A 72,089-nucleotide genomic window follows, 5' to 3' on the forward strand; every position below is an offset into this window, starting at 1 on the left:
AAATCCACAAAGTACATGCTATATTTGTTCATTACAACTACCACTGCATTCAATTGAATCGGTTGAATGTGTAGATCTGTTGTGAATTTTGTCTGAATAGTCTTCATGACAACTTAAGTGAATTTAATGGAGCTGAAGAGTGGGGTAGAACAAAATAACAATAATCCCAGTCCTTGGGAAAGGCCAGGGCGACGTGGTACGCTGTTGAGGACAAGCTATGACTCAACAATTCAGGGACAAAACATTTAAAGAGAAAACTCTTGGCCATCCTTGAAAAACAGCTCTCCCACCAATGCTACAGGCATACGCAATTGTCAAGATATTCCATTTTCACGTTTGATAGTTGCGCGGCCAGAAATTAGTTCCCCAGCAAGCCCTTAATATGCGCTTATCTTAGCCAGTAATGGACAGTAGGGTTTGCCTCGTATAGCACTGGTTCTCAAAGTTGGACTACTGCATATGGGGGTGCAAATGGACCCCCATATGGTCTGCAACTCTCAGACTTATAGGTTAACACAATACAGTATAGATTAGTGTTCCAGAGATAAATATTAAACAAATACATTAATTAACACTGTGGACACGTACAGCCCCTTTGAAATGTTAAGCAGTTCTTAACTTTTGGAGATATCCTGCTAAAAGACAGACCAACATAAAAGCAAACAAACAGAATGGGGCAAGACCATTAACTATTGTTCCACCCCATCGGCGGAGGTATAAGATTTCCCACTTTACAGCATGCTGCTGACGAATGAGACACCTACTAATGATGCAGGTGATATTCTTGCTCACTGCTCCTACAATATACTTCAAGCAGTCTTCATTACAAAATATCAACATTTGCCTGTATGTTGCGCCTACACATGAAGCACTCTCCATACATAATGTTGGAAAACTGGTATTGACACAGGACTGTATCAGAATGATCTAGCGTCAGCCATGTCCAGACAATCTGCCTATCTGTCAGTGGAGAAAAAGAGGCCAGACATCAAGGAGTCTTATCGGAATCAATCAATCCCAGACCCGGCCAGGCCGTTCCAGCAGTCCCTGGAATCAAGGTCTGTGTGACATAAGACTCCCATCGGTCTCCAGTCGGATGGAAAAGGGACCTCATGTTGTTAAAGAAATGGACTAAGACCATGCTGTCTGGCCCCCTGAAGAGGGAGGTACTCGGCCTATTACCTGGAGAGGAGTAGCTCGCCACTGGCGGGAGACCATACTGTAGCTGACTGCTAGGCACCACATTACTGCTCCACTTCTCCTGTACGTGTTCTCTACCACGCTGACTAGAGCCCGACCGATGGCGCATTTTGTGTCAATGCCAATCCTGATTTTCAATCCAATCCAATGTATTTTATTTGTATTTCATAAAGCACAAGATTTCCAAAGTGCTGCACAAAGTAAAATACATAAAAACAATCGGAACAAACAAAAAGATACAGGATAATGTTTTATAACATAATGCAAATTTGATAAGATAAGAAAAATATATATATCAACAACCATGTAAGGAAAACTTCGGTTCGGTTAAAAAGCTAATGTATTAAAAATGAGTCTTAAGATGGCATTTAAAAGTTTCTAGAGTAGGGGCCACTTTGATACAAAGAGGTAAATCATCCCATAAGTTTGGAGGGGTATAATCATGTATAAGGTCTGAGAGGTACTTTAAAAACAAACAATAAACTCTTAACATTACTACTATAATGAACAGGGAGCCAGACGGAGAGCAGACTGGAGTGATGTGATCATATTTGCGGGTTCCTGTTAAAAGACGTGCTGCAGCATTCTGGACCAGCTGCAGTCTTGAAATAGAGGCCTGGTTTACGCCTACATAGAGAGCATTGCAGTAGTCCAGTCGTGTAGAAATAAAGGATTTTGGAGAGACCACGATTTACTGATGTTATATACTATACCGCACATTCCGTGCTCAGCCAACCAAATCATCACATTCCGTGGTACAACACACAAAGCTGTGCATAGGATAGCGCCCCTCAAAAAGAAAAATCACACTGATGTGAAGTGGCGCTCTTATCATCATACATCATCATGTATCACATTCCGTGCTCAGCCAATCAAATCATCACTATGGGGTACACACAGACACACAAAGCTGGTCATAGGAAGGGCTAGTGTCCCTCATAAAAAGAAAATACATATTCCGCCTGATATGGATGTCATCCAAGGAGTCAATGACGGTCGATATATAAATGGCCAAACCTATATATCGGTCTGGCTCTACCGCTGACTCCTGGCTTCATTATCTCACAGCACAACAACACCCTCTTCTGTCTGTCTGTCTGTGTCTGTGTCTCTGTCTGTCTGTCTGTCTGTCTTGCACTTGTCACCCTCTCCCTTCCCGGATGTTCGTCTATCTGTGCTTTCCTGCCCTGTCCCTCCCGCCGCTCTTTTCCTCCCTACGCGTCTCTCTCCATCTCTCCCATGACAATTGATTTCCCTCGCTTGTCCCTTACCCCTGTAGCTGCCACCGCTGCACCAAAGAGGGTATGTTTAATTAGAGAGTGAATGATGAATGGCCTCCTGTCGCCACTCACAAAAGAGGCACAGAGGTCCTGAGAAACGAGGGGAAGCCCTCAGGAGATCCAACGGGGCGACATTTAGCTATAAATTGGAGCACTTGTGATGTGATGTTTGAAGTGTGATGCAATAATGTATGAGCGGATATACAGCATGCCAGTGCAAAATTTGAATTTTTTAGTTAAGTGCAGTCGGCCTGTGTGTGTGTATGTGTCTATGTGCGTGCGTGCGTGCGTGCGTGCGTGCGTGTATAATGATGTAATGTATAATGAGTTATAATGGGTCATACTGAGTATTTGGTTATGAGCTCTATGAAGAGGCCACTTTGCAGTAAATGGTAGTTATTTGTCAATTATATGATGGAAAAAGTAGTAATGGTATTTTCCTACAGTACATTGGTCAAATTAAACAGGCTGCTGAAGCCGAGCAACAAACCATATAACTTTTAGATTTTCAAAGGTACAATTGCTTTCGTTTAGAGATAAATTAACTGTTCACAGTTAAAGTGATCTCGCATAAATAACATAATGCTATTGTTTTTCCCAGTCTGGCCTCTGTGCTTATCTTTCAAGACACATAAGAATTCTTAAAATTTCATAAAGTGATACACATCTGCACAACAAAATAAGAACACCTCCGAGCTATAGAAACATTTAACCAAGTTGAGCTTTATATCATAAATATGCGCTTGCAAAATGCCTTGGCAAGTACTGCTCTGCTCTCTTTATTGCAGATTGTGCTGTGAGGAATCAATTTTCTACCAGTCTAACCTCATGTTTTTTTTTTGGGGGGGGGGGTTCTGCCAGGCATACAGGGTCGAGGTGTGCACACACCCGTGTCTCAGAAGACCTTGAAGATGACGTTCACTTCTCCCCGTGCCCCTCTTATTTCTCAACACAAACTTTCTTTTCTTCAGGCTCACGTCTCCCCTCTGACACTCTAACAATCGCCTCTTTCTTTCTTTGTGAGAGCGACAGTGACGTTCCCTCAGAATATCCTTGCTGGACAGATCCCTTTTTGAAGCTCTTGCTTGCTGGAGCTTGGTAACCCAATGAGGCTGAACCTCCAGGGAATGGAAGTGGAGGGCGGAGAGGTAGAAAGAAAAAAAGACTATAGTGTTATTGAGGCTTTGAAAGCGGCCAGTGCATGTGACGTGACTGGATTTTGTAATCACGCAGGCGGTGCCAATAGCTGTGGTGATGCCACTGTTGATTGCCTTAAGCCTTTGATCTTGATTACTGCAAATAAGTCTACAGAAGCTAGGGGTGCATGCTCAACGCCCACAAAATCAAAGAACCACCAGGGCATCCCTGGGGATGTGTTCGTATTTGACCTCAAATTCTATTAGTTTATGCATGTTTTCACCTCTGAACATTTTCTTCCGGATTAATAAGATTTCAGTGCTGCCACTATTCGATGTTATTCCACACCCGTCTGTACAATATGTACACATTCTGAATGGCCTTACTGACAGATTCGGTAGCACAGCACATAATCTGTTCTTGAGAGAATAATCTACATGTGACACATGTTATACGAGTAGTATTAGTACAACATTACAAATACATTCACTAACCACTTTCACCCTGGTGTCCTTATTTTGGGCATGTCATTATAGGTGACCATTTTCAACTATAGGTAAATTATTATTGTTATATGTATATTTTTTTAAACATCGAAAGTAACAGATCTACATAATGTGTCACATGTGTCTGTGCAACATGTTCAAGGACTAGACAATGCATTTGAAGAACAGCCAGCACCCTTTATTCAATCATGATGGAGCAACATCACCTGACTGTTGGGGATATACACAGACATATCAGATCAACATGGTGCGCATCATAAAAGCGCTTCAGAGACATTGCCTGAGATCTCCTGTTATATATCCAGACACATTTATTTCTGTGCAGAATCTGTTGAGCATTTTTTATTTTATTTGGATGGAGACAGAGAGACATGAAAGGCTGGAAGGTGAGGGGGATGACTTGGAGGATTGTGTTGCCTTATTTATTATGGGGTATGTGTGCTTACCAGGTAAGCTTCCCTGTCAGTTTTTGTCTGACGTAAGAGTACCTGCAGGCACAGCAATGAGGCTGCCTGTATCTGTATGTACATTTGGCTGGAAGGACAAAAGGTGGCTCAATGAACTATGCACACTTCTATGTTGTCTTGTCTGCAGACATAGGCATTCCCAGTGCCACGTTTAGTGATTCATAAAGCTGAGTTAATGAGGCCTTATTACAGACGCATTCCGCTGCAGTCTTTGGCAGCTGTGCTCTTTAGCATATGATGCCACCCCCCTCTCTCTGAGATGATGATGATTTATGACCGCTATTTGTGAATACTCAAACAGATGCTGCTCATCTTTGAGGAGGCGCACCGTTGGTTGATTTGAAGGTTAACACACACACACACACACACACACACACACACACACACACACACACACACACACACACACACACACACACACACGAGCCCATATGCACCCAGTATGTCTTCCGCCCAACATATTTACCTAATTGTAGACAAGACAAGACAGTGCCAGCTCCCTCTCTCTGCTGCTATCCGCAAGCATTTGCACATAGCTCTCCTCTCTTTCTCGTGCCTCATGCACTGTTCTCTCTCATGCAGCTTGCACTGCTCATTCCCTTCTGCCTTTCTCATGCCACATGCCCTGCTCTCTCTGTCCCCTGCTCAATGTTTTGCCCCCCTGCCCCCCTCTCTGTCTCTCGCTCTCTCTTAAGCTCCCAGTATACAATTAGACGTATGGATGACCATGTTGATATCGATATCCCCTGAACACCCGCCACAACTGCTCACTGGTTTCCATGAGAGTCATACAGTATTGTGCATGCCGGGCCGGTATCCAATCAAGAAAGCCAGTAGAGCCATTCATCATCCACTCGCATGCACTCCCCAATTCACATGGTCCTCCTGACCAGAAGGCTACGATTTCGCTCTCCTGGAAGTGCATTCACTGACTTACCTTCAAATGCCTTGTTAATGCATTCCATTGTATTGACTAAGATTTAAAAACGGTAAATGGTGCATTTATATAGCACTTTCATCCAAGGTGCTTTACAATGTGCATTTATTTCACCCTTTTACAAAAGGTGGAGGAAACCATGGAATGCACATCGGGAGCAGTTAGGAGTCTTGCTCAAGGATAAAACCAGGAACATTCCAATTCCTCATTGGCTGCTCTACCTTCTGAGCCACTGCCACCACACTTCAAATTGTGACAGTAGGTCGCAGTTTACTATGAAAATCTGCATTTCATGTCAGTGACACTTCATATCAGTCAGTCCGTCCAATCACGACACTGACCTAAAAATTATAATACTTAAAATGTACAAGTTCATTTTCAAGCTCTGTATGTTGTACATGGACTGATTTTAAGTGAATTATACAATAACATAAGATACTATTTTGATAAGATAATTATTATCAAAGGAATCATCATCAAGCTCCAGATTTCTGGATCTCATTTCTGGAGCAAAACTCAACTTTTCTTCTAACTTTACAAATTATTTTGGGGGCTTTGTTGAGCCTTTGGTTGCCTGACTGCCTTTAGGTACAGCGGAGAAAGACAGGAAACACAGAGAGTAGCGGCCGGTCGGGAATGAAACTGGGGGCTATAGCTGTCAAGCATTATGGCCCATGAGGTACAGTATGCACACTAACTAACCACTCAGCTATCGCGTTGAAAAACCCCCAAAAACTGTTGGCTGAGTTTGGTACACACCACTGGGCACAATCCCCAAACTCCACTGGGTAATAAACTAGGGATGTCCCAAGGATTTTTGCTCCCGATCCGATTCCGATCGATTTTTCCCGATCCGATATTTATATTTTTATACAACACTTATGCCATATCACAATAGTACAATATCCCAAATCACAGACAATATCCAGTCTAATATCACGATATGGATATAATATCGATATAAGGACAACTCTATAATAAATCCATCTTAATTCCCCTACAATAGAACATCAACTCAAGATGTCATCTCAGTGAATAACGTGGACATCTGCACAGCACTTCAGCAAGACACGTCAATGTCACAGAATGACGCCATGTTGTTGCGCTGTATAATTCAATGGCGATATATGATGGGAATGTATCCCTTTTCCTCAGAGGATGTCACCCTTCGATCATCAGTTAACTCAGTCTGTGAATACCGTGTGACACCCATGCATGCATACTGAGCAGGCATGAACAACACTGTCAGGCAGAAACCTTGTATCTTCATATTTACACTTTTTATGCTCTTTCTTTCATAAATGAATGCACTATTTTATACTTTGAGCATCGATTTAACAGTACAGATAATAGCCGATCTACAAACTCACAACATGTATGTATGTATGTATGTATGTATGTATGTATGTACGGTATGTATGTATGTATGTACTGAATGTGTGTGTGTGTGTGTGTGTGTGTGTGTGTGTGTGTGTGTGCGTGAGTGCGTGTGTGTATTTATGTGTGTGTGTGTGTGTGTGTGTGTGTGTGTGTGTGTGTGTGTGTCTGTGTGTACTGTATGTATGTTTTCTTTTGAGTGGTGCTAACTGCTCCAACGTGTGGCTTTGTGTGTATGTATGTCTGTCCAGCCCCTGTGACGTCATGTGGCATTCGAGTCAGTAGCTAAATTAATGTGTAATATGTATCCCCCCCAATGTCATGTGGCATACATCATCATCATGATAAAAGGCACCGCTCACTTCACACGAGTGTGATTTTTAATATAATTATATGTATAGGCTATAGGGTACCTGAACGGGTGTATCCGTGTGTGCACACATGTATATATGGACACATGAACATGTACAACCAACAAACTTGCACATGCATAAGGCGTACACAAGCATGCACCCTCTACCTGGGGTGATTGAAATGAATGTCTTGGCCTGGGGAGCTATAGCGTGGAGGAGGAGCACTGAGAGATTTACTCCACTGTCGGCTGCCATAACTCTCAGCCTCTCTGTGCCTCTTCAGGCGCCGTGGTGATGAAGGTGTGATGAAAGGGAGGCACTTTCTCATCTCTCTCTCTCTCTCACATGCGAGAACCTCTGGCCTGCAGTGCCGCTGCAAAGACAGCATGTACGTTGCCCCCACCAAACCTTGCTGACTACTGATTTGGTCATGAATTATGGGGCCGTGTTGGTCCCTGACTCGTCGTTACGGACATGAAATATTTGTTTGCATTACAGCATGCATGATTCAGGGGGAAAGCAGAGCCACAACACAGCAGCGGATGTTATGAACTTGTAACCTGAACTCGGCTCTATTCCTATTCCATAGAGCCTAAATTGTTTTTGAGGGTTTGTGTAAACACAAACATTGTGTAATCAAACACAAACATTGAAGACGAAGGTGATTGGCCGGAATGAGATGATGTATGATGATGTAAGATGATAAGAGCGTCCCTCACTTCACATGGGTGTGATTTTGTTAATTTCCCCTTCGGTGGAAACGGACTGCAGAAGCTGCACAGAGGATAATTAGTTCTGATGTGTGGACTTAATTATGTTGTATATTTGTATATTTGTTGAAAATCGCAATATGTTCTATAAGCTTTACACTTTAATGAAATGATATGTTGTTTTCCATACTATGAACATACAGTAGGTGCTCTCACTGATGATGATGAACCCTGTTGTTAATGTTACATTACAGTAAGACATGACACCTATAGTATTCAGAAAATGATGATGACCTTCCAAAGCTGTGAAATCATTTCAAATTGTTCAAGTCGGCTTTTGAATCATGAGAACTATAGCCCTTCTAAAATAAAAATAAATCACACCTGTGCGAACTCGAACTCGAACTCGAACTTTTCAGGATTCAAATTCCAAAACAACAAAAGTAGCAGATCTACAAGCTCTTCTTCTCTGTAAGAAATATGGAGAATTCTGCCCAACAGCAACAATTTACAGTAAATAAATCAAACCGGGGGTCCTTGAAATGGAACAGGCATACACGTGCATGGTGATGTCACGGAATTTGATGGATGTAATAGGAACTGTGATCCCCCCCCCCCCTCCTGTAGAGAGAACCTGTGGTGGGCCAGAGAGCACGCTTCACATCTGTCCAAGAGAGAACATGGAGGAGGAATGTGAGAACAGATGGAATACGAGCCAAGATTCTAACGGCTCAATGGGGAGATAAGGAGCTTGACAAGGTTGCCAACATGCTTACGGTGGTGAGTAAAGGTGTGTGCACTGTGCAGTGGTGGAAAGTACATTTACTCAAGTAGGCTACTGTACTTAATTATCATTTAAGCTACTTTTACTTTACTTGAGTAGATTTATTTCTATCGATTACTCACCCCATGGAGACTTGCTTTGGTCGCATTCTTAAGCCAATAATTTGATTTGGTGGTAGGGGGTGTTTGGCAAGCTTTCCCCTTATGATACATTTTGTCAGCATTTGACAAAATGTATTGATCAAAGAGTTGCTCGTTCAAACCAACTCCAGCATTGAATGAACATATTAGGCATTTGACCAAATAGAAAGTTATGCTAATACCTACTCCCATCCCTTATTAATTCAGACGATCATTTCAGAGAGAAAAGTGTGTACATAGTAATGCGGTCACACAGATTTATGCGAATGCAAAGGATGATGCCTATTAGGCTACCTGTACATGTATGCAAACCAATGCAAATGTTACTGAATAACAGAAACCGGCGTCTACTTTAGGTACTGCTTACATTGATACATTTGTTAATGATCTTATCATATTCTAAACACTTTCAACCAGTATTGAACATGCCCAAAGTTTTGGCATCCCCTGAATTCTCCTGCATTACATACTGTATACAGAGCATTCAATGATTCGGGAGCCCGCAGGTCTGAGAAGAGTGAAACATCCACCAGTGTAGAGCTGTGCCTGTCACAGCCGTATAGCCCTGTGGATCTTGTCCTGTCTGTTGTCATTTCTAAAGAGGCGTGGGAGGGTGATTGCTGAGGGAAAAAAGAGCAGCTTGCCATAGTTGACTTCAGATCTCCTACACAGCCACAATATCCCCAAGAGATCAGTGAGACGATGAGGCGGCGCTGAAGTGTGCTGACGAGGAACTCAACTTGACCCACTGGTTTCTCTATACTGTCCTGAATAAACCTGAACATAAAAGTTTTGTTTTTGTTTTTACCTACACCTGACCTGATGATGTAGACAATATTGCTTTTAGTTTTTTACTCTCCACTATTATATGGACTCTATCGTTGCTGGCGGGCAGAAACCACTATCTCCATAGTTTAAAAAAATGTTGTTGTTGTAATTGAATTCTCTACACATTGATCATAGAGCGTCACACAAAAGTATCAAAAGTAGCAGTGCGGTGCGAAACAACACATTGTGAGCTGCTACGTTTGCTATTTTTTTATTTGATTCCAGGAAAGTTGGCAGTTTTGGGCATATGACGTTTTCACCCGACATAGATACTATTATGAAAGTGTTGATCGGAAGTAAAATTATAACAGTATCACAACCAAGTTTATCTCATTTGAAAAAAAGTTTCCAAGTCGTAATTGCAACATGGTAAAGATATTGTGTAATATGGAGAGATGCTACAAACAAGGATTTCATTTTGGGTAGGATTTTGTATTTTACATTGTTGTTGCAGGCATTCGAACATGAGTCACAACTCACAACAAATGCTGTGAGCTTGTAGATTGGCTTTGGTTCAATTGATTAAAGGTACAGACTGAGTAGCACAGCAAAACTACATTTTATATCGTAGCCTAAATTAGATGGGATTAGAAATAGAATCCCTGTACATGCACATCAAGCTGTCTCATGCTATACGGAAACACTTTAGATAGGCTGATCTTGTTGGTTCCCAAGGCTACTTCATTTACATATCAGTCTAGAAGAGGATGCATGTGAAAAACAAATCCCGCGTCCAGAAAGTGCAGGCTGCTTGATAGTTGATAGTGACAGGAAATGCATGAATAGTATGGTAATGACATACAGCAAATGGTCTGTCCGTCCGGGAATCAAACCGGGTATGTGTTGGTAACTCCTTTACTGTTTAAAAATGCTGTTTTAGGCCCAGGCCATAGCGTAACGGTCTGGGCACCGGACTGGTAATCCAGTCGCAGTGTGCCGCGGGTTCGACTCCCGGACCCGACACGGCCTTTACTGCATGTCATCCCCAAAACTCTCTCCCGTTTCCTGTCAGCCTACTGTCTGTCCCTTCAAAAATCAATAAAAAGGCGTAAGCCGCAAAAAAAAAAAAAAAAAAAATGCTGTTTTATTAAAATTCTGTTCCATATGGTTGCATGTGACTCGAGATGGTTACTTTTGAGTGAGCTCATATCTTGACTAATAAACTCATCTGTTTTGAAATATGCAGTAAAAAATTGCTCTGTGTCTGGATTGGAGGAGCTCACCACCAGGCAGTCGAGATATGGTAACGGTACTGTAGCCAAGGAGTGAGTGCATTCTCCGGCAGCGGCATTAGCCGCAACGCTGGGGGGGGGGGGGGGGGGGGGGTTAGGTTATGGTAAGGGTTTGGGTTAGGTTATGTTTCTGGTTTAAGGGTTTGACGCCTGCCGTGGGTGTTCCGCGGCTCATGCCGTTGCCGACATGCGTTGCGCCGTGCTTGCGGTTATGGTTAGGGTGAGGGATTGGATTAGAGTGTCCTGCCGCGGGTGTTCCGTGGCTGCTGCCACTGCCGGAAAATGCACTCGCTGTCCCTCACTGTAGCTCTGTGTCTAGATTGGAGGAGCTCACCACCAGGCAGTCGAGTGGGCATGGATGTGTCTAGATTGGAGGAGCTCACCACCAGGCAGTCGAGTGGGCATGGATGTGTCTGGATTGGAGGAGCTCACCACCAGGCAGTCGAGTGGGCATGGATGTGTCTGGATTGGAGGAGCTCACCACCAGGCAGTCGAGTGGGCATGGATGTGTCTAGATTGGAGGAGCTCACCACCAGGCAGTCGAGTGGGTATGGATGTGTCTGGATTGGAGGAGCTCACCACCAGGCAGTCGAGTGGGCATGGATGTGTCTGGATTGGAGGAGCTCACCACCAGGCAGTCGAGTGGGCATGGATGGATTGACATAAAAATACATAATACTGACTGTTGGGGGACATTTTCACCAGTGGTCATCGATGCCAAGTTGCTAGTAAATATCGGTAGTCGCGGGTTGCGTTTTTTAGGGCTGGTTTCTAAAGTGAAGTTGAAGTACCAGATTTGTGTCGTTGAAATATATATAAATAAATATATTCAAGATTATTTTGAAAATATCAGATCTACACAGCGTGTCACATTGCAACGTGTTGTGACCTTGTAAATCATCTACTTTCAAATATCTGATGCATATAGGTTTGTGTGGCCTATAATAGATGCTTTTTTGGGCTTGTTCTCATAGACCTGGTTGCTCATTTCTCTCGCAACATCTGGCAACACTGCCAGTGGTTTTAAATAGTGAAACTTCTAATGTCGTATTGAGTATAGCTAGCTAATAGGCTGTAACCAAATAGCAAAAAAAAAGAAAAGAATGTTTGTCCAGAATTCACTTATCGCTTTAAAGTGATTTTGTTCAGCGTCTGGGGAAGAAGAATATTGATTACTCTAAACATAAGTAAACACTTCAAGCTACTTCTGGCTGGCTCACTAAGCCAAAATTGGTCCCATGATATTTCAATAATTAGATTCTCTGATGCTAGCACAGTACATTGGTACTGTTCTGGGCTTTGTAGCTGCTACAGTATTTGCAAAGAATATATATTTGAAGTAATGTGGTATTCAGCAAGCTTCAGCTATATTACTGCACTGATAATAGCTTCACATCAACAACTGCAGGCATACACATTTCCTTTAGATTTTTGGTTATTCTTTTTTAATCCTGTTCTACTTGATATTAATATTTGTTATTATTATTATTTAACTTCAAAGCTGGAAGCTGTCAAATTAGTGTGCCTTTGTTTGAGATTGACTCGAATTGTCAGAAGAAAATAGGTGAAACCAAATACCAGTTCTGCTGAGCTACTCCCATGTTGATTTTGTTTTGTTATGTGTAAATACTGTGCTGCACAAATAAAACAATTTCATATTTCAATTTCACTCCACTCTCAAAGCACAGATGCCTCTCCACCAGAATGTTTTTCCGAGAGCCAACTCTGAGCAAGCCAGGCTTATATACATCTTATTTCTATTAGGGGCGTTTGAAACTTGGGCAGCGTTTAAAAGTGGGAGATTTGTGCGGCTTTCAGCAACTCATCACCCTCTGAAGCTCAATAATCCATGTTGTTTATCCAGACAGTGCTCTTGGCACAACCTCCCACGGGTTGTAAATGCAAAGTCAAGGGCTAAAGCATTATAGCCTGATATGTTTTCTGTTCAAAGTGTCCCCCCTAGTGGAATGGTGGTAGTGGTATTTCCCAATTATGCTAATGCTGGTCCCTTAATACATAATACATCGTTGGCGCAAAATAAGACGGCGCCAATATCTTTCCAAAGTGGAAAGCCTTATAATTAATCATAAGCAAATAAGCAAATCCCACATTCATTTGTTCACTTTTAAAGATTTGATTTACTCTGATATTATACTCATTTATGTTTCTCTTATATTAATTAGAGACGACTTGTTTATTTGTATGTTGCAAAATGCAAAATGCAAAGTATACGTTTTGAGGCAAAGGGTAGGCTTTTGGGGGGGCCAAGTGCACTCACTTGAACCCTAGCACCCTGCATATGCCGATAGGCAAACATTCATTACATCATGAATATTCAAGAAAACCAATGCTGCTCTTGCATGCAAATTGGTCAGAAATGCACACACGCATGCACACACAATTCAACAATTGTCCTGGCCTTTAGGTGTGGTTAAAGAACCCTTCAGTAGTTCATCAGTCCATTTTATCAGCCTTTTCTAATAAGCTCTTTCGTAGCTATTCGGTGGACGTTACTTTTGAGTGCAATCACCACAATATTTAGAGTCCTGCAGGGGCCTTGGAGTGCCCGCGTTCTGCCAAGAAAATACGCCAGGGGACATAGTGGCATTATACGTACGAAGGTCAGCTTGTTAACCAAAGTAATTGGATTTTCAGCTCTCTCCGGGCTGTGCGAGCATTTATCCTGCTTTCGCCGCATATTCTTTGGAACACTCTCTACCCCCTTACCTCTAATTTTGATATTGATTCGTCTTCCATTTGAATTTAAATAAAGAAGGCATCATCGGACATCAATCAAATTTGCTTTCATTAAACATTCTCACAGTTTGATTAAACGGTGTCTAGACAGAGTAGATGAAATGGCTTTTGTCTTTGTCACTCAAAGCCAAGGCCTGAAGCAAGGGGGATAATCCTGGATTATCCACTGGAACTGTGCCCATGCAGCATTTGAGAATAATGAGTTTCATATTATGTTTCATAACTTTAAAAAATAGTTTTTTGCTCGCTAAAAAAAAAATAATTAGCAACTTTTTAACACAATTCTTACATAATTTCTCAATGCTTAGAGACAATCCTTGAATGGGCATTTACATTCTCAAAATAACGTGTCTGTCAATGTCACCATTTTGTATTACTGTAATAGAAAATGCAATTGTGAAGCACCAGGTTTTGTCCTAGACAGTCAGCTCTCATTCAAAGGCAAGCATTTACAGTGTCACTCAATCCGGTAGGTTTACACTCTATAAGTGTCAACAAATTAGACCCTTCCTCATCCAGGAGTCAGCCCAGCTCCTTATCCAGACAACAGTCATATCAAAATTTGACTATTGTGACTCTCTCATTACTGCGCACTTTAGCATCTCCAATTGATCCAGAATGCTGCAGCTCACTTTGTCTTCAACCGGCCAAAATTCTCACATGTCTCCCCCTTCTCCATTCTCTCCATTGGCTCCTGGTCACATTGTACAAAACTCTGATGCTGGCCTTCAAAGCAAACAAAGGTATGACAAGCCCATATCTCGCAAGTCTGATCGGACCCTACAAACCCTCCCATGCGCTCAGATCAGCCAACACAGGGAAGCTGGAAGTACATTCACTAAAAACTTCCCAAATTCTTCCCCCTTCTGGCTCCAAAACTATGGACTCATTGGACTGCACTTCTCATTGCAATCAGAACTGTAGACTCACTCCCAATCTTCCGCCGTAGTCTGAAAACCCACCTCTTCAGACTACTTGCCGTAGCACTTGCCCTAGCCTCAACAACCTTACAGGTGTATGCAAAGGCTCAACTTGTGTGAATTAGATATCATTTTGTGGACATAGCACTCTATTGTGTATATGTGTTTCATTATATAGATATGTTATAGCTTATGTATGATTCTTGAAGACAATTCTTATGTATTTGATGTACCATGTTTTGTTCTTGCTTACTGTAAATCGCTCTGGATTAAAAGCATCTGCCAAATGCCTAAATTGTAAATTGTGGTTCAAATTAGTTTGGCAAAAAAATAAGAAGCATTTCCCATGTGATTTGCTGCTGTTCAAACTTGGTAAATACCAATGTGATGGGCCAATAATCGGATATGGGCTGTCAGTCTGAAGAGCTTGTCCTTTGGCCTCCCAGATCTGTCAAACACCTTAGTTCCTCCCTTACAATTTGCTCACCTCCATCCTCATTACGTACCATTACCCATTATTAAGTCCAATATAACTAGCTAAGGCTGTATCGCTTTGGGTGCTGTTGTCTGTTGAGTTGAGTGTGTGCGGGGAGAGGAAGGCACACAACAGGATAGTTCACTAATTTATAATTATCCACATACACACAGCGTTAATGGGATTTAGGGTCTTTCACAGATGAAATATACGCACAATACTACAATGTCGTACTGGTAGGCAGATTAAGTCTGTTGCAGGCAGCGAAGAGTGTGATGGAATGGCCTGAAAGGAAATATCAATAATTCACAATGGTGAAATGTCGAAAGTTAGAGCCATGGCCTGCTACAGCAAAGAAAAAGAGTCAGTGAAAGAGAGAGGTAGAAAGAGAGAGATATACTTTAGAGAGAGGAATTAGATGTCTTTTTTGACAACTTTTGAAAACCATTCTTCAAACTTCTACTGTACAAAAAGCACCAAGAAAGTGACTGGCCCAGAAATGTCAAGACATGGTGTCAGTCCATGTTTTATATTTTATTTTAAGTCTCATTAAGTTTTTTGCCTAATCTAAAAACAACCTTGTTGATCACATTATGGTTTCATCTTGACGACACAAGAAAAACAGGCCTCTTCAACCCAATTGTGTGAGCACCCATGCCAATTGCAATTTATTTGTGAATTATACTTGATTTGTTCCAAAACTATTCTGTCACACAAACTGTAACTTCTGAAGAGTACAATGGGGCCTAACAACGGTGTAAAACGCAGATAATGTGCTAATAAACTGTTGGGCCGAGGCAAGGGGTGAGGGATGGGGGGGGGGGGGGGGCGAGGTGTCATGTCTCCGCTGCTTTACACCTCACTGCAAATAAGAAAGTAATTCTAGACTGTAATGAAGAGGGAAGATATGGACACAGAGCTCACCCATCACATTGAATCTAGTGGAGTCACTAGTTACAGAGTGAGTAATACCTTCTCTCACATATGTTTTGCACCACATGACTTGACCTGTCTCGTGCTTTGTGGGACAACTTCAGACTATATATATATATATATATATATATATATATATATATATAATTATCAACAATCGGGGGATTGATCGTAGTAGACATAAAAAGGTAAGGATAAACAGAAAACTGCTGGCACTTGGTGAATTAAATAATGATTTACCCTTGGCTGTGAATTATGTGTTAAAGGTACTGTAACGATAATCAATAATTTGAACGTTCATGATTGAATCCACCTGCTAATTGTTAAACACCCACTGATAATAAATTCAGCCTAATCCAAACCATCACAACACTTTGCCGTGTTTACACAAAATTGGTCTTGCCTCAGTCTTGTTTTGACATTATGAAGGATTTCTTTTCTTAGGGGGGACGGGGGACGGGACGGACAGTGACAGTGACAGTGTTTTTTGTTTTTTTTTAATAAAACATTCCGCCATATATGCATTGTGTTCTTAATGGGACTGAGGCTAGTTTTATTTTCAAATGAACAGCAGTTTCAGTGTAAACAAAGGCATTGATTGAGCTGAGAGGGAACAGGGGCCTGCTCCTGCCCGGCCCTACAGTACGGGCTGAGGCCCAGGGCTCTGACTGCAGGAGATAAGGAGGCATATAGCCAAAGCCCACTGACAGAAGCCTAGTCGGCTGGAGAACGACTGTGGACAATACACCATGTTCACCAGGTCTACGCAAGCTGCAGTAGTTTTCAGTTAGTTAAGTGTGTGCCTTGCAGTACAGCAAAACAACAACGACAATAAAGAAAGTCAAGGGATTTTGCCTTTTAATGATTTGCTTTATACACTGTTTGGTTTCGCCGTGCAGCTTTCTTCTTTATTGATACAGGCCTTCCCTGTCTTTCTATAATAGTATACTATCAGTAGTGTGCAGGCTAACAGACAGAGAGATGCTCAAGTGCAGATGAATTAGGTTCTATACTAATCATAATGTGTCTTTGTGTCCAGAATGTAGGCTACTGTCTGACATCATTCACTAGCTATGAAATCCTGAATGAAAAGAAAAATAAAAGAAATCCTTCATAATGTCAAAACAAGACTGAAGGGCCCCATTTTGGGTGAACACGGCAAAGTGGTGAGATGGTTTGGATTAGGCTGAATTTATTATCAGTGGGTGTTTAGCAGGTGGATTCAATCATGAACGCTCAAATTATTGATTATTGTTACCTTTAACACATAACTCTTTCACAGCCAAGAGTAAATCATTATTTAATTCACCAATTGCCAGCGGTTTTCTGTTTGTCCTTTTTATGTCTACTACAATCGATCCCCTGATTGTTGATAATTACAGTGCTGTTAAAGAATGCACGTCACCTTGCGCCAGAGACACTAAATCCGTGAGTTGGGGTATTTAGCATTGCGTAAGAGGCGTTCCCCCATAAATATTGCTACCTTGTACCCCAGCCTAAATCCCTAAAACACCTCCGCTACCCGTTACAATATGCATAGGTGTGGTTTTATTTGGGCGTTACAATAAGGAAACCAATCACCATGCTGCATGCCATTGCCTTTAAGAGAAGACTGCACAATCATTATGCATTACCCATTATCCCAGGTGCAACGTTGCCTTAGAGTTACACCATGGCCCGTCGCCCATGGAAGAGCCACGCGCATCACTGGCTTGGAATACATTTATATTTGATACAGAGGATTGTTTTGTGTGTCCAGTAACTTTACTCCTCTATCCATCATCCACTCCGTGGCTGTTTCCCCATGCAGGACGAGTCCTGTGAATGTTGTGCCGTCACCACGCACAGAACCATATGGATGCGTAACTGCCAAGAAGAACACTCGTAATTTAATTAAGCCCTAACTCGTTCAAATCTGAAGCAAAACTAAATGCTAAATTCTGTCTAATCTATAAGGTTGCCGTTTTCATTTGTTATGTAGATCGCAATTTCATTGTCTCTGTATGAAACGGTATCAAGCGAAAAGCTAAGTTCAGATTGAATCAACAGACTTGTGCTGAACAGAGGCGAAACAACACCCGTTGCTTCCTTACCATCTAGCCTTATATTGCCTTTCAATCAAACCACATTTGGTTGACACAAGTATGTTACTGATTATGGGGAATTGATATTATTGTAATCCATTAAATATTTGCTGCGTAATGGAGTGATGAAACTGAACGAGCGAATGGAATCGCACACAATGCACGGCACAAATCAAATAACTTCTTCGAATATACAATTATATAAACACAATGGACACAAGGAATTGCCACTCTGCTGAGAATGCCTTTAGTTACAGAACACATCTCCTTCGTTCTCTGTGCAAAGTGATAGCGTGATAGTGTGACAAACACAGGGCTGCTTTGGGAGGGCGGGAATATGTTATACAAAACTCCTTTAGTCTCATCAAAGGCAGATAATTCATGAAAGATAGATTTTTTCTGCATGTGAATTATTCAGAAATGTGCATAAACAGTTTCAAATTCCACGCAAGACCATAAAAAAAACATATTGTCAGTGAAATGTTATTTTCCCCAAGTGTCAGAAATATAAAAAGCTGCACTGACAAGACCTCAAACATTTTTTTTTCAATGGTGAATGGAAAACATTGCGGAAAATATGACAGAGAGAAATTGGGTACTCGCTGTAAGGCATGGAATCACTTTGAAGAAAAAGATGAAAGAACCAAATGGAGTATATTGTTTTATATGTGGTTCTGAGCATAGATGTTAATTAAGTTGTGACATTATTATCCATAAATATTTTAATCTCACTGCGTAACGTTTGATTATCTCACTATTTGTGTCTGCTCAGTGAAATTATAAAATTGTTTATGGCCTGAAAAACCTTCTTTGTCATCAGTAATTTGCTTTCAGTATCCTCCTGAAACCGGTTCCTTAAAAGTGGGAAAAGTGGAATCTCTTCTCTCAGCCTAGCGATATTGCAATAGGATTTCATTGAATGTTTTTTGTAATATGAAAAATGCAGCCTCTTTTTTTTTTACTTTTTGTCTTTTTCTTTTTTTTTTCTTTCCGTATAGTCTTGTCAGTTGTGTTTTTCTTGTCTGTTCTAACTTCAATAAAAATTAAGTGAAAAAAAAATGTATGAAGATCAGAGGAGCAATGCTATTCCCCCTGCTATTCATTTCAATGGAAGTTGCTCAGTGGCGTTTCTAGGCACCCGGAAGACTGCCGGAAGTACCATTATAACTTTATGCCTCGAGCGAGTGGAAGTTGAGAGCAGGGTTGATGAACGTTACGCACATGACGTCACTGAATGTCCGTCCACCTCCATGAACGTGCTGCAGTTCCAGTTTTGGCCAGTAGGTAGTGGCAGCTTCAATGTTGGACAGCCTTTCTGGGGGCTTGAGCCCTACCTGGGCCCTCATCAAACCCTGTACAATTGAATCAAGACACTGCCCTCGCTGCCACCCTTAGACTTCCATATATGGAGCTGACCTGTTCTGACATTCCATATGTTGATCTGACCTCATCAAACCCTGTACACTCAAGACATGCTCCATATATGGCCAGTACATAATTCATTCATTCCATATGTTGAACTGACCCCCCCAAAAATACCGATTCGCTCCGACACATATGGCAGTGGCAGTAGTGTTTCTCGGTGGCAACAATCACAATTTACAATTTAGGCATTTAGCAGACGCTCTTAATCCAGAGCGACTTACATTTAAGCAAGAACAAAAGCATGGGAATACATCACATAAAAGCATTTATCATGAAACATGCGTAAGCTAAGAAGGTAACAGTGGAATATCTATATGATGAAACTATACATACACTATACATAATAAACTATACATATTCACTACTATGCTATACATATGTACTATGGCGTGCTATGACTATATACAATACAATTATAGTGCTGTCTACATAACATGCTATAAGTCTGTGTCAAATGCTATCTAAGCCAACAGAAATGCTATCTAAGGGGTTAGGGTAAGTGCTATGGGCCATGATGGAGTCTGAAAAGGCTTTTTTTTCAGGCTACGGCGGAAGATTGGGAGTGATGCTGCAGTTCTGACTGCAATGGGAAGTGCATTCCACAGTTTTGGAGCCAGAAGGGAGAAGAGTTTGGGACGTGTGGAGCGTTGTCCCGGCGTTTTTAGTGAGGGTACTTCCAGTTTCCCTGCGTTGGCTGATCTGAGTGCGCGGGAGGGTTTGTAGGGTTCAATCATACTTGTAAGATATGGGGGAGCCATACCTTTGGTTGCTTTGAATGCCAGCATCAGAGTTTTGTATTCTGTGCGGGCAGCGACCGGGAGCCAGTGGAGGGAGCGGAGCAGGGGGGAGACATGTGAGAATTTTGGCTGGTTGAAGACCAAGCGAGCTGCTGCATTTTGGATCAGCTGGAGAGGCTTAAGTGCACATGCTGGTAGGCCAGTAAGGAGGGAGTTACAATAGTCGAGTTTTGACAAGACTGTTGTCTGGATTAGGAGCTGGGCTGATTCCTGGGTGAGGAACGGTCTAATTCGTCGTATGTTATAGAGTGTGAACCTACATGATCGAGTGACAGCTGTGATGTGAGCTTTGAACAATCCGACACTCTACCGCAAACCCATATCCTAACCATAACCGCAAGCATGATGCAACGCATGTCGGACCAAACGCACTGCCGCGGAAGCGAGTGGCAGTCGAGTGTCATAATCCCCCCAGTTTCCCTGGCAGCTGTTACCAGCAGTTTACCGGCAGTTGCTGCGTGAAGCGGCGGACACAAGATGGAGCAGCAGTGGAGTGACATAATCCCCTGGCACCGTCAGAGCTGCGGCTGCTACCGGCAGTTGCGGCGGCTGGAGCGTGGCTGCCGAACTGACTGACAGCAGAAAGGAGCTGTCATAATCCATCCACCTACTCCGGCAGCTGCCGGTCCTCCCCCCGGTGTCTCATGCCCTTGCCGGATTATGCACTCGCTCCTTCTGGCTTTGGATCCAAACTGTTGGACCTTATTCTTCTCTGGAATCACAGTGGCTCTCAGCAGGAAACCAGTGGAGTAGCCCTACCCACTCCAAGTAGAGAATGAGACCTTGCCAAAAGTGAAGGCGTTCTGTGGGCCTTGCTCATGGGTGAGGGGATCAGCAACACGATCACAGAAAGAATAGAATTGTGGATAAGGCTATCCCTAGTGATAGGGCCATATCTCATGGAGACCATCCATTCACGGACCAGCCATAGGGCCTGGCAGGGCATGTTGTATATCATCCGACATGAGGTCTATGACCTTCACAATCTTACAAACATTGTACAGTTGTTGTGTCTTTCAATTGAGCTATTCTACGGCAAGCACCATTTTGATGCCATCCGCTTGCCGTCACTTTATTGCCATTGGTATTCCTGCAGAGTTTTGTGTCGGGATGCTGCGCGAAACACACTAATGCTGGGAATTATAGCATGTGGAATAGGAGAGTGAAATTTCTGCTGAGCTGGCACACAATGTTGGCATCGCACTGTGCCATTTACAAGGACAGATGCCGAATTAAACAGGTGATGGTGCATGCTCATAATCCCTCCAATAATCACTAACCCTAAATTAGGAGCAACACAGGTTTGTTCCTGCAATGCACTGACAGAGCTGAGATGAGGGTGGGTATTTTTTTCTTTCTGTGTCGAGTAGGCCTACTGTCATTAAGTCACTGCTCTAGTCTAAACGGCCTCCACATATCCGTACCCTAACCTTCACCTCACCAAACCAACGTCAAATTTAACCAAACGATCAACCGCAAAGTTATTAACCACTTAAACCCTGTATACTTAGTTGACCGGGGTCTCCGAGGGTCTCCTTTTCCCTGCTCTACACCAAATCTCTTCACCGAAAAGTATCGACATAATGCCTGACTTTGGAAAAAACTAAGTGAGGCAGGAGGGTTAAACTTGAGTTTAGGAAACAGGTTTTGTTGAGACAAAAGTGTGCTGCCAAAGTGACTTCCTTTCCTTTAATGACTGCGAGAGCATAGGAACAAAATGTGACTACTTGGCTCATCTCAGTCAGATGTAAAGTGGGACAGACATTCATACATTATGGAGTAAACAGCTTTGGAAGAAAACTCAAATGTGATTTAGCCTAAAATGTTGCCTTGAAATCTACAGCAGTTCGTATCTGCCCTCCCTGAGGAAGGCTTTTCAGTGCACTTTAGATGCAATTCCAACTGCACTATGCTCTGAGCTCAGCCATAATTCGGCACTGGTTTTATCAACAGTCGTGGGACTAAACACATCTGGTCCAACCTGAATCCCACAGGATTGTGTTCATGATGTATTACTGTGCTTCAGTGCAGTGTGTGCGTGTGTGTGTGTGTGTGTGTGTGTGTGTGTGTGTGCGTGCGTCTGTGCGTGCATCTGTGTGTGTGTACGTGCATGCAAATGCAGATGCACATACATAATGTATGTTTGCCTCAATTGCATGATCCACGGGCTGAACTTGCTTTGTATTTGTTTATTCTGTATTCTGTCAAGTTTCATGTTCATATAATTATTTTCACTCTTACTTCATGTATTTGTAATGTTTCCTCCCACCCACTATAATTTGATGTTATCTGCATTGCTACAGTACGTTAGCCTTAAGGAAAAAAAGTGAATACAATTATTATGATATAACCATGCAAATACACATTGCAGCATAGTGGATGGCACTGGATGCTGTATTTAGCCATACTTTATGGGTCTTTATTCTCTTGTGCACACAACACGTGCACATGCAAAAGGACCGGTTTTCCAAACACTATAAACTTGTTAATTTCTGGTCTGAATCAATGGGGAGCATACATGTATCCTCCATCGTGGCGTTGTATAATTTCCTGTTTTTTTGTTCTCTCCCTCTCTGCACTTCCATCTGTAGCTGTGAAAAGGCCCCAATCTGTTCGATTGGTCCCATTGTGCTAACGTTTCCTGAACACATCTGCCAAGCAACTCTTTTATTCAACTGCCATTTGGACATTTCTAATTTATTTCTACTTAGACGTGAATGCATGGATTGCTGCCGGACAGACAGATGGATGACTAATCTATCTAGATTCATTGTCAGCTTGTTCTTTTATAATTTTGCAGTACTGACTGTTTTCTTGCTAGCAAAAGGACAAATATTTTTTTAGGGTTCCACTTCCATTTCCATCTAAAAAGATAGTCTCTCTCTCTTCCCTTCTCCATCCCTTTAGACTCAGAGAGCGCAGATGCAGAGCTGCATCTGCGATTCTGCACTCACACACATCTTCAACTTTAGAAGATGTTAGTTGAACAATGAAATTCTTAAGATGAGACAGAACATTGGAAATGGATCAATTTCAAGCAAAAATCCATCCTTCTTAGTACAGTAACTCCAGTTGACATGATGGATTTCAAACAAACGTGGACGACAAGGTACAAAGAAATGTTTACGCTATTGCTGTGGTCACAGATGGACTTTCACGCCCAACAATGGATTTCATCTTGATTGATGGGGCTATACGCTATATGGCTACTGCTCTAAAGAGTCCGAGAAGCTATGGCCTTTTGCTGCTTGATGGCTAAATGTTATTCCTCCCCCTTCATGCATGCATCCATGCATCTTCCCTAGATTTATGGAGGCCATGGCACTCCACAGTCCACCACCCCCCCCCCCGACTCCAAGACACATATTTACTTTCTCACAGGCCTTGTCATCAATCACAATGCAACACCAAGGACAACCCATTTTCACTGACATTGCTCTGTCACAGACAAACTCGAATTGATTGACACGGGGGAATTGTTGATGACTTTCCACTTGGTCTTGGGTTTTACACTGAATATTCCATATGACATTTTGCGTTCAGATAATGCTGCTAAATCAATGATTTGGCCATCAATGAACCTTAACCTTACATGTGACTGAACCAATTCATTAGCATTGCAAGTGATTTCTATGTCCATTAATGTTGTCCCTTCCCTAGAGTGTCTGTCTATTACATTAGACTTGAGTCTGCATCCTGTCAATAAAGCCAAGCCATATCCTTGTTAGGATTCTTCAAGGAGAAATACACATTGTTCCCTAAGAGATTCCATGCTTTTGCCAATAGCCAGGCTTTCTGCCACTAGGAAAGTGAATTAAACTAATGCATCTGTCTCCTCTCCAGTATTTATTAGTCTGATCTAAATCCACATCTCTTATATTGTGTCATCATAACCCTCTCCCATGACCCTGCCTGTCCATAATACTCATTGCGCATTTTGCCAGTATTTGACAGAAAAGAAAGTCAGAAGCTTTTACGATGCTTTCATGGATGAATGCGATTCCTTGATGCTGACCTTGGTTCAAAGGATGGTGTACGACAGGGGCCTGTGGTGCACGGATTAAGCTATTTTCTCGAAAATGTTTTTGGCTGTGGTGGTGGATTAAGCTATTTTGTCAAAACTTGTTTTTAATCATTTCATGTCTATGCATTGCGCAATAGTGAAGAAGAAGATGTTTTGTACAAGCTTCCTACAGTATAAGACTGCAGAAGGATGTGAGTGTACAACAATCAGCGGGCAAACAGGTATGTACAAGAAAGAAGAGATCAAAAGTGCTTCAGGTACTTTAAGTATGGGCAATATTCACAGACATAATTAATACTAATTATACATCAGGGCTCAGCGCCTGTTCAGCAGCCTGACTGTGCAAATGGTTCCTTAGGGGCCGTGTCCAACTGTCCACCAAGGCATTTTGTTCCTGAACGCTGTGTATGAAAGTTTTTTATTTTTATGATTCAAAATTGTATTGCTTTTTCAATTTAGTTTCAAACAATTAAGACAACAAACAAAACAAAACTAGACAAGAAAATAATAAATACATTACACAACGAAATCTTTACAGAAAAGATAAAACAATGCAGACAATACAATACAATACAATAATAATAAAACAAATTAATAATAAAAAAGGGAAAAAGAAATGCCATTACTTCCAGCACCCAGTCTGTGCAATCGTGAGGGTGTCCAATAGAAGCAGTTGAGAATTTTAAATTGAATCAATTTGATTCTGGTATCTCTAGACATTTTTGTTGAATTTCTGCCGATTTCATCCCACTCCTCATCTTCAATATCAATATTCAAATCCCTCTCCCACACAGTTTTTGACACGCCAGGTACCCTGGCGTTTTCAATGAAGATGTAAGAATAGTAAAATGAGGCCTCGTGACCTGTACCAAACACCATGGTGATAAACACCTCAGAATGCTGAAGTAAGTGCCTTAATTGCAAGTATTGCCAGAATGTAGATCTGGGAAGGTCAAATTCTGTAACAAGGTCATCAAATGATTTTAAAGTCTCTTCTTTGTATAAGTGGCCCAAAGTAAGAATTCCCTTATTCACCCATCCCTTCCATACAAATGGAGCTTTATTAATATGCAATTTAGGATTCCGCCAAATACTTGATTCTGAGCTGAGGTATGGGTTTGTTTTGAAAATTCGACAAATTGTTTTCCATGTTTCTTGTAAATCGGAAATGACAGGGTGCGCTTGAGCCTTGGGAGACTTTTTTGTGGATAAACCGATAAGAGGAGGGAGAGGGGAAAGAGCCAATTGTTGATCTGATACCAAGGCGGTGCTCTCTCAGGGGGGAGAACCCAATGAGCCAGGTGTCTTGTACTAAAGGCGTAGTGATAGAACAATACATTGGGAAGTCCCAGCCCTCCTTTTTCTACCGGGAGCTGAAGTCTGGCTAGTCGCATCCGAGCCCGTTTCCCATTCCATAAAAACTTCGTACAAATTCTATCAAACTGTACAAAGTACTTTCTAGGGATATTGATAGGGAGGGACTGAAGTAAATTATTTAACTTGGGCACACAGTTCATCTTCAAGACATTAACCTTTCCCCACAGGGACAAGAATAATGTAGAATGTAGGGCGACTGTGGCTCAAGAGGTAGAGCAGGTGGTCCAATGATCCATGGGTCGGCGGTTCGAATCCCGGCTCCTCCTGTCTACATGTCGAAGTGTCCTTGGGCAAGACACTGAACCCCAACTTGCTCCTGATGTGCTGGTTGGTACCTTGCATGGCTTCCGCCGCAATCGGTGTGTGAATGGGTGAATGTAATGCACAATCTATGTAAATGCACCATTTACCAATGTAGACCACCTGTCGGTATCCAAAGCAATTTTCCTTAACAGAGGATCAAAATTCCTCTCCACTATCTCATTCATTTTGTTGGGAAAGATAATACCTAAATACTGCAACCCTTCTTGAGGCCATTGAAATGACCCCTCCTGAAATAAGGAAGTCAAGGCCAAAGCCTCTGATTTTGCCCAGTTCACTTTATAACCTGATAATTTTGAGAATTAATCAATCGTTCCAAGGATTGCTGGGATAGACGTGGCAGGTTCCGACACTGTCAACAATATATCATCTGCATATAACATGGTCTTGTGTTCATAATCCCCGATTTTAACCCCAGTAAAACTAGCGTTCCTGCGTAAAGCTGCCGCTAATGGCTCTAGAGCCAGGCAGAAGAGGGCTGGGGACAGTCCAGAACCTAGGCATGTCCCTCTACCAAGTGTAAAGTATGAGGAGATGATTCCATTCGTTTGTACTGCTGCCTTTGGTTGGTCATACAAAACCTCTAACCATCTCATAAAATTAGGGCCGAATCCAAATGTCCTAAGTGTATGAAACATGTATCTAAACTCCAGACGATCAAAGGCCCGAGCGATATTGTCGCCACCGGTGAGTTCTCATTACGGACAGCCCACATAATATCTAGGAAGCGTCTTATATTGTCAGAGGAGGATCTTTCACGGATAAAACCAACTTGATCAGGATGAATGAGATGAGTGATTATTTTGTCTATCCTATTAGCCAGGATTTTAGAGAGAATCTTGCAATCCGTCGAAATTAAACTAATTGGCCGATAGCTCTTGCAATCACATGGGTCTTTGTCCTTTTTAAGAATAAGTGTTTTAATAGCCTGAGATAGTGAAGGTGGCAGAGTGCCTACTCTATAAGATTCTGAGAACATCTGCCGCATGAGGGGCATTAAATCTGCTGCATAACACTTAAAAAATTCAGCAGTGAAGCAGTCCTGCTGTGTATGAAAGTTGAATTCACTGCACCATCTGACCATCTCTACTGCAATACCACCAATGGAGATTTGTGTGTGGGCTCGCTTCTCTGCTTCCTAAAAAATAGTCCTTGCGATCTTGTTTCCATTTAGGCCTTATCATTAATGATGTTCAGGCCCATCATTGTCATGTCGTCAGCACACTTGTGCTGAGGACTCGGAGCACACGTACACTCACTCCTCTTCACGTTGACACTGTTGAACTATCTAAATCTTCCACTTACTTTATTCTTATACAACTGCTTGTGTTATTTGGTGGCCAGAGCTTAATTTCAAATGCTCTTCCGTATGACATGAATTATCCTTTTGAAGTGCACAAAAACACATAGCGGTAACAACTCACACTCATATTACAGTCACGGACTTCCCTAACACCCAGCCAAGTTATCACAGAGCATATCCTATAACTGTGCACTACAGTGGTAATCAGCCCGCAGGAAGCATATCATATCAATAGAAAAATAAATGGCCGATATAGGAGCCTGTGTTTGTGGCATTTTAGTAATTTATAAAAAAGCTTAAATGAAGAAATATGTATTTCAAACTGAATTTACATAGTAATTACATCTCAACAATGCCAGGTTCCAGAGGTTCCAAATCCGGTGCATTTCAAGCCCATTCCCATCGCTGAAATGTGCACAGTCCCTATAGCTAAGCTCACTAGGAAATATTTCACCATATGGAAATTGAATCCTCTCAAAATACAATTTCAATCTTTAAAAGCCCAGGTTGGTGGAGTTTGTGGATTCTGTTGCAAATGATTTGCAAATCATTGCTGTGGATTGAGCTTTTAAGACCAGCTCAGTGGCCTTGTGGTTAGAATGTCTGCCCTGAGACTGGGAGGTCGGGGTTCAAGCCCCGGCCGCGTCATACACAAAAATGGGACCCAGTGCCTCCCTGCTTGGTACTCGATCAACGTCAAGGGAGTAAGTCCTTGCGACATACTAGCGTCATGTCAAGGGGGTGTACTTGTACATCAAGCTCATGGCTTGGCAAGGCTTACAAGAAGAAGAAAGAGCTTTTAAGGATACATTGTAGTTGTGATCTTTTGTTTCTCAACCTCTAAAATAGTTATGTCCCTGTGGTCGACTCCCACAGAGCACAAAGATATAGGTCGGTGTGTGTGTGTGTGTGTGTGTGTGTGTGTGTGTGTGTGTGTGTGTGTAAAGTGCACCAATAGCCTACATACAGTATGCAGCACAAAACAATCCAATGCTTCTGACAGGAGAAGACAGCTGAAATCATGGGGCAATATATAACAGACATCAGGGTGAAACGCAAATGAAGAAAATCGATTTATGCAAATTGTTATCAATGCACTATTCATCAGACATCAAGCCAGTATCTCAGGATGCAGCAGTAATGCTTTGTTACTGCTTTTGTTGATTTGGGGTTTGGGATGAATGATTTAGTGGTCTAGCAGAGCAAAATGTAATGTAGTCCTGTGGATGCATGTGGGTGTGCAAAACTGTGCATGTTTACTTGTTCATTTGTGTTTGAATAAGCAGGCTACATGTGCATAGCAGTGTATGAATGTTGTATGTATGTTTGTGTTAATGTGTTTGTGCTTCTAATGAACAATGGCTAAATCTATTGTATTTTTGCACGACCTGCACGGAAATGTTGGTGTTAGTCTTGCGGGGGACATGCAGGGGTTCATCAATAACCGCTGGCCTCATGAAAACTTAATTAATTTCAAAGAAGAGGAGCAGAATCCGTGTTCGCTGTAGGAACCAAGTTGATGATATAAGACATCGTTTAACATCACCCATTCAGTCCTGCACTGCCATTACTGACAATTTGACAAATAGATTAAATAGAAAAATAAAACTGTAGCATTGTGTTTTGGTATTGTGATGTGGTGTAGCGTGTGCTTGCGTGCATGTGTTTTGTGCATACTGTATGTGAAAGAGAGACAAATCACAAGCATTGCTTTCCGCCAATCTTCCCGTTCTTACATCCGTTCCATAATAGCCCACACTAACATTAAGGGGTCGATTTAGGACTTCTATTTTACTTACTTCTATATTACTAATCTAATTACAGTATTATGATCTGGGGGCGTGTAGTATGTCATATTGCAATTTTGGGCATGTTAAGAAGCGCTTTTGACACCCCCCGGAGTGCGCAAAACGGCCTTGAATTAGTCATGGGTGTGTTTAAGGCGTGTTTGAGACGTACCCAATCAACATGTCCGTACTATTCTCTTTACCAGTCAGCTGATGTCACATACGGAATGCGCACTTTGGGGATCGTGGTATGACATTTATTCAGGCTGGCACCATAGAAGACATGACATGCCTTTGTCACATTTGGGTTAATTATTCCTATTGCACTGCATGCTGTCACCTTTATGCCTCAAAAGAACAGACCCACCTTTCAGATCGGAATGGAATTGCGAGTAGATAGCAGCATATTGGCAAATTGGTAATTAATTAATTCGATAACGATAGAACCATGTACAATACAGCGAATGAAAGCAAGATTCCTAAGGAATATGGAGATTTTTACATTTAATAAAACGGTTGAGAAATGAGAGAACCATGAGTGTTTATAGGCTAATATCAACGTTTTTTTATGAAAGACCAAACGGGCTGTGAACTTGAAGAGCTCAATCACCATCCCGACACGGAAGAAATATAGCAGTGCATGCATGTATATGCACTGTTGCACTTGCACACAGTAGCCTACACACGCTCTTTATTTGTTTCTATTGAAAAACACCAGTAAAATAACGTTTATTATATTTTATTTCATTCAAGTCACGACGAAGGAATGAGTTGAATGCGTGCTGCGTAATGCTGTGGCCCCGATGGTATGGTCTTCGCTGAGTTCGCTCGTAGCATTTTATTGAAGAAGACTTGAATCGGGTGTGATACAGCATATGAAAGCACATTTCCCACGGATTATGGAGATGTTTTTATTTATTTTTAAGGTTGAGAAATGAAAGAATTATGGCCGTTTCTAATCTCAACATCTTTTTTAAATAGACGCAAAACCGCCATGTCTCATAGAAACAAGTAAATGGGTCTATAAAAATAAGCGCATATAACAGGGGTCTGTAACCTATTTTAAATGAAGTGCCATGTTTTTATTTTCTAAATAGTGAGTCTGCCATATCCAGATTAATTTGAATGACACCACATTAAAATAAAAAAACATATTTTGATTGTCCACAAATATAAAGTTCTTCCTTCTTTTTAAATATGTTCTTGCACATTGTTATAATGATCATTATATATCCCCCTGCAGTCAGAGTTCATAGTTTTAATGAATGAATGTGATGCATTGTGAGCTGGTATAGATCTGCTATTTTCAAAAGTAATCTTTTTATTTAATTTTTGGATTAGCTGTCCTTAGTTGGGCAAATGCATTCTTCTGGGGATCCTTGACATGGGAATGTGCTTGTTTTGCACTGGTTTAAACAACATTAGGAGAAAAGCCCAAATAACCACTTTAGAAACAAGAAAAGCAATCACACAGAAAGCAACTTTACAGAAAAAGAAGCCGCTTATAATAAACAGACATGGCAACACTCTAGCAGCCTCACAGAGCCGCTCAAGTGTCAAATCAAACAGTGCTTTTTGCGTTTATGAGGTGGTCAGACCCACGTCTAATCGTTATGCGCTGAGTGTCTTTAGGTCAAGGGGCTTAATAGCAAATTGCGCAAAGCGAGAATAATTAACATATGGACACTCCCACAATGCTAAAATATTCAGGGACGCGGTATGCCAAATGTGTGTGCGTTCAACACGGGCCGAGTGCGTTCAACACGGGCCGATATGCCTTTCATAATACGAATGTGCGCAGAGCGAGGCCAATTTATGTATTTCCATTGGTAAAACGCACCTTCAAAATCGACCTGAAAGTGTCATCAAGACAAATGCCACTGCACCGTCTGCAACTTTGATTATGTAAAACATTGGGTTTCACAGTTTGGAAAAAAAGCAGTTGTCCTATATCTGCAATGCGGGGACATCTTGATGTGGACAGATACAGATTATGTGTTATCATAGAGTTCAGAGATTATAATTTGCATTTAGCGTACTATAACCTCTCGCTGGGTGTTCTATAGGCCCATGAAATATTCAGTTCTCCATCTCGAAGGACATAGAGACTCTGTTCTTGTCACAAAACATAAAGAGCCCCTTTTTGAGGAGTGCTATCCCCTCCTATGTCTAGCTTTGAGGGATTGTGTAAACACAAACATTGTTTTGCTACCGTTTCCAATGACTAGTTTTGAGTGTTTGTGTAAACACAAACATTGTGTAAACACAAACATTGATGAGGACGCAAATTGTGATTGGACAGAATGAGATGATGTGATGATGTATGGTGATAAGAGCGCCCCTCACTTCACACGTGTGTGATTTTTCATATACAGTAGCACCGTGCATGACACATCAGTGGCATACAGTAGATGTAATGGTGGGATCAGGCATATACTGTAGCTTACATGCATCGTCCCATCTGTTTTCATCATAGCATTATAATAAAAACACAATAATAAAAACATAATACTAATAATAATAATAATAATAATAATAATAATAACAACACACAGAGCGTTTAACCCATAAGACCGGAGGCTGATTCTAATAATATCAGTTTTCTGGAAAAGAGGTTAGGGCCTGCCTGAAAGCCCTGTCACCCAGAGTGTAGAGATGGGCATCAGAGGAACATAGTGAGTGAGTATAGGTGTGTAGAGATGGAGAAGGTTTGATAGGTAGTGAGGTGCCAAGCCATGAAGAGATTTATAGACTGCGAGAAGTACTTTAAAACAGATTCTGTATTTAACTGGGAGCCAGCGCAGTTGCTGAAGGGCAGGGCCCAGGGGTGCTCCCTGCAGGACCGTGTGTGGCAGAGAACTCTTGCAGCCAAGTTTTGGACACATGTCTTTTTAATCCCCGAATGGAAACATGAAGGACTAGGGCATTACAGTAATGTAGATGTGATGTTATAAAGGCATAAATGAGAGTCTCTGTGACAGATTGTGAACAAAAAGGGTGTAGTCTACTCTGGATATGGATTTTAGGTAGAAAAGGGCCATTTTGGTGATGTTTTTGAAAAAAAACACCAACCCCGACAACAATATTGGGCGTCCATCCACGGGCAGGCAGCCAATCACCACCTCATCCATTCATTAGAGCGACCCTTGTTCATAGGGATGCACATTTCTGCCTTTGTATTAATGCGGTGCCAAGGCTGCAGTCTGGGCCATCACCTGTACTCGACTGGCAGGTAGGCCAGTATGAAAGGGTCTCTGAGAGTATCTTGAGCCACTCATTATTGCACTACAAGATGAAGAGACCACCAGCAAAGAAGATTTATCCAGAAGACGTTAGATTTCACCACCGCCAGCAAGGTGGAACCTTGGTGGTGCCACCAGAACCATGCACGCACACACACACACACACACACACACACACACACTTCGCCTCCCTTAAATGTACTGTAATTACATGATATCATATGCCACTGCTACAAAGTTCATCTGGGGAGGAAATGATGACAGTCTCAGATGATTTAGATAGTTGCAGGTTATCCATGCATTATTATACTTAAATGATCACTTAATCTGTCCTCGCTAATGCTCATTATATGATTAACCATTTCTGTCTACTCACTCTGTGTCTCAGAGGAGAGGTGTGAACAGTTTAGAAACCTAGTGACATCATCGATAGACAGGTTTGGACATTTCAAACGAAAGATAAAAAATATATATGTATATAGTATACAGCATGATAACTTTCCAGGAGGACAGAAGCTGCATGAGCATTAGTGAGGATATGAAGATAAGGTTGAAGTGGTCCTTTAAGCTGTCTGTCATGTTGGATGGTGTGTTATGGTCTCAGAAGCCTTGGTGTGATGTAGTGCTGTGTAAATTAAAGCCAGGTTGATATGTCCTAGACGATTGAACTTTGATGTTGTACAGTAATGGTCCATTAACCGAGCCCTGGGGGACACTATATGGGGAAGGGGTTATGTGGGAGGCCAAAATCTTCTAATGGCGAGAAACTGTATTCTAGCTATGAGGTAGTACTGTACTTGGTTGGAAAATGACATGTTTTCATATATAAACTGCTGCATTTGATATAAGGTGTCAGCCGAGCAACGCAGCGATTCATCCCCTTTACAATGTGCCAGACCCATGGAAGATGGATTGCTGAGGTGGAGCGCCACACCTATCATTAGCTCTATTACTTACTCATAGAGTTGGCGGCGCCCGGGATCAGGGACGGCCCATTATTCTGATGTTGCAGGCCATTATACAAACCCAGAACACCTCACAGCATTATGTGTTGTGAACTTGCAGATCAGCGAAATACTCTTTTTTATATAGTAGATGGGACAGAGTCTGGGAGTTACTTGCAGTGAATGCGCCGCCGGGCTTGAGAATCGAACCTGGTACACACAAGCATCACAGCCCATTATGTATGCTCTCACTAGCAGTGAGATCTAACAAGATGAGTAGGTAACTATGCAGTCTCAGCTAAACGCATTGCCAATTTGTAACTAAGGGCAGTCTATGTACTGTAAATGTTTGCCCTAAACCCAGATTGGAACTCATTCCATAGATTGTTATTGGACATTATGGCACGGATATAAAAATCATTTTAATTATACCCAGCACCATTTAGATGAGAGTTGCATCATTGAGGGGGCACAAACAGAGCTGGAGTGTGACAAGTGGTTGTTTTAAATACATTGTTTTCTTAAAGAGCGGCGCAAACAAACGTCAATATAATTATATTGTTTGCAAATCAGAAAACAAGGTATACGAAAATAATCTGTTACATGTCTTCTTTCATTTGTCTGCATTGATTCTTTTTTACAAAGGTTACGGTCATTAAAAAATTATGTTTGTTCATGCCTTGTCTACTCGACTCCCATAGACTCCAGTCAACTTCCGATCTAGGGGCCGCCATTAGACTGGCCCCATGAAGTAAACGGAGATGTCGTAACTCCAGGTTTAGTGACTAAGTAAGTAGGGTCAGAGTGGCGTATTGTCGGTGTCAGCTGAGCAACGAAGTCATTCATACCCTGGAAGATTGATTTCTAAGGTGTGAGTGCCACACCTAACATCATCAGCTCCCATTACTTACCACATGTCTACTTGTACTTTTAAGTTCAGTTCAGTTTAGTTTATTTTGGTCATAGAATGAACATTGATTACATTATATATCTTAGTATATATGCCCATTAGTCCGACGGCCTATTATTTGACTTCCCAAAAGTCAGGCCAATGGTATTTCAGAAGAATGCAGAACCAAGCTTGTTGTCTAAAGGCTACCCAGACACAATCACATCATCCGTACCATAACAAAATATGAGAAATAAATGAATTCAAGGCCTTAAGGGCTCTTTTAAGTGTATGACTTATCAAAGACACTGTGGCAAATGGCAGACAATTGTCTTCTCTGTCTGTGTTGAGCCTTAATGATCATACCAGTGGTCTGGAATGATTAGCTCATTGACTCACCGTATAATGTGCACTACTGCTAACCATTTGCCAACGCATACTGGGGTTTGTTAGATTTTCAAGGAAGACAGTGGATTTAATTTGAGTATTAAAATAAAGGTGTAGTAGTGTCACATTCCGTGACACATGTTCTGTGTTTTGCACATGTTCATTGGTTTGTTTTACTTTACCGTTTCCCTGTGATTTTGAAGTATTGTATTGTCTCCGTTTCTTAGTCGTATTAGAGTTGATCTTACACTGTGTAGGCCTACCTTTATTTTGTAGTATTGTTTTGTGCCATCCTGTCTGCCCCTGTAGTTCTGTAGCTGCCTTGTCTAACCTTGTTTTACACCTGTGTAGGCCGTGTCCTCTTTGTGCCCCAGCCAATCCCTGTGTTGATTTGTCAGTTGTTCACCTGTGTCCAGTAAAGGCCCATTCATAGTCTGGATTTTCGGTGGTGAGGTGACCACCGGAGCTGAAATAACGTTGGTGGTGAGTAAAAACAGAGATAAGGGCTGGGGCGGTGGTTTATTGCTCTTCACCGCGGCTCGTGGCGTCATGTTGTAGTTTGGTGGTCACCTCACCACCGGAAATCCAGACTATGAATAACGCTTTAGACTTTGTCTATGTATATGCCCTTGTGTTTTTAGTTCATTGTTCGTTCGTAAATGTAGTCCTAGTCCTAGTTATCCCTAGTTTCCTTGTGTTCCTGTTCCTCTGGTTTTTGGTTAATAAACCACCGTGCACTCGACCTGCCTTGTGTCTACCTCATCCTCTGCCTTAGTCCTGCGCTTGGGTATTACACACCTGAATCTGATCGTGACAAGTAGAGACTTGAAACTTGCTTAATAGGTACAGTAATCTTAACGCAGCATGCTGCGATAATTGTGAGCTTGTAGATAAGCTATTTTCTTTATTTATTTTTGCAATAGGGTGGCATAGGCAGCCATATATACTGTAGGTTATGGCTATTTGGGGGTCCTTGACATGGACAAGTTTTGGAACTCCTTCAGTAGTGGACCCATGGCAAAATAAAGCAGCAGTGAGCATCTGGATGCTATACCAGTTTATGTGTTAGATGTGAGTGACTACCTTAGCCTACAAAAAATAAAAACAATAATAAAAGCAATAAAATAAAATAAACTCAATGGCTCAAGGAATGTTATTGGATCCAACATTATGAAATGGCACATCTTCTATTGTGTCATAAAGTGCTCTTTTATATATTCTTTCTGCATCGCTACCTCGTGGCTGTATCAAAAGTCTGATTGAAGGGCAGTATACTAGCATGTCAATGTGTATATCCAGCTATAACTGCCATCTATTACAAGAGGTGGTCTTTCCTAGATGTAAAGAATAGAACATTCATTGTCCCAAAGACAAAGACATCCTATGAGAGCTACTGGGTGTAAATATAGTAATGCACACAGCTTATCAATGATTATTAATGTTCAAGTATGACAACTATGAATAAAACATCAAGAAATATAATGATAAGGGGCCAAAACATGATTGCTTTGTTTGCTCTGGGGTCGAGGAGGTATGAGAATGCAATTGGCCTGAAGAACAGTTGGCTCGGTTCATTTGACCTCATTCAGCCTCTGTAATAAGGATCCCCTACAAGAGATGCTGGGATTTTTCAGCAACTGATCATTGCATAAAGTAGCCTAAACTAAATAAATGTGCAGTTTGTGCACACATTTATGTTGAGGTCACATTTAAGTGGCATGATGTCCAAATAGGGCTATACTGTTTCTTTTTTAAATATAAGTAAGGCAATGAACTCAGTTCATTATAATTATATAGTACAATTATTGTGTGCACTCACCACTCCCATATCACATTCTAAATAGTGTGCATACTATCATTTACAGGGATAAGAACGATTTGACATATTTGGCATTACAATTACAGGAAGAGAGCGCCAGTATAGTCAAGAGAGCCCAGTGCTCACCACATGTGTGGACTGCTCCATAGAATATCAATCATTAAGAGGAAATGATCTTCCGTTTTCCAAAAACGTATTTGTGTAAACCTTTTCACCTCACAGCTTTGCTGAAGCAGTACAGTACAGTATGCTGCACAATAGCCCCAACTAACAGGATTAACAGTAGATTGTGCTTTGTGGGATGGTACGATGCGGAATTAGACAGCCTGTTTGCTGTAGCACTGCAGTAAATATCCCGTGCTGCAGTGAGACAGCATGGTGGCACAGTGAGACTGTCAATAGTTGAGGATATGATTGTACTTTATTCTTCTTTATACCCCTACCCCCCCCCCCCCCAACCCCCCCCCAAAAAAAAGCAATACAGTGCCAAGCCATAGTGGATTTGGGGCTTTTTGCTGGAATGAAAGCTCGTCCATTCCTTATTCTTTTTCATATTAGTCACTGTCGGGCGTAAACCTTGTATGTACAAATAATTTACTTTTCACGAACTTTTACGAAAAGAACCGGTGTTCTCGGTAGCTATATCTTGTCAGAAGGTGTCGTTATAGACAGATTTACTACCTTCACCTTCACAAATGTTTAAAGTAGTGAACATAGAAGATCTACGAGCTCACAACGTGTTGCACTGTGAGCTTAAGTAGATGTAGATCAGCTGTTTTCGCACGAAGTTTGCACAACGCACATTCATTTACAAATTAAACTGTTCAGATATGTAAATGCAGGCCGGGTTTCATCCCGAGAACAGTGATATGAGCATGTGGCACCGGCGACCGGGCTGCCGTGATGCTGCCTGCCCTCGGACCACTGGGGAAATTAATAAATGATTAAAGTCGGACTGAGTCAGGGTGAACAATTGAAACAATTGGAGATGAATGTGCGGTGCAGAATGACGGCAGGCCGGCACCCTTCGTTCAGGGTTAAGTCTATCATCCCATGTGTGTTTAGGACAGGGGAGGGCTGGGGCTCTGCTTTGTTGACAGGTGTCCTAAGCGATAAAGGGACGCCAGATGAGAAGTCCGCTAGATCACGTTATGAAATCTCCCTCCGTCAGTCACGGTGGGCCGCGACAGCTGAGGTCAGACATAAGGGTACGCAGTACAGAGATACAGTGCGTGAACCGTGAACATCTCAAATCTAATTCAGATCCCATTGTCAGTCAATAGATATAGAGCAGTGGTTCCCAAACTGTGGTGCGTGCACCCCTTGTGGTGCGCTAGCACCTTCTAGGGGGTGCGCGACATGAAAAGGCTAATGGTGGTGCTATGGGTTTTATTTGAAATATATTAACATATTATGCCAATATATGGCAAGTATATGCAGAATATAGCCTATGCTGCATATATATGCCATATTCAGGTTCATATATGTGCATATATGTGGATAAATAGGAAATATATGTCTCTATATAGCGTATGCAATTTATATTTCCATGTGGGGGGGGGGGTGCGTCAGCTAGGTCAGGAGGTAACAGAGGGTGCATGGCCAAAAAGGTTTGGGAACCGCTGATATAGAGGGTATGCGGCGCATGACATCATCATCATACCCGTTAGTTATGCGGGAATGCCTACTGAGTGGCAAAAAACTACATTCTGCTCTTAATTCACAGCCCATACATCCAAACAGAAAAGTCCTATTTGACTGCATTGAATGACTTTAAACAACATTAAATTCACTTTGTCACTCACTTTGCCACTCGATTTCCCACTTGATCTGCCATTCACTTTATGCATGCGCATACCCTCTATATGATGACGATGATAGTCGTGGTGATTATGTCAATTATGTATGCATATAAACCACATTAACCATATCATCATTATTCTGGTGCAATCATTTGGTGAAAATAGCAGAGAAAAAAAAGGGGGAAAAAAAGTAATTCTGCAAATTAAAAATGGGAGTCGTGCAAAGCATAGCCATTTGTTTAGCCCACCTCCATGGGCAGTTATTCCAAAGTGTAGTTACATTTATAATGTATGAAATGACAAACGGGGCCCTCCCACATGGAGCTTAGTCTGTGCTCCAGTTAGTTGGGGGTTAAAGGATCAGTGATAAAGCTGGGAGGCAGAAGCAACGAAGCTTGAACAGTGATCAATAAGTCTTAGTGTTGAATCTGGAGAGCAACACTAACACCTACAGGTAGTAGTGCATGGAAACTAATAGGGGGGGATTGGGTTCTTTAAAGTCTTGTAGTAGTTCCGTCAATTGAAGATGGGCTTTGACTGATACTAGACTAAAGGGTGCTGCATAAGAAAGCAATTATTTCATTCTCATACTTTTTTTATTGAAGTGGTTCTTTTGATGATAGACGAAGTCTGAAGAATATTGCTTTCACTCTTTCACGGTGTGGAGAGGACCTGAGCATGCTTTCACGGGAATGTTTAGATCAATAATGCTATTTATTGGGTAGGCCAATACATTAGCAATTGTAACTCAGACTGTAATTCAGAAAGGGTATTGGTCAGATCCACAGATGCTGTTGGCAATTCGCCAAGGTTCACATTATAATTTGCATCACAATAGAGGCTATCCAAAAGGACATATTCTTATTTGATAAACCTTAAAGAAAACAATGTCATTATGCAACTCAGTGCTCTATACCGGTATATCGAGTGTACAATCTAGTAGGGCCATGCACCTACCACACTGCAATTAAATTATCCATGTCATAGCTGCCTTATCCTTTAAATAAGATACACCAATCTTTAGTTTTCTTGGGTGAGGAAAGTTATAAAAAAAAGACTGAGAGGGTTATACGCCATATGGCTAGCAGACCAATCGGCAGACCCTGAATTGCCAACGTGAACGATTTCGTATCTCATCTTGGAACCTTGAAAATTAGGCAAGGAGAAAAAGTAGTTGGTACATTGATCTGTTTCTGGAGTCCTCAATCCAAATCCATAAAACTTGTAGGACTGTTAGAAGCCAGGAGAGACGAAATGGCACCATAGAAAACAACGACATGGGATGAGCAACTGAGGGAAAATGTGATGTGACAACGTGGACGGGCTCGTGCCCCACTTCAAAACGGCAGCGGGTCCTCTGGGAAGGCTGGGGTTTTGATGCGGCATCCCGCGCTCTTCACAGCCAGAAAAGCCTTTTATCAGTCACTCAGAATGGGAGGGGAGGGAAGCTGTTATGTGTTGGCCGTCTAAGCCACTCCACCTTCCCACTACAACCGCGAGCACGGCCGCTTTTACTGATGCTTGCCATTTCTAGCCACGTGCCCATGCCCATCGAGAGCGCAAAAACAGTTGAAATGCAATTCTCCCCTTTTCACCCTCTCCATTTCATTATCCTGTCCAAATACCATGAGTAATAGGCCTATGTCCTTCACGCAAGTGGATAAGGGCACATTACAACAGTATGCAAATTGTTTGTTACAGTATCAATATATTAGTATGATCACGTCCCGTTACCAAAATGAAAGAAATCGCTCCAAAGAAATCCATCAAATGTCATTCATATCCATACCATTTTCACTTATATTGTACTGTGTTAAATATGACATAACCTTCATAATGATCTGACATTTCTATTCATAAAGTGACCTTTCCCCCCTCAAATCCAACGTTTTAAGGAGCTCATAAATGAAACATAATGCAAGAGATAGTTAAGGCTCACCTGGCCAATGACCTTACTGGGAACATTTTGGCACTCCGTGGCCTGCAAATCTCTTATTCATAGCAGCATGACTCAATCTGAGCACAGCCTGTCACTCTTTTTCCTTGTAGAGTTGGTGATGAACTTGGGATAACTTCTGCACCGGGGGAACCTATCAGTATCAATATGGCGGATGAGGGAGAGAACACTGTCATTGTACATATGACCTGAAAGCTGTTGGGGTGTGACAGAGTGAGCAGCTGGTGTGAGCAAGGGTGGCTGTGTGGGACCACGATTCTCTGTCTGTCTGTGTCAAGTTGTGTGTCTAGATCAGCTTGATGTCTGTGTCAGCCTGCCTGTCTGCTTGTCTGTCTGTGAGTCTGCCTGCGTAACATGTCTATTTGTCTGTCTGTCTATATGTTTTGCCTGCCTGCTTAACCCATGAAGACGATTCTACAAATGCCTTCTCGTTCTAAGTAGTTTGTCGTCATTTCAAATTATTCAACATTTTTCAAACACTTTCAAGATTTTTCCACCATTAGCCACCGCTAAAATCTAAAATGACACAAAAGCTTTCCCAGTTTTTGCCTGCCTGCCTGCCTGTGCCTGCCTGCACACACACAATGATTATTTTTTTTCTAACTCTTTCACTTACAGAAGGAGTAGCACATATAACTGTTAAATGTTACAGGTATACCACCCAGCGCCAAGTATCCCTTCACCATCTCCCGCAAGTGAATACCTTACTAAGACACAACAATACTCAGTGACAGCACAATGGCAGGTTTGTTTGTTTGTTATTTTGCTTTACCCTCAAAAGCCCGGAGAGTCTCCACTCTCCAGTCAGTGATCAGTCATTTTAACAAACTGCAGGGGATAGCCAATAACAGTCTCATTGTTGGAGAAATACAAATGCATACTGTACATCTTTCACCGCCTGCAGAGGCGGAGGAACAAAGTTTTTCGAAGGTGAGATATGATGGCACTCCGAAGAGACTACTAAAAAGTTATGATGTGATAAAACATTCTCTGGCACCGTAAAACTAAAGAAAATATGATTACCCTTGAAGCCTCCATCTGCAGTAGAAATATCCCTGTCCTGAATGCTCTCTCCTCACTCTGACTGCAAGGATTTAAGAGTAGGACGAATCAACAGAGAAAGTGAGAAAGTTGTGAGTTTGATATCCAGGAGCCTTTTTGTTTAACCATTTTATCACATGCTCTACGCTCAGTTTGCACTCACAAATGCACTCATCTTCCAGTTGGAAATACAGACAATAGTACACCAAGTAGCAACACGCGATGAGTGCCATTAGTCAGTGCAATATGGCAAAGCCTGTTTGATTCATAAGCCTGTCTGAAAACTAATTTAACTTTAAACAGAAGTGGAGTCGCTACATTTGTCACGCTAGCAACACAAAGGGAAGTAACGTTAACAGTCTAATTTTTAATCACTAGCTGAATATGAAGGACATCCGAAGAGGAATCAATAAAGAGGATTAAATAGATTTGACTGATTGACTGTGGGGTCTCATCAATCATTTTTAAAAGTGGCGTGATCCACTTTTGTAATAAGTTTGTGAAAACTATGTCACGGTTGCTGTTTCTGGGTTAGGCGCTTATCAATTAAATGCATAATGCATGACATTTGCATGTAAAGTGTCTCATTTATGATACTAAAACATTTTTACATTTTATTAAATATTTATGTTTGTATAATGTATATATGTATTATTTCATCTGTCACATACAGTTAGACATGGTATTACTTTAATGTGGCAGTTCAACAATGCAGTATTTCATGTTCCACCATGCAGATGTGTCTGTACAGTACATTTGATCAGCAGGTGCTAACATCAATGCCTAATGAGGTGTGTTCGTCGACTACTGTTAAAGTCTCTTTCCTTATTCTCCTGGCTAAATGTATTCGGAATACAGCTTTCATGAATTTCCTTGTCAACAGATATCATTCCAAATAATCCAAATAGTCTGTAACGTTACGTCCTGTACCTAATTTATAATGTCCGATCAGCAGGTGCATCTCTTGACTTTATGACGACTTATTGATCCAAGTAGGGTCTTGTGGAAAACAAGGAATCAATATTCCCTCCTTTATCTTTTGTGATCTGTCACTTAATATATAGCTTCAAACTATAGGCTCTGTAACCTTGAGAGAAAGAACAAAACAAAAGAAAATGCTCATTATTAGCAGGTTGTTGTTCTTGCATACTGTAAATTGTTCTGGATTAAGGGCATCTGTTAAATACCTAAATTGTACATCGTTTATAAAATAATAAAAATATATACACACCTTGCTGTGTGTGTTAATATTATTTTCATCAACAATGTACAATTTAGGCATTTAGCAGATGCCCTTAATCCATATTTTAAAGGGAATATAGTTACCTTGCCATGATGGGAGTCCAATGAATGATGAAATTCGTAGATTGTCTTGAAGAAATGAAATTTGTCAATTGTTTCATTGAATGAAACACATGCACACACGCACGCATACACGCACGCACACGTGTGCATTAACATCCACACCACTGCATCCTAATAGCTATGTAGGGTAATACAGTACGGAGCTGCACTAATTAATATCTGTTAATTTGTGTCACTAGAAGAGTGACACAAATTCAACGTTTGCCACCTGGAAAGTACTACAAAAGGGGGTTAATCAAACACAAACAGTTGGTTGGCCAACCTGGCGGGAAGGAAACAACAAAATAGGGAAAACATTTGGCCAACCAATTAAAAACAGATTCAACACACATACCACATACTGTACCACACACACACACACACACACACACACACACACACACACACACACACACACACACACACACACCCCACACACACACACACAACACCCCCACCCACACACCCTTAGGCCCATCACAATTACTACATAATAAGTATTTGTGATAATCGCAATACTTTTGGGATGATAGTCATAATAGTCATACTCCTTCCCATGTTGGAACGTAGTGGAAGTAGCAGATCTAGGAGCTCAAAACCGTTTTGATCTCGTAGATCTGATACTTTCACTATTCATGTATTTTTATTGTAATTTAAATAATGTATTAATACTTGTGATGGGCCTAATGTACCTCAATGTACCAGCTTGAGCGGTACATTTGGGGATTCCAGACAACATAGCGCGCCCACTATCGTTGACCGGCTGGGGAGACCCTTGAGTCTGGACCCTACCCCCGGCATTCTGAGGTCACTGTCCTGGCGGGGAGACCATCGACCCTACCCCTGGCGTTCCCAAGGAGCATTCCAGACATCAAGGGCAGCAGGCATAATTTTCCTTTAAAAATAAATAAACAAAAAAAAGGTGTTAAAAACAAGTGTTAGAAATGACTACACATGTACGTGCCCATCGGCCTACTTGAGAACGATGCAACTAGGGAACCTAATAATACCCGTTGTCAACTTGTCATAGCACCCGTTTTAACGCATCTGTCTGTCTGTGCCTGAAGAGTGCAAACTGACTGTGACAAGTGGACTGGTTAAGTAATCAATTAACAGGTATGGGGTTGCCGTGGCAATCAATTGGCTGAGGCAGAGACTGGAAATTGCACAGGTGAGGGACTTGGGCTCATTAGGTCCACTGGCAGAGCCTGACCAGAGCCTTTTGTGGTGTTTCTGGACAACGGTGTATGCCACCGACTCAAGGCCGGGCACTGCAGTGCACTCCCTGTGGGGGTGTGGAACGTGTGTGTCAAGTTTGAAGTCGGTGGGGCAAACTGCGGTTGTTCTTGAAAATGGATCATTCAGATTTGTCATATTTAATTCCAGATGTATCTATAATTGGCTTTCAAAGTTTTCAGGAGGGGATTATTTGACAACATCAACACATGGTCTGATGGACCCCACAATTGAATCACACGCTTCTATAAACAATGCAGAGCCAAAAGTGATGCAGCTTCCTCGGGTCCTGATGGCTGTAACCAATGATTTACACAGCTCTGGCTAGACAACCCAGCCTGGCAGAGATGGCTGTATTTTGCGTGTCTTAAGTACCAGGTCGTATTACTTAACTTAAGACCTGGAGGCGTGATCAATGCCATTTGGCTATTCTGAGTGGTCAAAGAGCATTGACCACGCCTCCAGGTCTTAAGTTAAGAAATAAGACCTGGTACTTATAAGACACGCAAAATACAGCCCTTTTAAAATGTACAGTCTACAAACAGTGTGGAGCGTTTCCTAACTAGTTGAAACACTAAATCAAAATGTTGCTTCTGTTCCAAACTCTGTCAAGTATTACACATAAAAAAAATCATTAATTAAACAAGCCTGTTCCTTCAATTAATCAAAGACAAAGTAATTGGTTTTGGAGCTGAGGAAGAATGAGTCAGTGTTCATCTCCGATCAGTAATGTTAAAAACCACAACCCAAGCCAGAAATCTTGCCGTAGTCATGGACTGAGACCTGAATTTGAAAGCCACATTAAGATGATTACCACGTCTGCCTACTATCACCTTAAGGGGCTAGCTGCATGTGTCCACCAAGGCGTTTTTTTTTTTTTTTCTTTGTATTTTTAAATTGTTTTCAATGGTGGCGCCGCATATTATACTGGAAAAACAAGCATTTCATGTGTGGCTTTCTAATCTGCTTGCCAAGAGGTTAAATATTTTCTGATCATTTTCTTTATGAAGTGTTGTTAGGTATGTGTGCCTTGTATTTTCAGCTGGGGGGGAAACAAAGCTTTGGTGGCCTAATAATATTTCAAGGATTAAAGGATTTTGAAAAACTATTATCTGCAGGTTATCTAAGACAGGTCTGCTTTAAGGCCCCAGAATCAAAACCAAACGTGGAGAGCCAGTATTCATTCATATGCCACATTATCTGGAACAAACTCCCAGAAAACTGCAGGTTTTCTACAACTTCTACAACTACAAACGTTTTTGTTTGCCAATTCTTCTCATTGACGTTTCTCATTAATTACATGTGCTATAGTATAGAACTATAGATGAGATTATTTCTATCTTCGTAACACTTTAATAACTACTTTTAATTGCACTTAAACCCTACAGTTAAGTGGGTTCCCAGGCAGATCTACTGTACAGTACAAGCTCACAAGGAGTTGCATTTGCTTCCGTTAATTTCTGCTGTCCTATACTCCTACTGCACACTATTGATTATTTTCTTAGTGATCTTGGAAGATGAAACAGGAATGGCAGTTCAATGGAGTGAATGGCCTTTATTTTTATCTCTTGATTCGGCCCAATTAAATATATTGAAACACATTTACACAGAAATCTGTAAAGATTTTTTGTAGTGAAGTCATTTTTTTCTTCACTTTTGATATGCACAATAAAACTATGCATCATAACTGCTCCCACTGTGTATTTATTGAACATTATAAAGCCCACATAAAGTAGATAAAAATAATCTACTTTTAAATATACATGAAGTCCCACCAGGAACACTTGCCCACTGGCACAAAGCAGTTGCACATCTTATAAAACATTCAGGCTGTGTCATGGGCGTCTGTGGGGACTTAGGGAGAAATGACTGCTTTATGGCCCGACGTCTCTAATCGATTACTCAGCAGATGGTTGGGGTGCACAGTCTGTACACTCTGAAAATATGGAGGCCATTCGGCATTTCTAATGAAGGACTTGATCATTGTCAGCCTAATGACTCTCCCCTTGGACTACACACACATGCAAATGGTAATGGGTTTTTATTTGGACCCTCACGGATGTCATTCAGTCGAAGACTGTGCAGATCTAGCGAAATGCACATGTGGATGCACATACACGCATTTGTATTACTTGTGAGGACATAAACATTTTAACCCTAAGTTGTACTTTTTGCATGCTGGTGGCACAGACCGAAAATAGCAGATCTACAATGTGTAGTGCTGTGAAGCTTGTAGATGTGCAACAACGGCACAAAACTAATAAATCACTAAATCAGGCATAACTTAAACCCTAAACACTAAAAACCTAACCTCTATAAATGCCTAACCCCAATCTGAATCTTTTCCTAATTGAAAGCTATAAAAGTGTCTTTCATTTTTTTTTAAAGGGCACGCACACTTGAGCAGTGTTATGCTTTTGATGTCTGATCCAATCACCAATCAGTAGGACCAAACAAATAATAATTGGATGTGAAACGAATCAAAGGGCTTATTAATCTTGGCCTCATTAGAGAGATCAATTGATTTGCCGCGAAAGGGGTCTCCGATGGCTCTAGACTTCATTTCAGACTATCCTGTTAGCAATGGCCAACGCCTGCACATCATCACAAATACTGACTCAATATCAGTCTACTATATTTGTTTTTCTTATTAAGCTGTGCCAGAAGGCTTAGGATATGTGCCGGGATTGTGTAATTTAATCAATATAAATTAATTTCCAGCGTAATTATTTAACCAGACATATTTATTCAGCCCAGTGTGTGAGGAGATGAGTCACCAAAATAAATCAGGTTCATCCTGCAACCTTCCAATTAGATTCAGAGTTATCTTGTTTCATTTGTTTGTGAGGGGATGTTTTGGCCTAAAACTGGCACTAAAGGAACGTCCATAGCATAGGGTCACCAAAATCTGTCTTTGTCCAGGGAGTAGGAATGTGCTCAGCAAGTTTAATGCCGTTTAATTACATTTTGAGATCATATTGTGTGCAAATGGAAATGTTGCCTAAGAGCGTCTGCTAAATGCCTAAATTGTAAATTGTAAGGATGGTGCTATAAGAAAGGCTGTGGGTTCACCAAAACCAGTAGGGGTCATTCTCCACAGAGAATGAAGGTGTACAGCAATTACATTGCAATCCAGCCGGTATTGTTTTTAGATAATGGTGGACAGAGCTATCAACCAACATCACCATACAAAAAAAGGGGAAAAAGATACACTCAGTAGAATGCAGACAGTCCAATACCTAAAAATCTCCCCAGTTTGGTCATTTGAAACTTTGGTCAGAAGGTAGTTCTATAGCGAACATCATGGGATCATCAACATTATGTAAATACGTGAATATGCACAGTACATTTTTTTACTTCTGACTATAAACAGTGAAAACATAAGCTCCTTGACATACGCTCCTAGACATAGATTAAAGTGTTATCATATTTTTAGTACAGTCTCCTGTGGACAGGTGTTTATAACTAAGAAAAGAAAGTATGAGATATTGAGTGGATTTAGCGAAGATGCAAATCTGAAGTTCCGAACTCAAGCATTAGCAAGAGCGCTGTTTACGGATGTGTATTGGACACAGGTGATGTCATTTGGGGTCCCAGGAGATAGCATTTGCCACCCCCTAACGTTCAACTCAAATTCAGTTATTTTATGCATATTATTTTCTCTGCCTCTGAATGTGATTTATTTTCCACTTTGTGCATCTACATCTGACACGTGACCACATTTAATGTCAAAAATATCTAAAATAGACAATCTACAAGCTCATGAGACGTCGCACCGCGACAGCATTTTCGCAGGCAGTTTATTTCTGAAATGACACCTCTGATGGACGTGGAGCGCAGTGAAGAGATGATACTATAAGGTCATATCAGTTGTGACTGTGACTCTCCATTCTGCAAGTTTTAGTGGTGGTCAAACAAGCAGACAGGTCGTGTTTGATGGAATTGACAACAGAGGCGACAGCTCGACAGAGGGGCATGAGTGGGATGACAGCCTTTGAATCAACCCCCATGTCAGACCTGCTATCCCCTGCTGTGTGCCCCATGTTGTGAGAAGAGTCCTGCCAACATCTTTTGTTTCCATTTATACATGCGATACACGCACAAACTGTCTCACACACACACACACACACACACACACACACACACACACACACACACACACAGGTTATGATAGCGACCATCTACATGCACACTTGCATGCACATACACACACAGTCGTACGCGTACACGTAGACATGCGCACACACGCATGCTGACAGCCTGATAGGTTGTCATCTCCCTATGAGTGTATAGATGTACCCGTGTAACAGTTTTTGAGAGGAATAGGGAAATGTGCCGCAAAGGGAGCCATTCTGAAGCATGATATTTCTGACATGACCAATCCATTACACATTCAGAGGAAATAGTTTCTGTACGATCAATTTAACAATAATTTGATCTCGCTGAGAGATAATATGAAGTCAATTTCGCATGAGCCATGTGAGGGTATGTAGTCCTGCTGAGGAAGAAGTGGAGTGAGTGAGTGAGTGAGTGAGTGAGTGAGTGAGTGAGTGAGTGAGTGAGTGAGTGAGTAGCAAATTATTTCAGTAACAGTAGAGAAAGAATATAACAATTAGGCCTCATGCATATTACAATCACACAAAAAATAGCCAATCATATCATCGATGTTGGGCATAATCGTTGTATGCCCAAAACAGCATCCTGGTGGATGCTTGGGCAAGTCAGGGATCTCCACAGCTAGGTATACAAACTATTTAAATTGGTCATTTTTGCAGATGATACCAATTAACATCCTTTGTTCCGGAGATAATAAGCCAGGTTGTGGCTTCCTGGTGGCGCTATAATAGGCCAATGTGAAAAGGGTGACATTTCTTCTTACGCCTTGGATGGCAATTGGATGATTTGAGGCATTTTGTTCCAAAAATGTGTTTTGCAAAATTCCACCTGTTGGTCGCAACAGGCCAATGTGAAAAGGGTGGGATATATTCCTCAGCCTAGTAGGAAAGTCTGTGGAAGATTTCACGTAAATTGCACGCTCTGTTCATGATTGGAGGCTTTTTGTTCAAAACGGGTCAATCCTGCAAACTTTGAAAACCAATGTTAGCCAATTGGGATGGAATCTGAAATATCGGACAGATCCGTCTTGAACACATGACTATAGAGATAGTGTGTAACGATTTGCAGTGTGTAACGATTTGGACAGAATCTGGATGAGTTATATTAAAAAAATGTTTTTCAAAAGTCGGCCTCCTGGTGGCGCTATAACAGGCCGTTCTGGAAAATCTGGGGCAGAGGTTCATCGTTGGCATCCAGGGAGTGTGTGTGCAAAATTAGGCATCAACCGGGTTAACGGTGCCGGAGATTAGCTGGTAACAGACGGACGGACGAATGGACGGAAACACGCACACACACACACACACACACACACGGACGGAGTGCAAAACATACTCTCTCCCCATGCCTTCCGCCTGGTGGAGACAACAATAAAGAAATAGCTGTAAAGATTTGTAAAAATAATAAAATAAACTTTCTCTAATAAAAACCTAAAATATGAACCATGGTTGAAAAAACTCAAAGTTGTCCATAACATCCATACACAAAGGTGGAGACTACCAGTCGTCATGCAACAAAGTATAAAATGAAATACTTAAATGAAAAATAAGGACACAAGGTTTGTGCCTGAAAGCGCATATATAATAAAGAAATTGGGTAGCCTAACATGACTGACTGACTGACTCACTGAGCAATTAGACGTCATGCAGATTCCAATTACACTGGTAAAAACAACAGCATTAGGCTTTCATATTACCCTATGTCCCAAGGCAAGCTCCATGAGGAACAGAACGGAGCCTCATACAGTTTCATTTACTGTCTGCTATGGCACGTCTGTCTAGCTTGAGGGAATTCGACTAATTTCTCCTGAAAATTATTCTCTGCAAACTGGAAACGTCATTGCTCACAGACACTAGTGGGGATTTCTGGGTAATGGCAGTGTCCAGCTGTCCAGGCATGGGTGCCAATATCATTTTAATGCAGATAGATCCACATGAACATTCAGTATAATAAAATGTTACACAGATAAAGGTGATGTGATGGCAACAGACCACCAGCAAAGACAGGCCTTTACCAGCCATAGCCCCTATTTCACACAGAGCCATTAAAAGTTTTGTATTGATTTAAGGCACAAGCTCGCTAGAGAACATTAAATTAATCATCTGGTTCCCTCTCACTATTTCCCCCTTTTAATTATATAACACCCTCATGATGTAATTTTCTCTCTCTCTCTCTCTCTCTCTCTCTCTCTCTCTAAGCTAGTCCTTAATGGACGTATAGCTGTTGAAAGTGCCTGGGTTGGAACATATAAGACATTACCAATGTGGCATGTGAATATTTAAGTGGCCACATGAAATATGTGTCTGACGTGTCATGAAAATGCAGTTATAGAAATTATATTCAATTAAGAGTCGTTAGTCTGCATATCTCAAGTATGAATGGCCCCAGAAAAATCCATGTGTCTCGACCCTCGGTCCTACTTACTTACTTGAAAAATTAATTGGGTCATGCCACTGTCAGCAACTTCCATGTGATACGTTTGCGTGATAAGTGAAGTTGTTTCTCAAAACTGTAAGCCTTGCTGAGCCATGTGACCATTAGGGCCTATTATCTCCTGGCTTCGTGTACAAGTACATACTCTAGCCATCAGCCATGATGTACAAGTACACACGTTCAGACGCTAGTATGTCAAAGAGACAACCCCAATCCAACCCTTGATGCCAAGCAGGGAGGCATTGGGTCCCATTTTCATAATCTTTGATGTGACCTGGCCGGGGAATCGAACCCCGACCTCCAATCTCAGGGCGGTCTGGGAGGACAATGCCACTGAGCGACATGTCTCCAAACTATCGTTTATTTAATTTGTAAATAGTACTTCATGTTTTCCTACTTTAGTATACTTTAACACTTAAGCATAGGGCCATTTTTCCTACCATAGAGTAGGTAAGGCACATTTATTTTTAAAGCACATTCAGTCATTCACGCACAAAGGCAATTCAAAGTGATAAGGCATACAACGCTATTTAAAGATAAATAAAAACATGGGACTCAAATTCTACCACCACATTCACTTAATATGTTATATTAATGTGTTCCCTGTGACACAGGAAACTTGTTTCACCATGGAATCTTAATGAGTACTCAGCAGATAATTAATGCACAACAATGACAAGGGCTGTAAGACATGACAGTTTACATTACTAAGGACAACAATATAATAGACTGTGTCTAGCAGGCACTACATGCATTACCGATTGTGACTGCCATGACTCTACCCCCGTCTCACCCCCTGTCTCCATCACCGTCCTCAATTATTGAATCCCCTCCAGCCTCCTCAGAGGGGTGTTGGCTGCAGATTCAACAGCGATCAAAGCTGGGCCCATTTCCCTCTCCCTTAAGATGATCTCTTTTCCAAGTGTGCAGTTAAAAGATTCCCTCTGTTTTGCCTGCACCCAATCCCTGCCTTTGTTCTGCCTTAGAGCGCAACCTCAGAGAAGCACACCAAACAGGGATGGACCAGGGGGGCATTCAGACAGATATTTTGTGAAGCCACTAAGGAAATGAAAGTTCATATAATGGCCTGTTGTGGCGCTGTCATTGGACCCAGAAAAACCCATAGCCCCATAGAGGTCCATGTATTTGGGCCAAACTTCACCTAGACTGTATTACCTTAATAAACATAGTCATGAATACTTTCTTCTTCCAGTCACTAGTTTAAAGTCTCATTTCTAATGTCATAATATTCTTATAGGAAAATTATGGTCCCATGAATTAAAAAAATGACCATAAAGTCGCGTATGTTCTGAGGGGCGTGGCTACCGTTACAGTCTATGATCGGGATTCCCCTCCCACTCGAGTCAAAATAAAAACCAACGGAGAAGAAGGGGGGAAGTCCCGCCTCGTTGTCTGGGCCAGCCAATGGCCAGCTGGGCCAAAACGGAGCCAGCCAATGGCCAGTTGGGCCAAAACGGATCTAGAAAGATGGCGACTTACAGTCTTACAATAACAGGCTTCATTTTACGTTCATGTTTGACCCGTTTGTCAAATTCAATTAGCCCAAAGTGCCTCCGGTGCGTTGCTAGCCCCTTTTATGTGCCTTCACTGGGAGATTCCTCATATGGACTGTCATATCACCTGCTCGTTCCCTTCTCTGTCCTCAGTTTCAAAGTGATTTGATCAGTGCATTCATGGGTTCATTTGAGACAAGGGGGTAGCCCCTGAATAGAGATGTACAAGCCTATGAAACACAAACAGTATTTATTCAAATTTTGGTGGAATTGGCCATGCCGATGAAACTGGAGGGAGGGCGAAATCCAAAAGACCCCGACCGTCGTGTCGGTCGGCAGATCGGCCGGTCGGTCGGTAGTCCGACGGGTCAGTCGGACCTGTCGGACAAACACATCTCACAAAAATTGGTACACATGACCATAATCGTCTTCCGAAGTTAGTGGGAGGGGCCTATTTTACAGAAACTGCCACAAATCACGAACGGAATGTCCAATCCATCCCAAATTTGAATCACATGTCGCAGATGGTTTAATCAACACAGAGCCAAAAGCTATATTTCTATTTTCATCCATTGGGGGCGCCGAAAATGCAAATAATGTAACACTTTATTGCAGATTTTTTTTAGGGGGGGATAACTCCCCTCCAAATTACTTCGATCACAGGGGTGACGTGACATTGTAATTGGCTAGCAACATTTGTGGGAAGGGCCTATATTAGCGATTGATCGAGGCAACCACACCAGAATTGCATCTTTCTAGTAGTTTATTATTAACCAGGTATAAGCCATTTATGGGTCTGTTACTTACTTTGTACGTTTTTTATTGTGCGAATACAAAAATAAAAGAAAAAAGTTGGGGCAGGCAGGGAAAGTGAAGACCAGGTCGAAATTAAGATAACGGCTGCGAGAAGTAGATGATCTTTGAATCCATCTGGAGAGCTAAGGGAAGGGCTAATGATCAGAGCCAGGCTGGCTGGCTTGTTAGCTGGCCAAAACCCTTGTTTTCTGCCTCTCGCAGTGTTCAGAGGAATCCGAGTCGGAAGACTAGACAAAGAGCAGCCGCTGGCAAAGGCTCAGGTGCTCAAAGCAGAATTGAAAGGTCCTGGCTGAGATGTCATCAGTGAACAACCGGGTTGATTTCATGTATAATGTGCTTTGCCAAGTGTAATCACTTTCATCCCAGTTGAGCTATGTTCTTTTTTCAGTTCCATTGCTCCAGCTGTTCTCTTGAATTCTTACCCTCCTTTATAATAGAGTGCCGAAGTCTTGACGTCACTCGCTCATCCCCTGGTTCTGCCTGGTTCATGGAAGTAATTTCTCTATGGACAATAACATGGGGTCATCTTAAAATCGTTTCATATAAGCATTGTGGTCCAAAAATAAACAAGCTGTCTCTGCGCTATTGTCAGGGAGGGGTTTCTGTATCGTTTGCGACAGTCAGTCACTCATATACAGTATGACACAGTCTGTTTCTAGTGAAAAAGTTACTAATTCAGTAGCAATAACAATAGCGTCAGTTGATTCTTCATATCCATATGAGTGTAACGGCCTGGATGACCGGAATTATTTTTCAAACACAGTTCTTATATCAATGCAAATCAAAAGTACATTAACCTGTGGACTCTCCACTTCACTCCCCCCCCCCTCCCCCCCTTCCTCCCTGAGTTGCGGTAGCTGAGACCTGTCTTCGTAGAGAGGCGAATGAGGATGTTATGCAAATACACAGTGGTTTCCCTATTAGCACCACCCACACTCCCAGGCTGGTGACGCCCAATCACCCCACACACCCTCTCTGCTGCTGCTGAATCATCTGATGCTAGGGGAAAGGGCAGGGGGGGCTGGCAGCATTATTAAAGATGGAGGCTATATTCAGACCTCAAACTTTTTTGAGTTTGTCTTGTCTTGTTTATAAAAATATATATATATATTGATTCTGTAATTCACTGTTTTAAATGATGATGTCTGCATTGTCATTAAATAAATATAAAAAAGTGACTGTGCATAATTCTAGGGGGGCTGAATAGCATTACACACAGAGCTTAAAATGTTGGCTCGTTCTGCAGTATTTGGGCTCCAGAATATATTAGACACGGGTAAAAAGCAATGGAAAATGAGTGGAATTGTGAATTGTGATTACATGCATTTGAATATCCCTTCACACTGCAATTGCATAATTTTAGACCTAAGACGACCGGATTAAGGTTGGTGAGGGGTGCGTTAAGGGTTGGGAGAGGGTTAAGTTATAGGACTAATGACTGGACTAACCAATGACTAGTCTAAACTAAGTACCCAATATTACATGCATTTTATCTTCATATCAGAAATTATCTTGCTTTCTTTCAGTAGACTAGACATTTTGTCAATTTCTTCATGTCCCCAATGGCCACCGATGAGAATTTATACTTGAGATAAAATGTATTAAAAATGTACAAAAATCCATAAATTATGCCATTCACATACATCTATCTGTGCTTTATTGCTGGTCATGTTTAGTTTTTTAATACATAGATGATTAACCATTAAAATAAAAGTATTATATAGCTCTGTCCTCCAGTCACACTCAACCCCGTTACACAAGTCATTCTCCCCTCCATAACGATAATGAACTGGTCCTTTACTGACATTACCAACAGGAATTTTACAAGTCCATCTCGAGTAGAAAATCACAACCCTGTTAATAACGGGGTCGACACAACCCCGTTATTATATCATTCTATAATAAAAATCACACCAGTGTGAACCAAGTGGTGCAACTCCCGTCTATTGTTCTCTGTATTGTTCCAATTTGTATCATTCCAATTTCTTCTCTGTATCGTTCCAATTTCTTCTCTGTATCGTTTGCGTCCAGCAGATGGCAGCCATGTCACATACTTCTCTCGTTCCAATTTCACGCATGCGCACACCACTCGTGCTCACACAGGTACACATATCACAAACAGGTACACAGGTACACGGACATTGCTGGATGTAGAAGTGGTTGCACCACTTAAAAATATATCTATACTATAATAGAGCGAATGTCTGAGTGTGTGTATGTGTGTGTGAGTGAGTGTGTGTCCGACCGCATTATCTCCTCATTATCTCCTCATTGCCTGCACCAATCGCTCCCACTTTTCACACAGGCATTGACCATATGAATATGGAGGGCGTAACGGAGCCCTTTTTTCGATTTGACACATTAATGATTATTAATTAATTTATTAGTTAATTAAAAATTATGCAGTACCCCCCACAGCCACAGGGCGGCAAAACTCCTCTCCCCAGAAATCACGTGTCACCAGTGAATTGCATTTTGGGACGGTCACTGATTAATACTGGGACACAGTTTTCCGCGTAACTTCAGTTGTTTCGCCTGCTGTCAATTTTGCTCGCGAGTTTTCCGCCTAACTTCAGTTGTTTCGCCCGCTGTCAATTTTGCTCGCAATAGACAGCGGGCGAGCGATCGGGATATTTCCAACCCCCTTACGCATCGACACAATTACTACATACAACAAACAACATGCCACGAAGAACAGCCTCAAGGACCCTAGTGCATTCTTCCACGCACCTATACCCTTTTTCACACCGCCCCCAGCCAACACGGAGGTTGTGTGTGTGTGCAGACTACTTTCGCTGTGAGCATGTGTGTGTGTAAACTACTTAAGCTGTGAGTGCGCACGTTCGTATGTGTGCGCGTGCGTCATCGCGTGGCCGTTTTCACTTTTCAGTTAGCTATAAACACAACACGAGATATAACTGTCTTGAACATAAGCCACACACACACACACACAGCGTGAAGTGGCTACAGCGCACGCTCTGGTGAAAACAGCTAATCTACAAGCTCACAACATCACAGGTTGCAAAAGCCATGAGTTCTCTCAAGCCAAAGCTCACAATTGAGACCGTTTTGGACGCAAATCCACCTGCAAATTGGATCTGTGCGACTGTCCATATATAGCTGCATGTCAAACTGGGGGTCCTTGATACTTTTCAAATGGGGCTCTGTGGGCTAATAAGTGTAAATGCTGGTCCTTGCTCTTGCCATGAAAACGTTTCCCTACCATGCATTTGGAAGAATACTTTAATGTTATACTGCTGTTTTTATTCATAAAAAACCACACACACACACACACAAATATATTATACAAGTTGAAATATATCAGAACGGGTAAGGACTAGTAATATATAAACTCTTAAGGCCTATTCATAGTCTGGATTTCCGGTGATGAGGTGACCACCGCTCCGGTGGTGAGCTGATCACCGGAGCTGAAATAACATTGAGCGGTGGTGAGTAAAAACAGAGAGAAGGACTGGAGCGGTGGCGGTGGTTTGCTTTTCACCGCGTCATGTTGTAGTTCGGTGGTCACCCCACCACCGTAAATCCAGACTATGTATGAGCCTTTAATTGAATGCCTGAGATGGGAAAATATGTTTTTCTGATAGTTGAAGATGTCCTTAATATTCTGGTGTATTCAGAAAAGTTTAACCTTTCGGTGAAACTTTCCAAAAAAAAGTAATGATTATAACACACTGTAATCTTTCCAAAGTAAAATATATTTTTCTCCAAACATTGCACAATTGAAATTACACCTGCCTAGCGTTGCCGCTTCCTGAAACCATCATTTCAAACTTAAGGCCCTCCAGTGTCTCATACACGGTTCAGTTCTACTAGGTTTTGCCCCTGGCATACTGAGTACAGTCATGAGCTTTAGATTCCTACTTGTCACGGGGAATATATACAGTTCACATACTGTATAGTAACCTTGCATAATATCATTTTAAATGACAGGCACCTGCACACAATAATACCCAGCCTCCCACACACATACACAAGTAGGCCTACACAACAAATCATCCACACGCAGGTGCACAATAAATCACGCACGCACACACATGCACTGACATTCTTTCTTTCTCTTGGGAGTCCCTTCTTTGACTCACCAATCCCCTCCAGCAAACACAGCCTTAATGAGATTGCCCAACGTACGATCTCAGCTGATAGGAGTTAAAGAGGAAGGCGGCGGTGGGGGTGGTAGAATCCACCAGGGCACGACACGTGCAGCATCCATGGTTATAAGTATTCCCTGCCTTTTAATCAAGCCATGTTCAATCCTCTTTGTTCTCGCTCAGCTCCACTGTATTCTTTGAAGTGTTATTTTGTTATTTTGTGAAGGGAGCCTTCATGACCTTTCATTCTCTCTTTCCCACCCAACTTCAGTGCAGTGAAGAAGTTTACAAGAAGCATGTGTTGATAACCCCACGATACCAATTAGAGATTACAGTGTCATTAAAGGAATAATCCACAGTTTTCCCCACATTATTTCTGTGACTTCTGCCCTCTGCCATTGTCAAAGCAACACATTTAGAGTAACATGACTATAGTCGATGATGCTTGAGAGCCAACCATTTGCAGTGAATTTGGGGTACCGTATTATACCGTATTATAAAGCTAAGCGCTATGTTGAGAATGAGACCGGTAAATTGAAATTTCTAAGTGGGTATTGCATATAATTGAAACATGTTTGCATCAACTGACAGATATTGTATATTATCCATATATAATTGATTAGACATCCACAAAGTAGACAAAAGAGCACTCCTTTAATGTCCAAATCTCATCAATCTCGTTTTGTATTTGGTTGTCTGGTTTTGTTATTGTAACTTGAAATGCAATTCTCTGTGGAAATCTATTACAGACTACACATTGCAATTAAAACTTGACTCAGCCTGTCATGCAATGTTGGCTCACAACTCTATCAAGGGTTTGTTAAAAGAAATACATACATGCCTCCAATATTACATTTTATCTATCAGTACCAAGCTATGTACCTCTTCATTTAAAAATCACACCCGTGTGAAGTGAGGGGCACTAATATATTAAAGTATAACTCATGTTGATTAGGTGATGTATTTCGTGATGTAAACAAACGGTGCAAACACAAACATTAAACGCCATTAACAATAAAGAGACAATATGACGTAATGAGGCACATTATGACGTACATTTTCCCTTCATTGTCAATGGCGTTTACAAACAAACATTGAACTAAAGACAAACATTAAACCTGTGTATAGGAGTGGCTGGCTCCCCTCAAAAATCAGACCTGTCTGAAGTGAGTGGTGCAACCCTGTTGGTACCCTAAACATACATACGGACATACATATAGACAGACATAGGGAGGGACATATAGGGAGTGACAGACATTGCTGTTTCAGGTGCAATTTGAGCATGATGGTGTGAGAAGAGGGCGAGGGGAGGGGGGGGGGGGGTCCTAGTGTTTTCCTTTGCCCAGTTTCGCTCTGGTTCTTATCAGTTTGTTCATGTATCTGATTGTTCAGGGAAAGAAGCTTTTTTGCAGTCTGTTTCCAGTGGCTTTGAGACGGCAAAAACGTTTGACATGCGACAGCATCTCAAACACATTGCTGGCTGGGGGCGGTAATCAAACCTGGGACCTTCTGTTTCCAAGGTGGCCTCTCTACCCATTCAGCTTAGTCACTTTGCGTATATTTTGTTTTATTAATGAGTCTGCGCTTTAGCAGTTCTCTATATGGGAGAAGTGTCCTCAGGCGGTGATCACAGAAGCATCTCTTATGCACTCACAGACAGGTAGTGTCTGGGCAGGCACGCCTCTGCCTGAGGCCCCGCCCTAGGCGGCGAGATGGATGGCGGCTTTCTTCTCGGCGAGATGGCAGCAACTCCAAAGTCTGGTGAGTTCACTAGTGGTGTTTCAAAATGACGTGCAAGCTGATAAATAAAACATTAGGTTACGTAGGTAACCCTTGTTTTATAACAGCAGTAGCAGTTCGTTTTCAAGATGCCCTTCTTCACTACTCGAGAAGAAATCTTGCGTTATCACGTGGAATGAGGTAAGTCACGCGGTACAGCCGAGTATATCTCGCCGCCTGGAGGGCGGGGCCTGCATAAGAGATTCTTCTGTGATCACTGCCTGAGGGCGCTTCTCCAAATATAGCGAACTGCTTCGCTTGACTGTTATAAAACAGTGGTTACCTACATAAGCTAATGTTTTTTTATAAACAAACAAATAAACAAATCGTGAGTCTGATTTCACTAGAGAGCAAACTAAAAGGGCATTCTCCAGGTTTGCAACAAACCTAACCTTTGTTAACTTGAACAAAGCTTACAGTAGCACTTTGTAATTGATTCGATTTTAAGTCCGGATACCCTATCCAGGGCAGGCTTCAGATGGAGACTTGGCTCAGATCTGAACCCATTTGATTTGGCATTAGGAACCCGTTGCAACTGCATGCCCTTGCTTAGGCAGGGCTCGAACACACAACTTTCCGCATGAAAGGCTGCTACACTATAGGGATATCTGTATTTTATTGAGGATGTTATGGCTATCTGGCTCTCAAGTATGAGGCTGCCTTTACAAGGTGAAACTTTCAGAGTTTTGGGTAGGGTGTCAGACTAATGCCTGTCGGACTGTTAATACGTCGGACCAAACACATGCATCTGGCAGACTATATCACTGAGTGAATCTGCTGAGGGCAAAACGTTTTTTTTTGCACCGGCAGATTCAAGTCTGGCCACGCGAGGCTGGTGGTTCACCCAGGAGCAATTTGGCCAACCACAACATTTATCAAAATTGGTTCCAGAGATGTTATCCAGGCTATGCTTTATTCCCCACCATCTGGGTTGTCGCAGTAAAATAGGTAGCCGACAACTTGATATCAGTCTTAAAGCCTCAGCTTGATCGCACCATGATGCCCTGCTGTTGAAACCGTTACTGAACAACCTAAACACAGAACACAGACCCAGGAGATAAGGAGATTTTTAAGAAGGTTTCTAAGTAGAGGGTGGCTGGGAGATGAGGAGCGATACATGCTGAATGGCGTGGGCAGGCAGATAGCAGGCAAGCGGGTTAGCAGACAAGTGAGCAGGCACACAAGGATGCATCCTGAGCAGGGGATGGACATTTTCCTCAAACTAAACTTTTGTGACGGTCATACAAAATTTGTGGTCAATATATTACCATAAATACTAGATGTATGTCCAGTAGACACGATGGAGAACACAGGCTGTTTTTGTTCTTTTAAGGGAGAGTGGTTAGACTTCAGCCTACCCTTACTTTATTTTAAAGCTGAGAGGGAATGCGTAGAACATTTCTTTAAAACTCAAGTGTATTATTGTTATTATTTCCATGGCCATCTCTGTACTTTTGTCTACTTTCTACTTCACTTTTGATGTTGAAGTGATTACTTTGAACTATTCAAAGCGAGGCAGTAGAAAGAATTGCCATTGTAATATCTAAAAAACAGAGAGATTATTCCAGGCCCAGTCATATAGTCACATTCTGTATCCGCCACTGTTTGGTAACTAGTTTAACAAAGTTTGAACACCTGTCTGGCAGTGTCTTTATTAAAGCATTAATGTTAACGAATCGACATTTGGGAAACCCAGCTCTCATCCTGTTAACTATGTTAAAATCAGGTAATTCAATCCTTTTCCCTTTTTTTTATATAGTTCTCACCAGTGGCGTTTTTGCACTTTCTGGGTGTACTGGCACCCTATAGCCCAGTGGCCTGAGTAGGCTCAAAGTGGGGTCTGGAGATCATCAGGAGTCCTTGAGGGGGTTCCAGGGGGTCCCACTCCCCGTAGCAGAATATTAATAGCATCAGTTTAAACACGTTAAATATATACATCAATATACGACAATGGACAACAGGCATCTTGTCTTGATGAGACTGAGTGCCAGTTGAGTAACTTGCAATTATATTCTGATTAGATTTCAGCAACGGGGTGTCCAATGATAATGTAGTAGAGTAAAATAATACCTTTCCTATTTTAAATGTAATGAATGCTGAGAACGACGACAGACAGTATGTGGTTGCATGGAAACAAACAAACTAATCATCAAACCAGAGGTTCCACATAACAATGTGCCATAAGACGTAATGTCCAGGTGTGCCTCGAGATTTTGTGACAACAACCACGCATTATGTTAATACACAAAGTGATGATTTATTTTATTAGAGTAATTTAGGCTCATATACACTCATTTCCCCTCCCCTCCCTCCCAAACAATTGGAAATGGCCATCCATGCATTCATTTCATCACGGTTAGATTACTGCAATACATTGTATTGTTGGTATGTCTTCTCTTAGGCACTTGCAGCTGGTTCAAAATCAAAATGCAGATGCTCGCCTCCTTACATGCACCAGAAAACGTGACCATATCACCCCCATTTTAGCTAGATTTCACTGGCTCCCTGTTAAGTTTCGAATTGATTTTAAGATACTTTTATTTGTTACCTGACCTCTTGGATGATTATACTCTAGCTAGACCTTTGAGGTCTGCCGGCCAGCTGTGGGTGCACATCCATACTTGTTTGATGTTTTTGTATTTTGCATGCATAACTGTTTCTAGTTTTTATTGTGTAAAGCACTTTGATCAATCTCAATTGTTTTAAATGTGCTATGCTATAAATGTGCTACAAATACAGTAGTTATTTTTGGTATTAATACTATCATAATTATTATTAAAGGCATTGATGTGTATCATAACCTTGGAATAATTGTAATTATACTTTACAGCACATTTTGCAACAAAGCAACAGTCTCTCATTTGCCATATGTGATACAGAAAAGTTATTGATAATAAAAAGTAAATTGCCTTGCATGTAAAATTGTTATAATCCCCTAGATGAAGTAAATTGCTCCCTCTCATACTGGAACTGGTTCTCTTCCCCCGCATTCAAGTTCTGGAGAAAACCTGCTCACAAGATTGAATGCAGTCTGGCAGATGTTGCTTGCAAGTAGGGCAGTGCAAAAAGGCACCTCATTTTTTTGTCTTGTCTCTCCACTTGTAATGTTTTGCTTTTTAGTTTTCTTTCTTTTTTACAAAACCATCAATATAAAACCTTGTTTTAAATAATCATGCATGGCATTTGGCATTTTGAGCTCCTAAATGTTTGTTGCTCTTACATCAGCAAACTAGATTCAGTAAACCTAAAAAAACAAAATTGTGGGGAAAATGTTATACAGTGCTCTGACATTTTGCTGATTATTCCAGAAACATGTTTTTGTCGCTGTAGGCAATGCTATCCCATTCCCACTTTTGCAGTACTATAGTGAAAGACCAAAATAGCTTGCTATATATTTTATCTACTGTGTTACTGTGCAAACAGTTGTCTACATTCCACGAGAAACGGAATTAAATTAGGAGAAAATGGAAGACAAAAATAAGTTGCTATAGCTTTTTCAACTTTCACTTTTTTTTAAAAGATGATGAGAAATCCTGTATAAAATCTGTGGAGCATCTGTCATATCAGAACGTTACACCTGTGACATTTTCCCTCACAGCTTGAACCATTAGCTATACTCAGTATTTTCTATATCACTATTTCTTACAGTAAGCCTATATCAGAACAAATGGTACAGACTACAGAGTTGGATTTGCTGAGGGGGGCTGGGGGAATCCATGCCTCTGTCACCCCCATTTGGTCATATATTTTTCTATGGCTGGTGGGTATATATTTTATCCCTGCTTCTCGTCACACTGAATTGAATACAAGATTGTTTTATATTCTAGGAAAGGTAGATTGTCCGATGTATTCGATATTGACAAAGTATGTTTGATAATATCACAATTTAACACATATGATGTAATGTATACTGTTTTGGGCAATTCAGAACATTTGTCAAAGATATATTATTTATTTTTAAATAATGAAAATAGCAGATCTAGAAGAGCTTGTATATTTGCCATTTTCGCTATGTGTACAAAGAAGTAGTTAAAATGTCACCCAACTGTTTTTTTTTTTATTATTATATATATATATTTGTATTGTACTGCAGTCCACAGGCTGTCAGCCTGTGGACTGCAGTACTCATCCATGGCAGGCCAACTGGGCAGCCTCTCCATCCCATATGGACTTACAAAGAGCATTGGTCCATCATGTTGGCTGGACCGATGTGTGGCTGGCGGGAGAATTTCATCCACCTCCAGATGTCTCCTTTGACCCTTTCCAACAGGCAGCAGCAACAACCACATAAAAAAAGAATGGGCACTGCGCTATGCGGGTTGCTTGGCAAACAACCTTGTATCCTGCACTCAAACTACTTGAGTTAGACCGATAAATCGGTCCATTATTTGTAGGCAAATAATGGCAAAAAATGCCTGCAAATAAAAAATGCTAAGAAATCTGCTATTTTGTGTGCTTGTAGATCGTCTATTTTTGTTTTACTGTATGTTTTTTGATACCGGTAGTGATTATATAAAATAAATTTCAGTTCATGTTCAGTTCTATAAAACAAAAATGTTTGTTTGCTCATCATGAGTGTAATCAAATCAAGTTGATCAAATTGATTAGAAAATGTAGCACCTTTTAATAAAATATCAGTCAAAAACTTCGGCAATCTGTGTGTTAGGATTCTCCAAAACAGGATTGGTATCGGACCTAAAAATCGGTCAGGCTCTACAAACTACTGAACCTACAGTAGGTTGGAGGAGCATGCAGCATCATGGGGTTCAAACCTTGTAAGAATCCTCACTGAATGAGAACAGGAGTGAACCATTTGCCCATTTGCGGCCTATTTTTAGATCAAGCCCCTGGGTATCTACCGGTGCCCGCTAGCTGATTATGGCAATAGTTACCGGCACATCTCCTGTGCTATTTCTGCTTGGGCTCTAACAGCAGTGGAGGTTAGCCATTAAAATGCATCGAATCAGACTCCAGCTACTTTTCATGGTGCCCATTCTTCATGCAACCACCAGGGGGATGACAGTGTAGAATGTGTACAACGGGCAACTTCACAAGGCTCCTATGAGTGACGAACATGAACATTTAAGGAGACTAGTAGTAGTTCAGAGACACTTTAACCACTTAAAACATATACTTCACTTGGAAAGAATGAACATTATTTGCAACACATTGTTGCTCAGAATATATTAATATTTGTTAAAGTTGTATAGAATGTTCACCTATGACATGCCCTGAATAGGGTTTGTGTGGCTAAATAAAGGAAAATAGAGGAAGAACTAGGGCTGGGGCGGTATGGGATTTTTATTACCGCGGTTATTGCCGGCCCCCATACCGCCGGTATGGCGGTTATTACCGCCCCCCCCCCCCCCCCCCCCAAAAAAAAAAAGAAAAAAAAAAAAAAAATGTTTTTTTTTTTTGGGGGGGGGGGGGGGGGGGGGGGGAATAATAAGAGGGCTAATAAAAGTTACAGGTATGGTGTGTGCGATATTAATTGTGAGATTACCATAATGACGGTAATCATTAAAGGACCACTTTTGAACTTATCTTCATATAATAGGTCCTCACTAATAGTCATGATAAAATGGCACGTTTCTTTCTACTCGGTCTGTGTCACATAGGAGGCCTAATCTAATTGAATACCCCTGCCATAAAGCATTACACTTGTTTACAAGAGGGTCCACCATTTTCAATTCATCATATCATTTTGTACACTATGCACTTCTATAAAGCCAAAAACAGGAAATCATCATAAAGGAGGTAAAAAGGGGGAAAACGTATACAGTGAGGGGGGAAAGGGGTGGGTGGAGTCAAGGGATTTACATCTTAATGACAGTTGGTAGGGCGTTCCACATTTTTGTGGCATAGGAGTGAAATGAATTTAGGTGGACCCTCTTGTAAACAAGTGTCCACTCACAGTTAAGAGTCTTTGTATTGAGTTGTGCTTGAAATGTAGTGTAATTCTGCAAACTGTTAATAAATATTTTAATCAATCAATCAATCAATCAATCCTTGTTTGTGCCGAATCTGGGTTGCACATGGTTTTTTGAACTCCCTCTGGTGTTGTTGTGTTGCTGGCATGATTAGACTGACTGAGCATCACTGTTTATTATGATACACTTTTCATTTCATAAAAAAAAAAAAAATCATTTCATAAAAATAATTAAAAAAAAAAAAAAAAAACGTTTTTCTTTTTTTTTTTTTTTTTTTAAACCGCGGTAATGAACCCGATACCGCGGTATGCGTTACATACCGGCGGTATGGCGGTATTGCGGTTATTGCACCCAGCCCTAGGAAGAACCATGCATTAACAAATGGAATACAAAAAAATAAGCCTGATAGTGTTATCATAATCTCACAACATCAGTACAGCAGATTGCATAGGCTACTTAGTCAGACACCAATGGTAATGAATGATGCTGCTTGTCTGGTTTGACTTCATACCAATGCGCGTTTGTCACACACTCTGCATCTAGCTTTGTTTTCCATCTAGTTACAAGAGCATTGCTGAATCTCGGCTGTGACATTGTAGACAAGCTTTTGATTCTTCATTCGTGTACGTGATTAGCTCTGACAACTTATGCTGTGGGGATCCTCTTAGCCTCATTAGCCTAATATCACACATTACCATGAGCAACCATGGCTTCGTGTTGTGTCAGAAAAACAATATAAATCTATCGTTGCTGTCATCATACAGAAACCTTGTCTCTCTCCATAATTCCACTTATGTTTTTTCATAAATAAATGCCATACATCTTTGTGCAAAGAGTTTAGCGCAAACTTCGCAAATATATTTGATCTACAAGCTCACAATGTGCTGCATGTTGTGAGCTTGTAGATCTGCTTTTTGCTATTTTGAAAGTGTCTGCATGTAACGACACAGTCATTACTTTTGTAGGAACAAGCACACAGTTAAAATATCCATGGACGGCAATAGCTCAGGGTAGAGTGGCCGGTAGAGCAGCTGGATGGGAACCATGAGGTTCTCAGTTCGTTCCCAGGCGCCCCCAGAGTTAGTGTCGAAGTGTCCTTGAGCAAGACACTGAACCCTATTTGCTCCCGATGTGCAGGTTGGTTGGCTTGCCTAGTTTCCTCTGCCATCGGGGTGTGAATGGGTGAATGTAATACACAATCTATCTATGTAAAGCGGATAAAAGCGCTATATAAATGCACCTTTCCTACTCTGTTTCCTTCCCCAGTAGTCCTCTCTGTAAGATTGTGTCCATTAATAGCATAGTGCTCAAGTCATGGCTTTTTGGTGACAAGCCAATATCATACAACATTCACACCCATGTGAAGTCAATAGTATCAATATTATCTAAGATGGCTAAGATAATAATCTATTGTTGCAGCTCTAAAGCATCATATAAATGGTGTGCCTTGTCGTCAAGGCCTGCTCACGATCAGCTGCACAACATGATCTTAGTCGTACCCATGTTAGGGCAGCAATTCACATCTACTGAAATTTGAAAATCTGCTCTCTCCCGAGTACTGATTGGCAATGCCTTCTCTAGCTCCGTACAGCTGCAGCTAAATGCTGACGAGGGTATTGATTGAGAGGGGTGCGTACAAATCCAGGGGATCCACATTGCATCACTCTTCCCCGGCTGAGACGGGTTGACGAATGCTGACTTAAAAACCTCCAGCATCGATGCCACAAATGGCTGCGTCACTGACATGCGGTGTAATGTCAAATATCCCAGATCAGAATATGCCAAGTAATATCCTGTCTGCAAACTTTTGTTATGGATTAGTGAGCACATCACAGGAGATTAGCATTCCAGAGAGATTGTGATCAACATCTGCCTGTCATTTTCCGACAAAAATACTGTCCGTCCATAATGCTTTCTCTAAATCCAACACAATAACGGTCTGAACCTTTTGAGTGAGTTTGTGTTTATTATCTGCTTGTAAAAGTTCAGGCATGAACATAAATGACTGTAGTGTTGAGGGAATGGACAATGACTGAGTAATGGCACAGTTAAGGGCTGTCCACACCAAGCATGATAAATAACTCTAATAAGAATAGGGCACGCTGCATAGAACATACAGTATATCCATCAGGCTAGGTGGCCTAGCCAGGGCCCATGGTAAGTCGTAAGGACCTGAGGAAGCTGCAGGGGGAAATTGCTGTTCTACGACATAATTGTCGTTGGTGACAATCTGTCCTGCTGTTTGTGAGATTAGCTCCAGACTTGCACGTGTGTACACACACACAAATGATGTGAGCATTCACACATGTTGTGGACTCTGCAATCCACTTCAGTTATCGTTCAAAATATGCATATAGCCTAGTTGTCATGCTTGGTGTGGACAGTAGCCTTATGAGTGTGATATTTATACCATAAGCACAAGGGAGGAGGCTGGACACTTAAATTCACATTTAAGATGACTTTACTGAAATATGTGTTAGTACAGACTGTATTCAGCAAAGGATGAACTGTTTAAAAAGCTCCTGAATTTGGAAGGAAAAAGAGGTCATGGCAGACATCCATTCATCTAAATGATTATAATAACTCTTTATTGTACCATTAGGCCTACATTACTCATGTACTGCTTTGATGATGGCCCTAGGCCCTCACAGAGACAGACAACTGAAAAGTTCTAAATAAGTTCTAAGTAGTCCACATGGAGAACTTGATGGGAAATCTACGTGGGTAATACAGTCTGCTTTGGGGTTACTTGAAGCTGCTTTGCACTAACAGAACATTATATCATATTTGAATGAGTCTTACTTCCAATTCAATTTACTGTGTTTTCAGAGGCCAAGTGATAATATCTTGCATGATTGCATCAGTCAAGTTTATTATTTTTGTTTAAGACTCAAAATATGTAAAATATTATGCACTGCTTCATACAAAAACATAATTTCTGAAATGACAGATTACACAGGGATCAATCTTTATAAGTCTTTAGTCAGGTTTGCACAAATTCACCAGCACATTAATAACCTGTAGGGACTTTCATTTTGGTGTAATCAAAGGTGGATTTCTAGGAAACTAAGCCAAGTCATTCCCACGCAAATTTAATTTTAGAATACAAATACAATGTAATGCAAGCTAATGAAAAAACATATAGTAGTAGATAAATACATACATATGGAGTGTTGTTCATGTTAAGGTGTACAGTGTATATGGCTAATTGCGGGAGGATGCAGGATTTTGCATGGCCGCTGGTTTTATCTTGACCACCTGTTCCCGCCCGCAGGTATTTAAATACAGCAACATTTGCGTTGGGTCCCGAGGGTATCACGGGCTCCCGCTCCCGATGCAGAGCTCTAGTGTACACTGATAAACTATTATACTTATTCAACTGAGCAGAACAGTATTACGCTCGCCCCCAAAACACGCTCACCACCCTTTTTTCCGCGACCGCTCATCCCTGGCGGTTCTTGTATTTGTTATACTGAGATTAAAGGCTCACTTCGCACCTTTTGCAACCAGATCTTATTGTCTCCACCAGGCCGAAGGCATGTGGGGAGAGTATGTTTTGCACTCCGTCCGTCCGCGTGTCCGTCCGTCCGTCCGTGTGTCCGTGTGTCCGTGAACAGCTAATCTCGGCCACCGTTAACCCGGTCGATGCCAAATTTTGCACACACACTCCCTGGATGCCAACCATGAACCTCTGCCCCAAACTTTCCAGAACGGCCTGTTATAGCGCCACCAGGAGGCCGCTTTGTGCAAAACAAGTTTTTGCACAGTACACCTACAGATTTTGTCCAAACATCACGCAAATTGGTACACAGTCTCTCTAGAGCCATTCAACGAAACCGGTCTTTCAGATTTATCAGACTCCATCCTGATTGGTTAAGATTGGCTTCCAAAGTTCACAGGAGTGCTCAGTTTCAAACAAAATGCTGCAAATCATGAACACATCGCGTGATTTCCGTGAAATTGTGCACCCACATTCCCACTAGGCCGAGGACGAAATGCCACATGAACAATTTCAACTCAGCCTCAAGGTGGCGCTATAACTGGCCGAAAAGTGTTTTTACCTCTAACTGCACGGATCTGTGGATAACCTGGTGGAGACCTGTGCCCGGAAGGGCACTTTTTCTAGTTTGAATGATGTTTAGGACACAAGAAACACTTCCCTTGGCTTGGGTTTTTGTGTGTGTAATATGTGTTTTTAGATATTTTAGTTATGACGCCATGTTCATGACCAAAATGTGTTATGTCTCACTTCCTTCCTGGACTACAAGTCACACATCCATGCAGCCTCCCCCTCTCCACAAGGAGTGGCAGTGCACCAGAGCATTATGGTCATTGTAGGAATTCAGCTACCGGTATTCAGTCAAACCCTAGTCAAACACACAGACTTCATTATTTTTCTGGCCATAGGGTGCAAATTTTATTGTTATCTACTATAAATACTATGAACATTGAGTGCAGTTTCTTCCAGCGGTGAAATGTCCCTTTAAGGTTACGAATACATTTAGGGTTTGGCATAGTTATAATGGTTAAATGTAGAATAAAGTTAGGTTTAGGCATAGTATTACTGAGGTCAAATTTAGGAATAAGGGGGTTCAGGCATAGTTATTATGTAATATTAAATTATTATGTAATATTCTGGCCTCTGGCCTCTGGTGTAGGGGAGATTTGTCAATGAGGGACAGGGTCTTAATGACCCACATTGCCTCAGGGGAAAGACTGTTCAAGTGGTCTTTGACCAGTGAGGCATGTGTGATGGAAGGGACTGCTAATCCCAGGTGTCAGTGGGGGGAGGGGAAGGTCGGCTTGTCTTGTTCAATGCTTCATTGCCACAGGCTTAAAAAAAAAGAAAAAAAGAAAAACTGTTCCTGTTGTGCAAGGAAGAGGTCATCATGATAGACTGGTAACTCTAGCTGGAAGGTACAGCTTTTGGAAGACATCAAAGTACCTCACCGCGTTTTAAGCAGGTCTTTGTCAACGTTCAATACAAAAGACCTGTTAGGTTGAAATGTGTCCGTTAAACATATATATATATATATATATATATATATATATATATATATATATATATATAAACACACACACACAAACACAATAACTCTATTCTCCCCTCCGATTGGCCAACAATTCATCACTCTTCCCAAGGCATTTGTGCACTTTGCCCTCAGTATACGGTAACATACACAACTCAACTCTTTTAATTGAACAATAGCACCCAGCCATGAGCCGGCCAATTGGGCTCAGCCCTATTGGCATGACAGGTTGTGCACCGGTCTGGTGAGTGGGAGACTGGGGTTCAATCCCCGCTCCTGCACATCACTACATACTGTAGATAACCACACTCAATTCTGCATCGTTCTAGTTGTATTTTGTCCCCCTGCTCTTCTATTGCGATAGTTAGATTGTTTCAAAGGTCATGTCTCACCTATACACAGGATATGACAAATTTTGACCTGATGGCAGGATTAAATGTATCCGCTGAGCAAGAGGCTCTATGCTATTAGCTCAATGGTAAAGACTTCAGTAATTGTGTAGGAAAAAATACTTCAAATCCGGGGTAGAAGAGGAAAGTTAGGCTACATAACATAATGCAGCTTTAAATAAAACACATTGATGAACGTGTATAGGGTAGTAGGGTAGTGCCTAGTCTCTCTAGACAGACTCCGTCAAATTCAAAGGAAAAGAGGGTGCCGTTTTTCCCTTATTTTTTGACGATGGGTTCTCAGATTGGGTGGTGCCAGAAGCACTGGAGATCAGTGCAGAGATTAAAATAGGGTGCATTTTGCATGCCAAAACGCAGTTTATAGTTAAGGGACTCAATAAAACAATGACCTCTGCATCCACGGGATGCACTACTGTACTGTTTTTATTCTAGTTTATTTTGCTAGCTTCAGTTCTAATAATAATTTCTTCTTCTGGTTTCTACATGAATAGAACCACATAATAACCATATAAAATGAAATAAGTTAAATGCTGCATATTGTAAAAATGGCAAAATATGACTCCTCTCCTAACGTCGTTGAAGTGGGACTCATAAAATGTCCCTGGGACTCATTTCTAAAAGACCATCCCTGCATCCCAGGACTCATAAAACCCATTTACATCACTGTAAGTGGTTAGCAAAAATCAAGAGAATCAAGTAAAAATAATGAACACATGTTTTTTGTTGTTGCTTCATTAATCACAAGAACTCCAGCATCCCTATACTGGGCAAGTTGGCATTGCATAGCAAACAGCCAACGATGCAGGCAAACATTCTGTGAAAATAGCAGAACTACAAGCTCACAGACTTGAGAATGAATACATTCTATGTAAGCGCTGGGACCAAAACACTGACCAAACAAGGCTACTGTATATTGCATGTGATGAGGATTCCTGGTAATTCAATTTAAGGGAGAGATTTGAGTCAAAAAGAGTATAAGGTGTTTTTGGTTTTCCAGTTGAGGCACCAGGAGTTCTGGAACGCCTTTACCAAGGACTGTACGCAACAGTGTGACTCAGAGTTGGTGTGAGGTCATTCACACCAACTGGAGAGGCTGGAACAACTTTGCCCCCTTGTGACACATTTTGGTCTTACACCTACAGTATATGGGCCACATACATACTGTATCACACAATCTCACATCACTAAAAGAAAAAATAGCACATCAAGAAATTTTGAAATATACGTGCTGTGCGCGCACGTGCGTGCATGTGTGTGTGCGCGTGTGTGTGTGCTCTTCTTATTGCATTGACGTTTCTTTAAAAATGAATAAACATGAGTAGAATACATTATCAAGACCCGCCAACACTTGTATAACCTTAAACATTGTTGTACATCATATGGCGAAAATAGCCAATCTACAAGCTCACAACATGTCCATGACATGTTATGGCCATTTGATGGGAGAAGTGTTATGCTATCAAGATGACTGAACCCGATAAGCAAACCACAACAAGGAATGTTCAAAAATCAACATCAGCGCTGGTGTGGAGGGTGCTCCAGCACCCCCTGCTGGTGGAGAGGAGAATGTTTTGACATGTCTATCAGAGCGTGCTGAATGCAGAATGCACAGCGAGTGAGTTGACAGCTAGACACAACATAACGAGACAGCAAAAACGTATTGTAGTTTTACATTCACCTGCACCAGGTTTAAAGAAATCTAACCCAAACAACAACACAATAAGAGTCACATACTGTTATTATGATTAACTCGGTTAACTAGGTCCTAAATAAGTCATTATTAGGCCAATTATACCCGAATAAGACCCGGAATCTTTCGTTCCGGGATTTCCCTCCCACCCTTCAGCCCCCCCTGGTATAAATACCTTCCAGCGCCCCTGAAAATCAAAGTATTTATTTTAAATCCAGGGCAGTAAGAGACAAACAAAAGGTAGCTAGCTATAAGCTAGCTCAGGAAAATTCCAAACTTTTCAAAAGTACAAAGAACTAGGAATCCCAAGTACAAGGCAGTAAAACATAGTCCAAAAAGCAAACCTTTCATGAAGACAAAAACCAGGAACTCGGGGAAGAATGACAATGTTCTGACAGTGAGTGTTTGTAAAGAGTCCAGTTATATAGTGAGCAGGTAAATTGTCAGTGT

Source organism: Protomyctophum parallelum (assembly GCF_964188405.1).
Source record: "Protomyctophum parallelum genome assembly, chromosome: 11".
Lineage (NCBI taxonomy): Eukaryota > Metazoa > Chordata > Actinopteri > Myctophiformes > Myctophidae > Protomyctophum > Protomyctophum parallelum.